The 60,432-nt window shown below is 48.2% G+C and overlaps 3 protein-coding genes across 5 annotated transcripts; 2 read left to right on the top strand and 1 right to left on the bottom strand.

Annotated features, from left to right (window-relative positions):
- The first annotated feature begins 10,231 nt into the window (after positions 1 to 10,231).
- On the top strand, positions 10,232 to 53,722 carry LOC149370185 (uncharacterized). Its single transcript, XM_089577165.1, has 3 exons — positions 10,232 to 10,237; positions 11,230 to 11,346; positions 52,388 to 53,722. The coding sequence occupies exons 1-3, from the start codon at positions 10,232 to 10,234 to the stop codon at positions 52,523 to 52,525; spliced, it is 261 nt and encodes an 86-aa protein (XP_089433291.1). The 3' UTR covers positions 52,526 to 53,722.
- Positions 12,671 to 13,904, top strand: LOC149370187 (uncharacterized). The gene has a single exon (XM_089560425.1). It carries the CDS (start codon positions 12,702 to 12,704, stop codon positions 13,902 to 13,904), a length of 1,203 nt encoding a protein of 400 aa, XP_089416551.1. The 5' UTR covers positions 12,671 to 12,701.
- Positions 34,694 to 48,963, bottom strand: LOC149370186 (uncharacterized). Of its 3 annotated transcripts, none has more exons than XM_089560452.1 (8): positions 46,688 to 48,963; positions 42,117 to 44,449; positions 41,992 to 42,033; positions 39,783 to 39,869; positions 37,840 to 38,085; positions 35,567 to 35,726; positions 35,436 to 35,468; positions 34,694 to 35,013 (listed from the first exon to the last, which is right to left on the bottom strand). In XM_089560452.1, exons 2-7 carry the CDS (start codon positions 42,223 to 42,225, stop codon positions 35,465 to 35,467), a joined length of 648 nt encoding a protein of 215 aa, XP_089416578.1. In that variant the 5' UTR covers positions 42,226 to 44,449; positions 46,688 to 48,963; the 3' UTR covers positions 34,694 to 35,013; positions 35,436 to 35,464. The 3 variants fall into 3 exon arrangements, with proteins under 3 accessions (XP_089416578.1, XP_089416570.1, XP_089416562.1); XM_089560444.1 differs by lacking the exon at positions 35,436 to 35,468 and having other exon boundaries at positions 34,694 to 34,852; positions 34,986 to 35,013; XM_089560436.1 differs by lacking the exon at positions 35,436 to 35,468 and having other exon boundaries at positions 46,688 to 48,959.
- Positions 53,723 to 60,432: the final 6,710 nt, after the last annotated feature.

Raw genomic sequence — 60,432 nt, 5'->3', positions numbered from 1 at the left:
CAAGGAGGCGTTGGACTCCATGAAACGAGGCTCAGCACCTGGACCAGACGGCCTTCCTGTGGAGTTCTATTTACAATTCTGGGATATTGTAGGCCCCATTTTCTCGGAAGTGCTAAAATTATGCTTCACTCAGCAAGTTTTCCCTGAATCATTCAAAAGAGGCCGCATTGTCCTAATTCCTAAAAAGTCTCCTTTCTCGACATGTCCGGCAGATTGGCGCCCTATCACCCTACTAAATTCAGATTACAAAGTACTAGCAAAATTACTCGTTCGTCGTCTGCGGTCTCTCCTCCCGTTGCTTATTTCCTGCCACCAGGTTTGCTCCATCCCAGGCCGTGAAATACATAGTTTATCTTCTGTAACGCGAGACATCCTAACGTATACTTTACGGCGGCGCGCCCAGGGTCTTCTTGTTTCCCTTGATCAAGAGAAGGCGTTCGACTTTTTAGAGCACGAGTATATTTACGGGACGCTGGATGCTTTCGGTTTCCCAGCTTCTTTCGTGCTTCTCATTAAAGAGATGTACAGAGATATTTCAAGCACTCTGTTCCTCGATGGCCGGGAAAGTACCGCGTTTGATGTTCGCCGTGGCGTCCGTCAAGGTTGTCCGCTCTCCCCCCTTTTGTTTGTCTTAGCATTAGAGCCTTTCCTCTTGGCAGTGAATCGCCACTCCCTTATTAGAGGTCTGGCTTTGCCAGGGAGCGAAGCGGTGCGCGTCACTGCTTATGCAGATGACATCACTCTGTACTTAGCTGATGAACGCAGCCTGCTTGAAACTCTAAATGTTTTTCGTGAGTACGCCTCCTTGTCTGGAGCTGCTCTTAATTACTCGAAGAGTTGTTACTTTTTTGTGGGGTCTACCCAGACTCTTATTTCATCTGCAATACCTTTGCAGTGGTGCGTGCAGATGCGCATTTTAGGTGTGACCTACGACTGTTCTGGCATATGGGATGGTGTGTGGTGTTCGGTCGTCAACGACATTACAGCTCGTGTGCGAAGGGCGCAGACATTCGACCTGCCTCTGCTTGAGAGGCGCTACCTGGTTCAGTCAGTCATTCTCGGTGCCTTCTGGTACCTTTGCTATACTGTTAAACCACCCCTCCGTGTCATAAGGCGGGTGCAGACTACAGTTTTTTCTTTTTTTTGGTCAGGCGGTACCGAGCTTGTGGCTCGTGCTGTTCTTGGACAACCACGGGAGAGAAGAGGTTTTGCCTTTCCAAATTTGTCTGTTACGTCCTCGCTGTTAGCTTTAAAGGGTATTTTGCGTATCCTGCTAGGAAACGCGTCTCCGGCGCGAACCCTGACTCGGTACTTTTTGGGCCCTTCTTTGCGCTTTTTGGATCCCGCGGCCCCTGTTAATCATGGACCTCAGTCAGAGCAACCTTCCGCTTTCTATGCCTCGTCAGTGGCCTTTTACAGGCATGTAACAGCAGTAGCACCTGATGTCAACATCGTCGCAGACCGTGTGGTGGACATTATGGGCTCGCTATTGTTGCCTGTTGTGCCGGCGGTTCGCCGCTCACTTATGCGCCGCGTTCAGTGGGCGCGCTTAGCGTCGACACCTCTCCCAGACCATCTACGCGACTTTGTCTGGAAACTTGGCTGGGCAGTGCTCCCTACTTGTGATCGGTTAGAGCGATGGGGTGTTTTACGCTCCAGTACCTGTCCGAATTGCCCACTCCCGGAATCTAATCGCCACGCTACAGTCACCTGCGTGGTAGCGCGTGTCTTTTGGCGCGCGGTTCATGCGGGATTCCGTGGGCAGGGCATTTCGTACTTCGTCTCCCGCGGCCGATTCCCCAGCGGCCGTTTTGCTCGCCTGTTAATTGTTGCGGGTCTTTTTAGTTTATGGCGCAGTCGATGCGCCGCGGTCGCTGGTGGCTTTCGACGCCGTGCTGGGTGGCCGATTCTCGGCTGTCTCCGACGGGAGCTCATCAGTTTTTTGTCCGAGGAACTCTTTTTCTTGGGTGAAGAAGAGTTCCTCCGGCAATGGTCATGCCCATTCATTTCTGTGAATAATAGTCGTCTTGTCCTGGTTTTTAGGCCAAACTGGCGCTAAGGTGTCTTTTTAAATATTTCAATGTCAAATTATTGTCTTTTCACCCTTGTGTCAATAGGTATTCTATTCTGTTTTACATCGCCCACGAACAATTCATATTAGTTAGAGATGTTTATGGTAGCTGTTTAATTGGCTCGCCTTACATGCTTATTGTCATGTGTTCTTGGAAATGTCACTGTACCTGGCAACCTTGGCATGTGTACATATGTTAATAAAATTTTTTCTAAACACCTTCTAGTCCATATAAAAATGGCGGCACGAGCCTCCCGCTACCATACCACTGCGCCGTCGCCTGCAAGTTACCCGTGCGCTCCGAGGACAAAATCGTCCTGGCTAGTCTGGCTGCTCGCTGGCAGTCCGAAACCGCTTAGCCAGAGAAAAACGAACGTGTTCTGGGCAGCCACCGGAAGTGCGCGGAGCCGCCAGAGAAAATCGAGCGCCTGGCGCCGCGCTCTGGCAGCCCGCAGTCGACAGGCGCGCATCGAGAGTCGGATAATCGAAGAGGCACAATGTGAAAAGAAGGACAAGAATAAAAAGGTTACATGGCAGGTACAGCGTAGTGGAATAGAGGAAACCTGCGTCACGTTAAATGGAAAAGTGGGCATGTGTGTCACTGCAGTTTAAACCTGCATCAAGCTAATGGGTTAAGAGAACATTTGTATCTCGTTAGTTGTAGTCAAGTATTCAGATTGCAGGAGAACGTGGAAAATCACAATATGTGTGGGATGTAGCTGGAGTTATTTTGGCAAGGAAGGTGCCATTTTTCTAGCGCACATTCGTCATATTGTGCTTAAATTAATGAATCATTCATCATTTATGAAAAAAAACTTATACCCTTTGAGATGAGACTAATGAAACAGCGAAGCGAGATAAGTTCTCTCGTGTAACCGTGATTCTTCCTGTCTGACCTGTTTGCGAATCAATTAGCCAATAGAAACTGAAAGTACCACGCATTGCAGGCAATAAAACATTACGCAATATAACCAACTTCTCGTTTGTATTTACTCCGTCGTCTTAACTAGGTTACTGTGTGACTGCCATGCCTCCGTGTGATTCCGCCAGACTGCCAACCTGCATCCCTATGGGAGAACGCTATGTAAGTTTCTCAACCGCATGCACAACACGCATTTACTGTGCTTTATAACGAAGTGAGCGAAAAAAGACAGCACAAATTCGAGAAAATTGAGAAATCTATAAAGAATGGAGGTAGCCTGTAAGATGATAAGCTAAAATTTTTAATTGTTAAACGTGAGAACCCCTCAGTACGGGGTGAAAGAATGATACGGTTAGTAATTTTCATCAAGTTATTGTCACAGATAGATACGGCAGTGATACAAATATCAACCGAGTTATTAGCCCGAAAACTAGGCAGTAGTGCCGAATACTTAGATATCTCGGAGGTAAGAAAAATGCAACTCACAAAGCGCTAGAACCACTTCAAACAGGAAAAGTGGCAGTGAAAATCAAATAACTGTAGATTTTTTATGCGTGGTGGAGAGGCTGCCATAGAAAATGCTACTACTGTGTATTTTGAAATCTAGAGGCACGCGTACAGTGCGATGTCAGTGCACGTTAAAGAACCCCAGATGGTCGAAAATTGTGGAGCCCTTCACTACAACGTCCCTCATGGCCTGAGTCGCTTTGGGACGTTAAACCTCCACAAACACATAAAAAAACTAAGATGACGCAAGTCCTCTTTAACCGGCCTCTATAAAATGCGCATGAGCAGTAACAGAGTGAGAAGGTTCCTCATCAATGAGTTGGTGGCATTTTCTAGAAACGACGAGCTATGTGTGTAGTTGTTCAGGAAGCATAAAAAGTTTGAGCGAATGCATGCGAAGAACGATTTGAACCTTACATTTTGCTGAGCATTAATTCGAAGCCGAAATAGGGAGTTCGCTGCAAAGTTTATTAACTGGCACAAAAGCGAAATCTTTCACTGACATAATGCCGTACCACAGGCTACATTATTATAAAATAGTTAGGTAGTAAGAATATTTATGGCTGTGCATAAATGCTTGTTTTACGTAATAAAACTGGTAGTTAAGTTTAAGGTATTCAACAACTTCCCTCTTTTACACTGCTCAAATAATAGTTTTCTGAAAAAATAAAAAAACATGATGGGGCAGTAGTATTTCAGCTCCTGTGATGCTCTCTAGTGAACGGCGTTTTTGGTGTTGTCTAAGAACCATATTTATGTGCACGAATACTGCTATGCAAACATAACTCTTAGAAGTGCTTACGCACATTTATGATAGAAAGAACTCCATCTGACACTTCCTTTTCTAATACGTTACAGTGGTTTTATCATGAATGCTCCAACCTGGTTTACAGTGTTCTCAGTACGCTGATATCTGCACATTGGCTTCTTTCCTAGCTGCGAGTTTCGCCCCACCACTCTTAGAAAATGGCCGAGATATAATAATTTTTTTTAAAGAAAGCCGGATGATGCTTTCGCATGCGAATGCAGGAGGGCTGCCTTTCACCCGAATGTAACTAAACGATTGCTGTCTCTGTCTGGAGGGGCAACGAATGGTTACTGTTACGCAGCACCGTTTTCTGGGAGTAGTACTCGACCAACAACTGTCTTCGGCAGGACACGTAAAAGCTCAAGATCAGGTGAACTCAGTGGGAAACGTGCTTCGCAGACTTCATGGTTCTTCTTGAGGCAGCTTGACGCCGTCTCGGTTCAAAGTGCACAGTGATCTCCTTCAACGTAAGATTGCCTACTATGCACCGATACTGCATGGCCCCTCGCGCTGGTAGCTGGTAGCTAGAGGTGTTCAGGTGCGTTTGGGCGTGCGCAAGGGAATGGTAGCTCTCTGGTTATTGCAGAGGAACAGCACCCTTTATTTCATATCTTGCGAGCAACTGTGACTTGCCGACACATTGCTGTCCAATGTCCGAACATCAGAAACCCCCTTTAGTTTGCGCGCTATAGGACCGTAATGGTAGCGAAATTCATCAATTGTTTCTAGAAGAGCGAAAAAATTCTCAAAGTTAGGAGCATTTTACGGGAGATATAACGTATTCCACTTGGCTCCTGTTGGCCCATAAGGTCGAGCACTTTGTCGAAGGGATAATTAGATAATTGTTCTGCTTGGATCTGTATAATGATCTGCAGTATGAAATGAATAAAAAAATACAAAAACGCGGCACAATGGTACTTGCTGGCAAGCAGTTAGTCATGTCCCAAATCTTCTCTGTCTGTACTGTCTCTGTCTTCTCTGCCTATACTGGTGGTTCATGTCTTGACTATTCATGGACATCTTCTATAGCGATTCCCGAGTTGAGTGAATGACGAGCAGTTAAATTGGCTCATGCAACAGTATCAGCCACACATGAGGCATATCCAATTTATTCGGCACTACAGTTCGTAGTACCTGTGGAAGGTCCACGTACGTGCGAGATCTTCAGCGACTTCCAGAATGCATTAAAATCCCTCGACAGCGCAAGTTCAGCAGCGTGGAAAGAGAGAGAGAAATAAGTTCATAGGCGCCTCTAAGAAAATTGTACATGGAGTCAAGTCACTTTATTCCCAATCATTCCCACCCTAGCCTCCGGCTGAGATATCTTGGATCGCAGCCGCAGCCATGCACAGACTGATGACTTAACGCTGGTCCTGTTTTTCCCGGATGAGCAGCAGTGTGTCCACGGAACCCCTGCTTCAGTTCGCCTCTCCAAAGCTAGGGCAACTCCATACCATGTGTATCAAGTGCGCAATTCCATCGCATTGCTTACAGCGACGGCTAAACGCCTCGCTGTGACATTTGCTTAAAAGCTGTTGGTTCGGAAACACTCCCGTTTCCAGCTTCCTCCACGCTGCCTCTTCTCTTTGACAAAGTTTTCTGTATACATTTGGGCACAACTGACGTTGTAGCCTTCGAGCCGTTCCAGTCAGATTAAGGATCTCCTGATACCTATTAAGCTCTTACTGAACCGTAGGGGCTCCTCGCACACGACATCGTTGGGATTCCGGAAAGTAAGATCTCGGGCCCTTGATGCGCCCGCGTCCAATCCAACGCGACCTGCTCGGCCATAGCTTGGTCGACTGCGAGAATTTTTAGTGCTTCCCAGATATTCCACCCTCTTCGTAATTTCTCTATGGCGATTTAGAAAAGCTAGCAATGGTCTTCGCTCAATTGTGACAGGGCCAACGGAATAGCTACCTCGAGTGCCTACCTCGAGTGATTTACGAAACGCTTAAAGAATTTTCCAAGACATAAAAGATGCAGCACTTAGTGATACTTAAGTTGATACCCGGGCATCGCCTTATCCATGGAAATACTGAAGCAGATGCGGCGGTCAGGCAAGCTTGTGCGAATGCTTCAACTTGCGGCCTGCCATTACGAGGATGTGGAATCCGATGTCTTTAGAGACATTCGAGATAGTATGAGCGGGAAAGATTTGTTCAAGTCAAAGTATATATCTTGTAACCTCTACCCAAATTGGCTCCCACTCACGGTGCACAATCCGAATATTGCTCCACAGAAGTCTAGAAACACTCATTCACCGCTTAGGATTGCGAACAGCCTACACGACTCACTCTCTATGTAGAATTGGTCGTGCAGACAATCCATGATGTGCATGCGGTCACGAGAGTGAGGGTGGACCTCACCTGTTACTGGACATGACTGACAACCCTTGATCAAAGGTCTTTCAGTCTTCAAAAGTTATTAGGTCCATGGCAGACGCATGCGCTACAGAAACGGACGATCACCGCACTGAAATATGTCCTCCAGGACAGCAGCATCCTTGGGAAGTACTACACATTCCTTCTGTAAATTCTGAGATTCTTGGCCTCGCGTGTGCTGTCCGGTATCCTGGAAATCCCTCAGATGTGCTTCTATTAGGAATCTGGTTTATGTTATATTGTTGCTACAGTTCATGTTTTCTTTTTCATACCTTGGTTTTGTAGTCTCTACACCATTCACTGTGATCAGTACAAATAATTGCTTATAATATGTACTCATTTTATGTATTTAGGTAATATTATTACATATAATCTACTTTTATATTCTATGGTAGTATTTCTGGCATGTCCATTGTATTATTTGTCTTGAGGATTGTGTGTTGTACCTTCGCTTTGTCTAGCGGTATGCGCCCATTCGTGTTTTTTTTTTCAGTTATCTGCAAAAGAGTAGCTGGTGCCATAATCAGCACCAATATCTCCTTCTATGTTTATGTCAATACAAAAACGTCTTCTGAGAAAAAAAATGTTGAAACGAAACGTTCCTCAATATACTGACTTCGGTTCAAATATTTCGAAATTTCAGTTTCCTTATGTTACAGAGTGCACTGGCCTAAATTCGGAGGGAGTGGAGTGCACGCACAACAACCTCACACGTTGTCCGGTAAGCGGCTCATACATTGTTATTCATTCAATTCCAGATGATAAGAGAAACGTTATACTGCGCTTGTGCAAACAAGACCAAAATGAAGTAGTTACCATGGAAAGGCCTAATAACTGCACTGAACTAGGACTAGAACTGAACAGCTTAGAAGCTGCAGCTTTTTGTCTGCGCCCCTAACATCTGGATGATGTAAATAAAGATTTGATTGATTGATTGATTGATTGATTGATTGATTGATTGATTGATTGATTGATTTGATCTTCTCGTACCATTTTGCGCCTCAGAACGACAAACTTAGACGCCAGCTAGGGAACTTCTGATTGAAATTCTGATCAAAAATAAGTCGATCTTGACCATTTTTTAGTGTGAGCGACGCTAAACTGTCGGCGACAGAATTGAGGCACTGGCGGCTATACTTATTGTGAAAATGAAAGCTCGCGTTAAGAGGCTAGCAAATTTAGGACTAAAAGGGGCAACCTTGGTTTTGAATATGCAATGTGCAATGTTAGGTTGAATACTTCCGGTTCAAGTACTATAATATGCTCATATTTACACTTTATCGAATGAGCATGAACGTGTTTCATGTGCATTGAAAATTATAGCATTAAATTCTGTGCGGCCTTCATAGGATCTTAGAGATAGAAAATTCCTACGAGAGGCCTTCCAGCGCGCTTGGTCACTTTTCATGGCCGCCACAGGGTGATGCTATACTGTTCCATCGTGCACAATTGCCGAAAATGTAAAGCTATTTGTATTACAACCTTAAAACCAAATGAAGATTTCTAGCCTGACACACACGTAAATGGTACAGAGAGGTTGGTCAGATGGTTCTTCATAGTTATTGGTGGTCAGATGGTTCTTGATAGGGTGCTTGCCAACGTTTCGAGAAGAGGACTTGTCTTTGTCTTGGCCTGCGTGGAAGGAACACACATAGAAGGAACAGAATTTCGAGCATTTTTCTTCGTTCACGGCCCTCTTACCACAGTTGCCGCTATTACAAAATTATTATCATGATATATGAGTGGAGGTAGGGCGCGGTGCTCATATCTTTCGCGTCTTCAAACTGAACACTGCTGTATTGAAGGATATCTGCAGGATGTAGGAGACACACGAGTAAGCAAGTGTCAGTTACGAACAAATTGAGAGAATGGGCGTCGTCGTATATGAACAATAAATAAAATAAATAAATAAAATGTTGCCCTGAATGCTATGTCTAGGACGAAATCGAAAGCGAGTGGCGGGATCAAGAACTCTAGCTGTAGTAAATAGATTTCCTGTTTCTATATTCACCTCTTCTTTCGCTGTTTTCTTCGACTGTTTTCATTTGGTTGAACATGCCACCTCTCTTTTCAACGAACTTTAGAGCTTGCTTTCGTGAGAGGGAGAAGTAGCCCGAATTCCCTACCTCTCTTATGTACTTGAGGCAGCGTAATGCCTTAGCGCAAAAATTTTATTTTAGTTATATGCTAGAATGCTTGTCAGTGTACATTACATGGAGGCGCATGAGTTCATCACAAGGTTACTTCTTCGACGCGCTTCTTGAAGCTGGTGAGGATGGAGTCAAGCCTAGCTTTGTCTCTTAGATATTGCGATCTGACTGCTTGCACAACGAAAGAATTACAGTATGCACTCACCTAAGTATCTACAGGGTAGACATATGTCCGTTAACGGCTGGAAGGTAGCAACTAAGGGGTGTGATATGATGTAACTTCATGCCTCGAAACGAAGAAGGGCTTGGATTTCGTTACGTGATTTCATAATATTTAGGCTACTTTGGGCTTACAACTACTAGGGCAGCTACCATAGATGAGTATAAGTGTTCAAGACTGCACATAGGGCCACCCAGGGCGGTTGGGACAGCGGGGTCAGCTGAATTCGTTCTTCAATAACTATCATCCACAAGTTAGTTGGCAACCACTGAGTAGATGGAATAAGGATACCAATTTCAAATGGCTGACACGACCGGTGCGTGAAACTTTTAACGCGATAGAGTTAAAGGGCCCCTTACACAGTGTTTACAGCTTAGCGTTTTCGACGTAGTGATCGAAAAATAGGATGGCGTAGGTTGGCCCAGGTGGCCACCCGAAAGATAAGCGACCTAAGTGAGCCACCTTGGTCACGTGATCTTGTGGCGTCGTCACAACGTGCCCACCGGATTGTGAGCACACCGACCCCCTGATTGATCGCTAGAGGTTGCCCGGGAACAGCAGTTCGGTCGCACAAGCCACATCGTGGCCAGCACCTGCCATCGCAGGGAAGCGGTGCATCGCTTAACCGCTGCACCATTGTGGGAGGAGAGGTACGAGAACTCCGAGGGGCCTATGAGTGTGAAATTCAGAATGTCCAATTACACTTAAACGGGCATGAACTCATTAACTCTATCTCGTCATTAGCTTGTGGTGGAGCGTAAGATACCCTTCCGATTATTTTCTACAACAAAACAAGCGATTTCTGCACTGGAAACCAAATATCAATCATGACCTTTTCTTGATCGCAACTCAGAACTTGCCTTACACGAAAGCCTAGAAATAAAAGCTCTGTACTAATGTGCTTTACGTGACCAGAAATTTTTGTATTGCGTGAAACGACAATTCCTTGCATACAATGCTTTTGGGAGGGATCGGACGATATAGTTGAGGGAGGTATGGGACATTTTGGCATGCTGCGTTCGTGTGGCAATGACAGTACATACCCTGAGCTTGGCGCATGATGACCTTAGTTGCCTATGTGCCATAAAACTCGACAAACAAACAGACAGTAAAAGATCACTTACTTCTTTGTGGCTGCAGTTCAAAGTGAGGATGAATTTGTATTAACTATGGAGGTAATGACAAAAAATACGAAAGCAGCAACAGCTACTTTTGGTCGCACCAGGTGGTGAGTGCCTCCCACCATACAATTATGTCCCTTACGCTACCACAATCACCGAAAAGAAATGCCCACGACTAATACGACTGGAACCATGCGTCTGTTTAGCAGGACTTTGGTGATTATAATCGTAGTTAACAAAATATATGTGTGCATTTCTGACGCGGTCTCATTCCACCCTTTGGATGTCCCACCTTCTGCTTCCACCTGAATGAGTAGAATTAAACGAAATTTTTTTTTGTAGGAACCACTTTTTTCAAATACTTGTGTTTATGTTAGTCCCCTTTATACTTATATTTTCTGTAGGTTCCAAATCCTCACGTTCACATGGCTACAATATTTCGTATGCGGCAGCATGAGGAAAATGAAAATTCTCTCTCCTCTCATCCCTCTCCTCCTCTTTTTGACCCAGATATTGCATTTTGTTGCGCACGGGTGTTATATAGCACGTTTTTCAATAGAGCGGGAAGCCAGAGAGCAGTTATAAAGGATTTGCGAAATGCCGTTAACTTTATTGGTGAATTTATTTTACATTTGACGCCTATATGAGATACTCTGATAAGAGGAACGATTAGTATATATAGGACGGACAGCACTTGTTAATGAGCTATATTCTATGCAAGGGGCCACGGTGGCAATTAAGCTGCCACATATCCCATGAGTACCCTCTTCGTGTGCTTTTTCTTTTACTGTGGGATGCGCACTTCCTAGCTGGAAACTGTCTGATGCGTGGCTGGGATTTTGACCATAATTTGCACTTATTTTAACTCCTATTCTTTAGTACGGGTCGGAGAAGTAAGAATTGCCATGAGGTATTATTGTGGACTTAAATTATTGATACATGTCATATGCTTCAGTTTTATTTTAATCTGAAAATTATTAATAGCCAGACCCAATAAGTTTCCACCATCATCTAGAATTTTTGTGTTTTTTCGGACACTGGGACAGACCACCGAGCCTGGATACTCCGACGAACCTACAATGAAACTTGGAATATGCCAGGACGGTTCATGTGTGTTGCCCGATATTAATCTAGGGTGCCTAAAAAGCCCAGAGAGTGTTCAGGTGAGCAACCGTTTTATTCATTTTTTTTACCACGAATTCATAAAGCACTTATTTTATGCAGCTTTGACATTGCTCACTACACCAGTGCCTATGGCACTCGGTTGTAGCGTGCATGTCATGGCGTCTTTACTGGAAACGTCAGCTGCCCTAGAAGTCAAAACGCGAAAATCTTGACGTGCTGCATTTCGGCGGCTATCAAAACACTGCGTGTGTACAAAAACAGCAACAAGGAGCCCCGAATGACCCATTGGCATAAAACGGCTGATTAATCAACTAATCCTTATTATGATCATTGCTGATACCTCCTACTCGCCAAGCATCACCCGTAAATGGCTTACCGGCCATTGCTGGAAACATGGGGCCTATGTAGACGTAATGAAGTGCCTGTACTACGGATCTATGTGTGCCGCGCTGACTTCTGCCACCTAGTTTGGCTTTGATCAACAAGGAACGCAACAACTTCGTCGCCAAGCATGATTTTCCCACCGATGGCGAGGAATTTCGTTCATTGTCCAGAGCCGGAGGGAACGGCGTCTGGGAAGATATTGGCCTATATGCAAAGATAAGTAGCTATTACAAAGCAGTGTACGGCATGGCGCGGCCCCCCAAGCCATTCCCTCATGTATCTAATAGGTCACAGCTTTCCTGTTTCGGGCCAACCCAAGTCACAACAAACGGTCTTGACCCTCCTTTTCTAAATAAATAGCTCATACATTCATTTCTTCTTCTGCCGGTAGAGTGTTCTTAATGACATTGATATCGCCTGCGAAAACCACTACTGGAGACCGCTGGCGTTTTTATGCCAGTCTGCGCGTTGGCAGGTGCCGCTGAATCTCACTCCTGGCGTATCGAGGAACAATGTTGTGAAGTTCGGGAGAAGGGCGTGGTGCGTACACAAGCAAAGTTGGTTTTTAAGAAATGAAAGGCTGGAAAGGACAATTAAGGCCCTCAGCTACTGAGCCAGATGAGCCTAGTTGAATACCGGCTGCGGCAGCCATGTTTCGATCGAGGCGAATCTTAAAAGGCGCTCATGTGTGCCGAGGTTGTGAGCGCATCTTAAAGATTCCCAGGTAGCGTAAATTAATATTGTGACGCCCATGACAAGGCCTATTCTACCTATTCCTATTCTACATGGTCGGCGTTGCTGACTAAGCCGAAGATGAGGAAAACGAGGTTGGTGGTGTCTCGTGCTCGGCAAGCGGACCCAGCTGCTTTCAGTCCTCCGTCCCGGCCTCAATAAACCCTGGGCGTAACATCTTGGTAGAGGTGCGGGGTATATTGGTTCCCCGAAGACGGATCCTCTGCTGCAACCTCGCCGGAGTCGTCGCATTGTTGGTCTGCCGCCTTCTGTGCTCATGATGTCCCTGGACGGCGACGCTCCGAGGTCTGTGCCCAGCAGTTCATGGCAGCATTTCCGAGAGCCACGGCCGTTCGCAGGCTCAACCAGCGAGGACGTGGATGAATGGCTTACCCACTACCAACGGGTGAGCCGCTACAATAAGTGGAACTCTTCTGCCCGACTTGCCAACGTCGTCTTTTCCCTGACCGACACGGCCCTAACGTGGTACGACAACCACGAGGATTCATTTACGACATGGGACCGCTTTGTAGAGGAGCTAAAGAAGTGTTTCGGCGACTCTGTCACGAAGGAGAAGCGGGCTGAACAAGCGCTTGCGCAACGGGCTCAGCTTCCCGGAGAGACCTGTACAAAGTACATTGAAGAAATCATAAAGTTATGCAAGGTCGTCTCTCCTGGCATGACAGAAGAAGATAAAGTTGGCCACCTACTTAAAGGGTTTGCAGAAGACATTTACAATTTTCTTATCGGCAAAGCAAGTCTAGATTCTGTGGCTGACGTCATCCAGCACTGCCGCACATTTGAGACATTGAAGATGCGTCGCATCATACCGAAATTCGGACGTTTGGCCGGAGTGACAACGGTGGCAGCCGTAGACACAACATCATCGTGTGATCTGGCTTCCACGATCCGCCAGATCGTGCGCGAAGAGTTGGCCAGGTCGCTGGAACTCACTCGGAATTCTTCAGTGCTTCCTCCTGAGTATCCCACGCGCCCTCCTCCGCCAGACGCAGTTAACGCAGCGGAATTTGAGGACCACCGGGTGTCCCAACGGCTGCGGCCGAGCAACGTACCGCGATCGCCTCCAGAGCACCGGCCCCGCTTTTACCAACATACGCCGGCCACATACGACGAGAACATTTGGCCCAATACTAGGCACGAAGACTACTTGCCGGCTCAACGTGCTCCTGGTCCCTCTCTTGTGTGTTACCGCTGCGGTCAGCCCGGTCACATCTCACGATTTTGTCCCCGCCGCCAACCATCGCGTTACGGCTCCTCAGGCTATCCTCCGCGGCAAGATTACCAACCTGTACCTTCTCGGCGCCAGTCCTACCCGCCTGATGTCGACAACCGATGGCCTGCACAAATGCGGAATAGTTCACCGGCATCGGATAGAAGCGTGACTCCACCTCCAGCTTCCCGCCCTCGTCGATCTCCATCACCCCGACGCCGCTCCTCTTCGCCTCCGCCGGAAAACTAGTCGGCGCGACCGATGGGGGTGACGTCGCTGGAAGTCTGCCGCCGGAACTGATACCCCTGCCTGTAGTTATGTTGCGGAACAAAGTGAATGTGCTAGTGGATGGTGTACCTGTAATGGCTTTAGTTGATACCGGTGCTACTGTTTCCGTTATGAGCGCTGCATTTAAATCTCTCCTTGGACGCAAAGTTTTGTTTCGGTGGGACAAAAATGTCCCGTTTTGTGGTGTGAGTGGCGAACCGCTGCCTGCAATCGGAGTGTGTACTGTTAAGGTTTCTTTGAGTGGTGAAGTGTTCAGCACGGAGATGGCGGTGCTCGCCCGATCGACGCACGACGTCATTCTTGGGCTCGACTTTTTGCAGATGTGTGGCGCCAACGTCGATTGTCGCACCGGTGAGCTCAGCGTCGGCAAATGTTTTACCACTGGCCTTGTGGAAGGCTCTTGCAGTGGAGAGAGTGTCCTCGTTGTTACCCGAGATACTGTCGTGCCTCCTTCTTCGGCCGTATGCGTACCGGTTTCCTGTCCCGATACCACTGTCGACGTGTTTGATCCGACTGTGGAACCGAACCATCTTACCTGCATGAAGATTAATATTTTGGTTCCTCATGCCATGGTTTCCGTCACCAACGGTCGCACTGAATTATGGGCAGTGAATTGTTTTACAGAAGCGGTAGTTCTGCCTGAAGGCCAGAAGCTTGCGTCGTGCAGCCACGCCTCACAAGTGTCCGTTGCCCTGGTTACCGACGCCATGCACGCGGGAGCGCCAGAGTTTTGTGACGAACCCAAGCTACTCAGCATGATTGACAACTCGCTCTCGACGCATGAGCGCCGTGCTCTCTTGGCCATTCTTCTGCGACACTCCACCATGTTTGACTTTTCACAGCCCGGTGGCCCACCTTCCATCCCCTCGCCTCGGACCCTTCACAGGATTGACACTGACGCTTCACATCCGATCCGGCAAAAGCCCTACCGAGTGGCCCCGTCTGAACGTAAGCTGATCAATGAGCAAGTGAAGGAGATGTTAACTAAAGGTGTTATACAAGAGTCGTCGAGTCCCTGGGCTGCTCCAGTAATTCTTGTTCGGAAGAAGGATGGGTCGTGGCGTTTTTTCGTGGATTACCGTCGTCTGAATGCCGTCACGAGAAAAGACGTATACCCCCTACCTCGAATCGACGATGCCATCGACTGCCTGTTTTCAGCCTCCTACTTCTCTTCTATTGATCTTCGGTCGGGGTATTGGCAAATCCCTATGCATCCCGCGGACAAAGAAAAAACAGCGTTTATCACGCCTGATGGCCTGTATGAATTTAATGTGATGCCATTTGGCCTTTGCAATGCGCCCGCCACTTTCGAGAGATTTATGGACACTATACTCCGCGGATTGAAATGGGAAATATGCATGTTCTACCTCGACGACGTTGTAATTTTCACAAAGACGTTCAGTGAGCACAACGACCGTTTAGCTCTCGTCCTGGACTGTTTGCGCCAAGCTGGACTTGTGCTTAACTCTAAAAAGTGCCACTTTGGTGCGCGTCAAGCGTTAGTGCTTGGACACCTCGTTGATAAAGACGGCGTCAGACCTGATCCAGCCAAGACTGCAGCTGTCGAGTCGTTCAAGCCACCACAGTCTGTCAATGAGCTGCGGAGCTTCTTGGGCCTATGCTCTTACTTCCGCCGCTTTATTCATCGCTTTGCGGACGTAGCTTACCCCCTGACTGCTCTACTTCAGAAAGATGTGGCTTTCGAGTGGACACCTCAGTGCGACTCCGCCTTTTGCCAACTGAAATTCCTTCTGACATCCCACCCTGTACTTCGCCACTTCGATCCCTCCGCTCCCACAGAGATTCATACTGACGCCAGCGGTGTTGGCCTCGGCGCTGTTCTCGTCCAGCGATGCGACAACAAAGAGCACGTTGTTGCGTATGCGAGTCACTCGCTCAGCAAGCCGGAGCGCAATTATACAGTCACCGAGCAAGAATGCTTGGCTGTCGTCTTCGCCACGCAGCGTTTCCGTTCCTATCTGTACGGACGACCGTTCACCGTCGTCACCGACCATCATGCCCTCTGCTGGCTCGTTAACCTTCGTGACCCGTGCGGGCGCCTTGCACGGTGGGCTCTCCGGCTACAAGAGTTCGATTACACAGTCGTCTACAAGAGTGGTCGCCGTCACGCTGACGCGGACTGTCTTTCGAGGCTGCCCCTTCCTGAGTCTGAGCCTACCATCGCTACTTTGGACCACTGCGTCGCGTCAGTGTCACCTGCTTTTCCTGATGTCGCAACGTTCAAAGCGGAACAGCAGAAAGATTTAACCCTACGGTCTCTCCTTGCGGCGGCTGAAGAGCCTTCCAATGTCAGCCACTTTTGTGTGCGGGATGGTCTTCTGTGGAAGAAAAACTATTCTTCTACGGGCCACCGCTTCCTGCTGGTAGTCCCGAAGAGCCTGTACAACTCTGTTTTGCAAGCCATGCACGATGACCCTACATCTGGACATCTTGGTTCAGCACGGACGCTGCACCGTACTCAGGCACGCTTCTATTGGCCGAAAATGTGGGCCACGACTGAGCGGTACGTCGCCAGCTGCACTCAGTGTCAACGATACAAGCGACCTACTAGCCTTGCATCTGGTCAGCTTCACCCTGTGACACCGTCTGCAGCACCGTTTGAGCAAGTGGGCATAGATCTCCTTGGCCCGTTTCCGAAATCCTATCATGAGAACCGCTGGATAGTGGTTTGTGTCGATTACCTCACTCGTTATTGTGAAACGGCAGCCCTACCCGCAGCTACAGTGCATCATGTGTCCTCTTTTCTGCTACGATTCATAGTTCTACGTCATGGACCTCCAAAGGTTATCATCAGTGACCGTGGTCGGCAGTTCACCGCTGACGTCGTGGAGCAACTTCTCCGTTCCTGTGCATCGCATTTTCGCCATTCCTCGCCTTACCATCCCCAGACGAATGGACTCACTGAGCGCACGAACCGCACGATCACCAACATGCTGTCAATGTATGTTGATTCAAGGCACAAGAATTGGGACAGCGTCCTACCGTTCATAACGTACGCGTTCAATACCGCGCGCCATGAGACTACTGGCTACAGCCCCTTTTTTTTACTCTATGCTCGGCCTCCACAATACACCCTGGACACCATACTACCATTTTCTGACGAGCTTCCTGAAGATCCCTGCATCGCTGAGAAACTCTGTCTCGCCGAAGAAGCCCGACGCCTTGCTCGTCTTCGTGTTCTCGCCTCCCAAGATCGGTCCAAAGCGCGCTACGATGCCCGCCGCCGTCACGTCACTTACAGGCCTGGTGATTTGGTCTTGTTGTGGCGGCCTATCAGAAAGCGAGGATTGTCTCAGAAGCTGCTGTGCCACTACGATGGACCTTATGTCATTATTCAGCAATTTGACGAGCTCAATTACCGCGTAGCTCGTCTCACGGCAAGCGGACGTCGTTCAGCGCGAACTGAAGTAACTCACGTTGCCCGGCTGAAGCCCTACCATTCGCGCGGCGATTCTTAACTCGCCCAGCGGGCTTCGGCTGCGTAGGGGGAAGTGTGACGCCCATGACAAGGCCTATTCTACCTATTCCTATTCTACATGGTCGGCGTTGCTGACTAAGCCGAAGATGAGGAGAACGAGGTTGGTGGTGTCTCGTGCTCGGCAAGCGGACCCAGCTGTTTTCAGTCCTCCGTCCCGGTCTCAATAAACCCTGGGCGTAACAATATGAAGCCCTCGAGTGCGACTTCAGTCACAGCCCCAGCGTCGCTTCGGAACACTAAACCCACCAGTTTACATCTAAATTTAGTTAGGTGCGCCACGTCTCCCTAGGTGATCGCTGCTTTCAGGAAAATTCGTATTTTAGGAAACGAAATGGCGTAGTAATTGTCTTACATCGCGGTGGATCCCAGATCCGCGCCCTGAAAGGAATAAGGTGGGAGTGAAAGAAGAAATAGATGCCATTGTGAACGGCTCCGGAGTAGTTTCAACCACCTGGGGATCATTAAGTGCTCTAACATCGCACACCACACGGGCGCCTTTTTTATTTCGCGCTCATAGAATCAAGGCCGCCGCAGCCGCGTACGTATCCGGGAAATAGTAGCCGAGCGCCTTAACAACCGAGCAGTGGACCGAAACTTGGTTTTGAGGAAATGAAAGACGCAGTAACTGCTTCAATTTTCGGGGTCACTAAATGAATCGTTGGGAAGAAGATGAAGGTAGGAATGAAAGAAGGAAAGCGAAAAGCCGCCATAGCGAGGTCCCTCTCTCGAGGTTAGGACTCCTTTTGTGGACATCAGTTCTGCGCTCGTTTGGCCACGGGATTCTCGTTAAAGGGATACTGAACCAAACTTTTGGAGCTGCTGTTTTGCATGTAAACAAGAGCTTGACTGCTGGAATTGATAAATATGACAAGCATTTTAGCGAAAAAGGCGGATAACACGCTTTTTTTGCGATTTCTTGCCGTATCGTTGCACCTGGCGGCCGCCTGTGGAAGCTGCGACTAGACGTCATTACACCCGCGCGCCCACTGTTCCCGCAGAAGCACGATTGCCATCGCTACTCGCGGCTTTTCCATGTCTGTCGTCTGCTCACGGCGTACACAGATATGTCAAAATGTTAATCGATGCTGTCTACATACGATAACCGTATGGACGCTTACGTCCGCTAAATGCAGCTACTTTTTCCGGACCTCACGCCATTTCTAACATTCTCACTTTTAAAACAGAAGCGCGGACGATGTTCAGACTGGTGACGCCATCTGGTAGTTAGGAGGGGAAGCATTGTTGTTAACAAACCGACACCCCTCTTAGCCTAAAGGGGGCAGAATGATCACTCTAAAAAAATAAAGCAAATTTATTACTCTTAAGTTTTCTTATGGGCGACAGGAGACGAAGCGAAAGACCGGTGGCCCATTTATGGCCAGTGAAAGCGCTGAAGAAGCCAGTAACAACGATGCATCCAGTCCGAAGCGAGGTTTCAAGCATCGAAGGGCGCCGCCACATTTGTCGCCGCGGGAGGGTGCTATGACGTCACGCTCTTCACCTCGCGCTGGCCGAGAGGGCTTGGCGCGCGCTCATGAAACATCGAAAATAAAACCATCCGGTGAAAAATATGCGCAGTAACGATTAGATTTCGGTGTAATCACATTCCGAGAATCTATTTTCAGCGTTTTTGTTCAATTTTCAGATTTTGCTTCAGTATCCCTTTAAGCACTATTTGCGGATACCTTCACCATTACATCATTGCAACTGGTCGCTTACCCTGTTAACTCCATATAAAATTCCACCGCATGTCAGAAAAGCGTATTTTATTTTATTCCTGGTATATCTAATTTGTTTAATTTATTTTAAAAATTTCAAAAATTCATATATTATTTCTAATTTCAATCATTCTCCTTTTCTACATAGTTTTTTTCCCCGCTCATATACCTCCTTGACATTCACGACCGTACCTTGGCGAATCCCTCCGCGTGGGTATGTGCCATTTTCATGTGGAGAACAAGAAGAAGAAAGGCTCCGGAGTACTTTCGTCCAGTCTGGGAAGTTTTAACGTGCACAGACATCGCACAGCACACTGGCGCCTTTCGCTCTACGCCTCTATCATTGACAATCTGCAGGGTCCTCGAAATTATTCCGTGAGCCGTCCTGTACAGCATCTAATTCCGGCTCTCATTTTTTACTCCCATCATTCCTCTTTCCTCAACGGCGCTACCGAACCTAACATGCGGGCAATGAGGTGTGCGCCCGTGACCTCCACGCCATTCACAAAGGCGGCCAGAGCTTTCATGGGTTCTAGTTGATTTTGAAGTAACGAAAGGTGCATAACTGGCTCCCAGGGTCAACAGACACCTCATTTGCATTTCGAGCTACGTGGCAATGGTGTCCACCAGCAAAAAATCATGCCATTCGCCCAATATTTCGTGCCTAGCAATGCTAAACAACCAGTCAATTTTTTTTTCAGTGCGGAAGCACCATACACCTCCTGCACCCCAAAATCCTCAGGTGCACTTGAAGGTTCAGAGATGCCTGCAGAAATAAATGTGGTCGCATCTGGGTTTCATACCCGCGGCGCCACGAACCGACCAGCTTCGCTGGCCGCTGCACGAAAGCACTGTGCTATCGCTGCAATTTTTTCCCTTTAGTGTGTGGAATGTTTGCCGTGAAGAAAAATCTTAGAGTGCTCGATCCACAAAACATCAGGCTGTGCAAACGAGCCCGCCATACCTCCACGCGTCCTCACGTTTCCAAACATCAAAATTATGGGAGGCATGCACTTGCATCCAGATAGAGGACCACCTAGGCGGCTCTTTCGGGGAAGCGTATACTCCCTGCACTAAAGTGCACTGTTCATGGAACAAAGATTACAATACCCGCGGTGATTCGGCATGTCGGTCCATCATACGGCTCTTCCAGAGACTAAATAGTTCCAGCCACACAAATAGATCACATGGCACAACACAGTTTTTCTCAGCAGGCAGAAAAATCGATACTGTAGGGCGTGATGTCAATCTGCCTCTTAAGAGTTCGCTGTAATATGGGCTAGAACAGCTTAGCATAACTGCACAGAGTAAAACAATGGTAAACAGTCTCTGGAGTACTGCAGAGGTGGCCATTCACTCTCCATGGCACAAACATCTCCTAAGCATGAAGCCGTGCCTATACAAGCAGCGCTGCTGTGTGCACATCAAGGAACGACAGTTTTACAACAGATGAAATGCAAATTAGCGTAACCCGTCTTAAAATAATTGTTGTCAAGAAACTGAAGGAAATGTTACCGATACACCGACATACGAAACAAATGCTCAGTAAGTACCTCAGTAATATCTGGCTTCTCGAGCGCACAATGAGGAAAGTTGAAGATATGGTTTGGTTTGGTTTATGGGGTTTAACGTCCCAAAGCGACTAAGGCTATGAGAGGCCGTAGTGGAGGGCTCCGGAAATTTCGACCACCTGGGGTTCTTTAACGTGCACTGACATCGCACAGTACACGGGCCTCTAGAATTTCTCCTTCAAAGAAATTCAACCGCAGCGGCCGGGATCGAACCCGCGTCTTTCGGGTCAGCAGCCGAGCACCATAACCACTGAGCCACCGCGGCGGCAGTTGAAGATATTTATTTATTTATATTTATTTATACAGAATACCCCTAAAGGCCCTCAAGAGGGTATTACATGGGGGGGGGGCACAGGCAATTGAACAGAATAAAACAAAACCACAAATATAAAACAAACAACAAAAACACAAATAAGACACTTTGCATGACATAAGTAAGGAAAAGAATCAACCAAAAGCACAAATAAGACACTTTACATGACATAAGTAAGCAAAAGAATCAAATGAATGGCAGCGCGGCAAAGAACGAAGATTACTGTAGTATTAAAATTATACAAACAGAACACTAATACAATGAATCTTTTCAGTAACAAACTCTGCAAAAAAGGTAGCCATGAACAAAAAAATAGCAATGTATGCGAAGAGTTAAGCAGTAGTTATTGAAGATATAAGTTTAAAATATGTGTCAGGATCAGTGGTGGTTGCGATATGTGAAGGCAGAGTGTTCCAGTCAGATATTGTGCGTGGTAAGAATGAATGCGCATAGATAAATGTTCTGCACGTGAAACGTCTAACTTTAAAGGGATGATCTCGGCGGTCAAAAATCGAAGGAGGCAAAGAAAGAAAGTCGTTATGAAGTGATGGACGATGATAAAGTTTATGAAAAAGTGATAGTCGTGCAATTTTACGGCGGAGACATAAATCCTGGAGACCTGCGCGTTTCTTTAAGGCTGTGATGCTGGTGTTACGTGAATAATCGGAGTAAATAAAACGAACGGCGCGGTTCTGCAATGATTCAATGTTATTTATTAGCTAAGATTGGTAAGGGTCCCAAATAGCCGAGGCATATTCAATTTTAGGTCGAGTTAGAGTGGTATAGGCATGAGCACGGAGGTGAAGAGGAGCATGCTTTAGGTTATGTTTTAAGAGACCTCCGTTACTCCTAAGGAATCCGTTACTTCCTAAGGAATCCCCATAAAGGCGACTCACGATTGTCTGGATTTGGTGCGAACAGAAAAGGCAAATGAGCTCTAAGACGCCTAATCAGCGCAGCTACTAAAAAAGAGTGGTCTCCCGATTAGAAAAAGAAAAAAAAAACGGGAAACAAGTTAGTGCACGAACAAGTGAACAAGGCCTATTATGCTAGACTGTAGAGAAAGGAACATGTCACCACGCATAAGTTTCGATTGGGAGAGCCAAACAAATGTAGCGAATATTCTGTGCATCCCGAGCACTTTCATCCTAGAACAAAGATGAACCTGCAGTGCACAGGCAAATGTTGCAATTAAAGAAGTTTTTACGTCTTGAACTCCAGCAATCAATGGCTGTTCCTTACCTATCCAAGCCGCACTTTGTCGCCTCATTGATATTATCTGCACTTCAGAGTAGGCTCCACGTCTCCAGTCTCTTGTAGAGGAACCGCTAGGGACTTAAGGGCGTCGCAGTCCCAGCTTACGCCACCTTAAATGACGTGGCCTCGCACCCGAATGAACCAACCAAAATAGTTTCGATTTATCTAAATTCGAAGACGCACTTTATACCGCGCCAAATTCTTAAGTCAAATATAATACCGGAAGTACGCTCTTTTTTAACAGCAGGAGTGAGCTACATCATCAGCATAGGCTAAGGTACTAATTTCTGAATGCGACAAAGTGGCCACGGATAAATGCGCTGCTAATCCATTATGCTGAGGCAAAGGAGCTCAACATATACAGCGAACATCAAAGGTGACTATGGAGAGCCTTGGTGAACAGATGAATTCAGTTATATAGGTTTGAATAGCTATTCGTTAATAATTAGCCTGTTAAAGGTCACCTTACAGCACAATCTGATGCCTTTGAACACAACGCCACCAATAAGGTTATGCTAATGTAAAGCATGATCTCAAGCTACAAGACCGAAAATAATAAATCGTGACGAACTTTATCAAATGTCCTTGTAACGACAATAATCTGAATAAACGGCCCTTAGACACTCTCATCTTACGCTGTCTCCAAGCCCGAACGTGAAGTATGAATGCGGGTTTGGATATTGCAGCTTCTGGTAGCACAGATCTGATGTGAGCCTATCAAGTCAGTAGCAACTATCTGAAGACGACCACAAAACATTTAGCAAAAATTTGTAATCGAGAGTACGAGGGAAAATTGAACGCTATCCTTGAATTGTTTTTAACCGAAGAGTATGTGTACTTTTTGGAAGTAATATAGTTACATAGGAATAGAGAGTGGGAGGCAAAAGCCAACATCATAAGGTGCTTGAACCACCTCCACCTACACTGGCACACGGCAGAAAAATTGTTTTATAGAGCTCGTTAATAATGCCATCTGCGCACGAGATTTCTGACTGTACAGGTTAAAAGTGGCAGATTTAATTTCGTCCACAGTCACAGGTTCCTCTACTAGAGCATGCTGCTCATCACTAAATCGAGGAAAGGCTTCGAATAAGCAACTATAGTCTCATCTCTCATTTTTGTCCCCACAACACCCAAAGAGCTCACGATAATAGTCAAAGAAAGCAAAAAGAATACCAGGGAAGTCAGTGCACGTGCAGCCTCCATGATGGATTTCCAGTCTTTGCTTAGCATGTGCAATCTGGCTTTCATCCGTGAGGACCCGACGAGACGGTCGCTTATCTAAAAACCCATGGGACCTAGACCGTATGAAAGCCCCCTTTGTATCTTTCAGTTTCAAAGTGTTGAAGCTCTACTTTTACCCTAGAGGTATTTTCTACTTAGGCAAGCGGGCAAATCCTCTCTAACTCACGTAGCTCAGCTAAAGTTCTGTCGAGCTCACGAAAGAATATGGGCCTCACCGAGTAACCACAAACGCTGGCTAAAGTGACCGCTGGAGTGTAAATCCTATCAAGCTGAACACTACAGAAGCAGCGAAAATGAGTGAAACGATTGCTGTCGCCCTTATCTCGTCCAAAATCGACATGGTTGTATTCACATATCAAATCAGTAAATGAGCAGCACTAGGATCATAACGCTTACTTCGAGCGAGTTGTCCTCTTTTTGTTGTTCTCTGGGCTCATTGTATTTTTTGAAAAAGGCATGAAGCTGCAGAGGTGAATAGATGATTTACCCTAACGTGATGCGCAAATTTGGCAGTAGTTTCCATTGATAAATGTGATAATGATATTGTGATGCATGTTTTGAAAAGGATCACATTTTATTGGTTTCAATTTGAATTTCGGTGTTAGATAATGGGCTGATTGTCATATTTTAGGCTGCATGATATCGATAACATATAACGTTCAGAGTGAAAGTGGAGTTGAGTGAGGGTAAAAGGGCAATTAATAACGAGCTTAGGATGCTTTGGAGAGGCTCGGAAATCAATGTGTGGTAACTTTTATGAATAGAGGACTTCGATTCGGTTCCCGAATTGTTCTTTTTTTATGGCCATGATACATTCACAGATAACTGATATATATATATATATATATATATATATATATATATATATATATATGCAAAATTTGGGAACACTTCATTTAGGTGAACATTTATTCCGAGCCGATGTTTCGGAAAGAGCCTGTCGTTTCTGAAGACATGAAAAGGGCAGGCTCTGTCTGAAACGTCGACCTGCAATAAATGCTTACCTAAATGAAGCTTTTCCGAATTTGGTTGGTTTGGTTTATTGGAGTTTAACGCCCCAAAGCGACTCAGGCTATGAGAGACGCCGTAGTGAAGAGCTCCGAATTTCGCATTTTACCTTTAGCAAACAAACAAGTACAAGTGTGTGTATATATATATATATAAATATATATATATATGTATATATATATATATATATATATATATATATATATATGTATATATATATATATATATATATATATATATATATATATATTGTCACGGAACCATGGAAGGAGACACCGTTCACCAGCAGCGTTTCCAGAACAAGCCTTGCGGGCGCGTGAGCCAACCTTCACCTAATATGCTGAACTAATATGGCATTGTCGCCTCCGCAGGTAAAAACACCCCATTGACAAAAATCGCTAAACTTCGCAAAAGAAAAGTTAATTAGAAAGCTGCAATTAACCGGTAACTAAGCAGCACCTCTTTCACACTTACTAACGCCCGCCACAACTAACAGTTTCTTTCTGGAGAGTTTTCCTTTTTGTCAAATCGCCGGTATTCTAAGAATTTTTGAAGGAGCGATCGCTGCAACAGCTGATGTATACAGTTATAAAGTTTACTAATACACGCTTAAAACACAATACGGGTTTACTGACGTTTCGACTGGTGTCTACGAGTATCCGAGTGGCTCTGCCAAATATGTCACGAAAAAACGGCGCACATAGCAAGAGAGAGATTTGCTCTAATGAGCTTTCAGAAGCTCCTAAAACAACAGCGCGCAAAAGGGACGAACACAACGTTAGCTCTCTGCCAAGGTATGCAGTTCGGCCGCGTAATGAGGCAGGAGAGAGGGAGAGAAAACTTTAATTACAACAGGAATTCGGGGCACGCCCCAGGGTCCCCGCACGACCCCACTGCACTCAAGTGTTTATGTTCCTACTGTCCATAACACTGGCAGCACGGCCGGTGGCGATGGTCTGCACGGCCGGGTCCTCCGAGCGCAGCAGGGTCTCCCAGTCCTCCCAGGTCTAGAGGTTCTCTAGGTGCCGCGGGGGAGGGTCCGCCGGGCAGAGGGAAAGGATGGGGAAGGAAGAAGCGAAGGGTTCTGGGCATAGGGCGCATGCGGGAGTGGGAAAGGATGGATGATAGTGGGCTAGGTTAAGGGGTGATGGGAGAGTGTGTGTCTCTAGTCTGCACCAGAGTGTTGCGTGTTTGTTATCTAGGGAGGGGTGGGGCGGGGGGTAGAGCTGGCGTGAGGCTCTGTATGCCTGGGTCAGCTCACTGAATGTGTGCATGCGCTCCTTCGTAAATTCCCGATCCGAGGCCACCTGAGCCCGGTTTAAAGAACCTCGGGCTAAAAGGTTGGCGGCCTCGTTTCCGGGATTCCCGGAGTGCGCAGGCACCCATATCAGCTCCACATGGCGGGGCGGGGGTGCATCGGGCGAGTCCAGTATTCCATAAGCAGGGACATGAACTCGGCCTCGAGCAAAATTTAAAATCGCTGTTTTGGAGTCACTTAATATATACCGGGCTTCCGTGCGAGTGATAGCTAGTGCAATGGCGGCTTCCTCTGCCGCCTCTGGGGACGTGTCTGGAGGGAGAGGTAGTGTGAAGAGGGCGAATAAAGAGGAGTCCACCACAGCTGCTGTCGCTTCATCACCCGTGCAGGCAGCGTCCACCCATACGGCGTCCGGCTCGGGGCCGTACGCTCGATGGAGTGCCTTCGCACGGGCTCTGCGGCGCTGCTCATGGTGGGACGGGTGCATATTCCTCGGGAGCGGCCTAATGAGAAGCTCCTGGTGAAGGGGTCGTGGGATGGCGAGGAGGGTTGGGTCGTTGGCTGGTATTCTGATGCCGAGGGAGTCCAGGATATACCGACCTGTGGAAGTTTGTGTGAGCCTGATGTATTTTACCTGTCGGTGGGCCTCCACCAGTTCCCCGATCGTGTTGTGGAGGCCCAGGCCTAGTAATCTTTCTGTGGGTGTGTTGAGGGGAAGATGAAGTGCTACTTTGAATGCCTTGTGAACCAAAACATCCAAAGCGTTTAAGTCATGTTTGGATAGTTGTAAGTATGGGGTAGTGTACAGCACACGGCTAAGGACGAAGGCATGAATGAGGCGACATAGGTCGCACTCCTTCATGCCTCTAGGACGTCCCGAAACCCTGCGGATGAGGTGCGATATCGCGCCTACAACCTGCTTGAGTTTCTTGAAGGTAGTGGTGTTTTCGCCATCGTTCTGGATGTGCAGGCCCAATACACGGAGGGTGCCATCCTCAGGTACCGGGTCACCATTCAGTTCAATGACAATGGGGGAGCGGGGACAGTTGTGGTTCTTAGGACGGATGAGGAGCAGTTCGGACTTCTCTGGGGAGCAAGACAGTCCGAAGGTCCGTGCGTAATTTTGGGTGAGGGTGGCTGCTTCCTGTAAGGTGCTCTCTATGTCGCCGTCACTGCCGTGAGTGGTCCACAGGGTGATATCGTCGGCATAAAGAGTGTGGGGAATAGGTGGGCAATAGTTGCCAATTTTCGGGCAAGGGGGATGAGGGTAATGTTAAAGAGAAAGGGGGAAAGGACGGACCCTTGAGGGGTGCCGATACTCTGAAGAGTGTAGGAGGGAGAAGACAGAGGGCCGAAGTGTATCTCAGCCGTGCGTTCAGTGAGGAATGCTTGAATGTAGGCATACGTGCGCGCACCCACATTCAATGGTGATAGAGCAGTCATGATCGCCTGATGTTCAATGCGATCAAAAGCTTTGGAGAGTTCCAAAGCTAAGACTGCCTTGGTGTGACCTGGAAGAAGCGGGTCGAAAATGTCGTGTGTGAGTTGCAGCATGGCGTCCTGTGCGGAAAGATGGGGGCGAAATCCCACCATGGTATGCGGGTAAAGATTGTTGTCCGCCATATGACTTGTGAGTCTCGTTAACACAACATGCTCGAGGAGCTTCCCGAGGCATGAGGTTAGCGAAATCGGGCGAAGGTTTTGAAGTGTAAGTGGTTTGTTGGGTTTAGGTATGAATATTACCTTCGCGTGGCGCCAGGACTGAGGGAGGTTACCCTCCCTCCAGCACTGGTTGAAGTATTTCGTAATGTGGGTGATCGATTGGTCATCCAGATTACGGAGCATCGAGTTTGTGATCTGGTCTGCACCAGGTGCGGAGTTGGCGCGGAGAATCAGGAGGGCCGCTCTGACTTCCGACTCCGTGATGTCGGTGTCGAGCGTGGGATTTGCTTGTCCTGTGTAGTGCGGTAGAGGTATGGGGCCGCCGGGAGATGTGTACGTGGTTTGAAGTGTGTCTAGAAGGGTGTCGGGATCGTCCATGTGTTCATGTGTGAGGCGTGTCACGTGGTGCTGTGTTGCTGATTTGGTGCGTGTGGGGTCAATGAGGTGTGGGAGGAGTTGCCATGCGCGTTTGCTGGACAGGTTTCCGGCCATGCCGTCACATATCTGTCCCCAGTTGGATCGGCAGAGCTCCCCAGAGTGCTGTTGGGTTTGTGTCTGCAGCGCGGCCAGCCGCTTTTTAAGCGTTCTGTTGAGTTTGTTGCCTTTCCAGCGTACCAGGATGCTGTGATAAGCCTCCCAGAGGTGGGCTAGGCGTGTGTCAAGGGTCGGTGTTTCGGTTGTAGTTTCAATTTGTCGCGTGTTGTGGTGAACGTCATGCTTGAGTGACTGCACCCATGCGTCGATGTCTGCGATGGGAGTGTCTGGGAGGGCAGTGCGTGCAGTGCGAAATGCATCCCAGTTAATGAGTTTGTGTACGGTATTTGCGGGACGGGGTGGTTTATACGGGACAGTGATTTGTATAATGTAATGATCACTGCCCAGTGTATGTCGTGTTCTGTTCCAGGTAACGCCGCGGATACAGCGGCTCAGCGTCAGGTCCGGACTGGTGTCCATGCTGACACTGTTGCCGATCCGTGTAGGCGTCTGAAACGTGTTGTGCACAGTGAGTTGGAGGTTCTGCAGGTGCAGCCAGAGCCTGCGACATCGATGTGTCGTGGTTGTGTATCCCCAGTCAGTATGCTGACTGTTGAAGTCCCCACCGATGATTAGGGGATGTTTCCCTGCTAGATGGTGTAGCTCTCGCAGAAGTGATTCTAGCGAGGCCATCGGCTGGGACGGGGGGTGGTATATGTTTGCTATAAATATAGAAGGAAGTGAATGTGTGTGATGTATAATTTCCGTGATCACGCAGGGCGTCTCAGACGTGATGTGATGAGTTTTGTAGGTGAGGCTGCGGTGGATGAGTGTGGACGCCCTGGGTGTATTAGTGGTATCCGAGTGTGTAGATGTGTAGCAGGGGAGGGTTGCCTGGTGTGCAGTCTCCTGTTGGAGTAGTATGTGGGGCGTGGGTGTGATGGTGGGAAGGAGAAGTTGCAGAGGCGCGCGCTTTGCCCGGAAGCCGCGGCAGTTCCAAATTAAAATGGGAAGATAATTAGTGTTCCCCCCGCCATATTGGATGGTGGGTGTATTGAGGAGGGTAGTAAGACGGGTGTCAATTGGTATGTGTTGTTCAGGAAAGCTGGTTTGTGCTTGCGTAGGTAGGATGGGGGTAGTGGAGGGGGTTTGAAGTTGAGTGAAGCGATGGGTAAGATTATGTTCCAAGAGCTCCATCATCTTGGTAAACATAGCGTCCATGCGCTGCTCCAGTTTTTCGGTGAGGGTAGCGGCAAGGTGAATGAATCTGGCCTCGACGCGGGCGTGTAGCTCTTTTAGTTTTTAGTCAAATTTGGCCTCGAGCGCTGCTAATTTAGCGTCTATTTCTGGAGGCACGGGCGGGGGTGTGGCGTCTGTGGTGCGTTGTTTCTTTGCAGGAGGGGTGCTCGAATTGTCTGTGGATGATGAAGTCGGGTTAATGACAGGGGGTGCGGGTTGAGGAGGCATAGAGGGGGAGGGGGTGATTAGGAGCGAGGAAAGGCGGCTTACCTCGTCACGCAAGGCCTTGAGTTCCTGGTCTCTCGGATCTGCCTGGGAGGACTGGGGTAGTGGGGGTTGACGGGTGGTTTTGCCAGAAACTCGGTCTGCCCAGGTGAGACGCGAGGCGTTCTTGACGCCATTCTGCCGGGTTGTGGAAGGCGACCGGGAAGCCGTCGAGCTGCGTCCGCTGGCTGTGCTTGGTTGATCGCAGCGGGAAAGCCGCGACGTATCCGGAGGAGAGAAAGCGTTCCTCGGGGTCGCTAGTTTGCGGCCCCGTCCCTTGCAGTTCCCCGTTCCGGTCATATGAGGGCCTCCGCAGATAATGCAGCTGGGGGTACCTGAGGGCACATCTTTGGGATGGGACTGCCCGCAGCGGGGGCACTTATGAGGTCTTGGTTGAACGCACACATCCGCCCGGTGTCCTGGGACGCGGCAGTTCGTGCACGCGTCTATATGCCCTCGGTAAGGTGTGCACCTGTGGAGGGCTCCTCCATAAAGAACGGCACTTGGGACTGGTCCAGCACGGAAGGTGATTAAAATGGAACGCGTCGCGCCCATTCGGCGGGCGTCCACGATGAGGGCGTCTGGGTTGCCGCTGATGAGGCCTTGCAGGAGCTCGGTCGGGGTCTCGTTCCAGCACGCATTGGAGATGACTCCGCGTACTGCTCCGTCCGGCGGGGCTATGTAAGGTGCGACGGTGAACTCCTTGCCTTTGTATTTTATGGCGGTCACCCGAACCAGAGCGAGCGCGTCATCTTTAAGGGGCGTGCTTATGGTGCGTGTGTTATTGAGTGGATGTACCCTGAGTTGGGTACGCGTTGGTTCATGGAGCTGGGACGCCGCTTGGAGGATGGCCTCCCGTAGTAGTCGTGGTGGAAGCAGGTTGTAAGGAGATAGCGCCACCCAGCGGCGTTCGTGAGGAGAAGACAAAGCACGAGGAGCGCGTGCGGAGGGGAACGCGGGGCAGGTGGAAGAGGATTACGTGGCAGAGGAGAGAAGAGCGCGGTGGGCGACGGACGTGGACGAGTTCTGCTGGCTCCCCGAGTTCCGGGCTTGGGCCTCAGCCGCAGACGTCCGGGCCACCAGACCTGGACATCCATCGTCGAGACCTCAACCACCAGGCCCAGGCGCCACTCTTCTCCGTCCATCCGTCAGCTGCTCCACACAGGCCGCCTCTGGCGCCTACGTGACCTTTTTCCGGGATACCAGACCTGGGAACCGTGCCGGGAGCCCACGAACGCTGACGCTGCGGTAGCGTTTCATCGACGTTGGAACGCCAAGAGACTCCTTGATTGCCCGACACCCAGCCAGTCCTCCCCGCTCGTTGCTCGAATAAGACAAGTAGTGTGAACTTTCCTCTTTGACTCTTTTTCCTGTATTTATCATAAGCACTTTGTTCTGTTCCCCCGTGTGTTTTTCCCGTGTATTGTTGCATTGTTCTCTTGTTCCTTTCCTTTCTTCTCGCTCATATTGTAATTGGTTTCCTTTCCGTTAAAAGCCGCCTCGTTTATTGTTTGTACTTTGGTGTTTGTTGAAAATAAGACCTGCAATCATCACGCAGAGTCCTCACAAATTTGGCGTCCACTACGACAGGACGAGGTCGGGTTTCATTTATTTGCCTGTTGTGTTAATTTAGGAACAATATGAGCGCTTCAGATTTGGTTGCTTTGGGCGAGCGCATGGGCTTGTGCGGCGCGGAGTTACGAGCGTGGGTGGAGGACGAGCTTCGTAAGGCACGGGAAGAGAGAGCCGCGGAGCGTGAAGCTGCTAAGCAGAAATTGGAATTAGAGGCACGGAATTTAGAGGCGGAGCGTGAAGCTGCTAAGCAGAAATTGGAATTAGAGGCACGGAATTTAGAGGCGGAGCGTGAAGCTGCGAAGCAGAAATTGGATTTAGAGGCACGGAATTTAGAGACGGAGAAACAGAAATTGGAGTTAGAGGCGCGGAACTTGCAGCTACAAATAAGGCTCATGGAGGGTGGCGCAAATCCTCCGAGTGACCGTGGAGAGCGTAGCGTCGCACCGGCTAGCTCCATTAACCCGCACAGCCTCATACCACAGTTCAATGAAGCGCGGGATGACCTCGATGCCTACTTAAAGAGGTTTGAGCATGTGGCCACGGGGCAGGGTTGGCCAAAAGAAAAGTGGGCAACGGCGTTGAGCTTGTGCCTTGGTGGCGAAGCACTTAGGGTCTTCGGTCGGCTCTCGCCTGAGGATTCCGTGGATTATGACAAAGCGAAGCTTGCCTTGCTTCAGAGGTTTAGGTTCACCGCGGAAGGTTACCGAGAGAAGTTTCGCCAGAGCAAGCCCCAGGATGGAGAAACGGCCTCGCAATATGCTGCCAGGTTGTTTAGCTTCTTTGACCGTTGGGTCGAGATGCGGGGTGAAGGCCGCACTTTTGAGGTGGTTCGCGAGATGGTCGTGAGCGAACAATTTCTGAACAACTGTCATTCTCGTTTAGCCCTTTTCTTACGTGAGCGGGAGGGCAAGACAGTTTCTAAGCTGGCGGAGGCTGCCGATCATTTTCTCGAGGCACAGCGGCAAAATAACTTGTTGTTCTTTAAAGAGGAGGGTGAGCACACGATAGTTAAAGCCAAGGACGAGGTTTCACGTGCACAATCCCGCCTTCGATGTTTTCTTTGCGAGAAGACTGGGCACAAGGCGTCGGATTGTCGGACAAAGCCGAAGCAATTGTATTGCACCTGGTGCCGCGAGGTAGGACATGATGCCCAGTCATGCAAAGCTAAGAGGCCAGGAGACCGTGAGGAGTCCGCCTGTTGCATGACACCTCGATATTCACATCCCGATAGCACTGCAGTGGTAACGCGCGTAGAGGGCCAGTTGGGGGAGATGGTCTGTCCTTCCAACCCGGTGGAAACTGCTATGCCCGTGGCGCACGGTGAGGTGTTCGGCCAGCCTGGTTCGGTATTACGGGATACGGGCAGCACCGGCATTGTTGTGCGTGAGTCCCTTGTACCGGCAGCGGCGCTTACAGGGAAACAGGCTACATTATTCTTGGCCAATGGGACTCGTGTAGAAGTTCCGGAAGCGGAGGTGGTGATTTCCTCACCATACTTTTCGGGTAAGGCCATCGCGCGGTGCTTGTCTACACCCCTGTACGACATCATAATAGGCAATGTCCCTGGCGCGAAACCTCCATTCTCGGTTGACCCGCGAGTTCTCACTGATCAGGCAGTTTCCCTTGCCATGACGGGTGCGGTCGATGTTCCTTCCCGTATGGTGACAGCAAAGGTTTCAGAGAGTAGTAAAAGCCCCACTCTGAACACACTCCACTTGTCACGGCCGGAGTTTCGCCTCAAACAGGAAGAAGACCCGACCTTAGAGGTGTGTCGCAGGAAGTTGGGGCAAATATTTCGTGGCAAGGGACAGACCGCCCACTCCTTTGATACTGATGACGGTGTTCTCTTCCGGACATACCAAGTGTGTCCCGGCCAAGTCGTTGAGCAAGCGGTGGTACCGAAGGGTTTACGCACGCAAGTTCTTAAGTTGGCACATAAGAGTGCATTATCCGGCCATCATGGAATACGGCAAACAAAAGCTAGGGTGCTCAGTGAGTTTTATTGGCCCGGTGTACAGGCTGACATTAAGAGTTATGTCAGATCGTGTGACATGTGTCAGCAGACTGTGTCGAAGGCAAGGGAGAACAGAGTGAATAACATCATAGGACGGGAACATGTAAAATCATGGTGGAAACCGAGGTCGGTTTGGAGAAAACGGTTTCACAAAGGAAAACGGAAGTACTAGCCGGAAAAGTTCTCGCGACGGTGAAGTGGTTCGATGTGAACAATGGAATACGGAAGAATGTAGCCCACACCTGTTCTTGTTGGAATTGTTTTTGTTTGTTCATGTTTGTTTTTGAGTGTCGGCTATCTACTTTTTATGCTTTCCGTGTTTCTTCGCCCTCTATGGACGCTTTACGTTGACTTTCCATGTGCTCTCTGTGCTGTGTGTGCGAAGGTCTGTGAACGCTTCGAACATTGACGACCGTCGTATTGTGTGTGGTGTGTAGTGTGCGCGCTGTGGTGCGGTGTACTGTGTTGCGATCGTCGAACGCGTCTGGTGTCGCTCTCCTGAAGTCGAGTTCTTTCCCTTGGAAAAAACTTCCGAAGAGGGGGCCTTCTGTAAGGAGATAGCGCCACCCAGCGGCGTTCGTGAGGAGAAGACAAAGCACGAGGAGCGCGTGCGGAGGGGAACGCGGGGCAGGTGGAAGAGGATTACGTGGCAGAGGAGAGAAGAGCGCGGTGGGCGACGGACGTGGACGAGTTCTGCTGGCTCCCCGAGTTCCGGGCTTGGGCCTCAGCCGCAGACGTCCGGGCCACCAGACCTGGACATCCATCGTCGAGACCTCAACCACCAGGCCCAGGCGCCACTCTTCTCCGTCCATCCGTCAGCTGCTCCACACAGGCCGCCTCTGGCGCCTACGTGACCTTTTTCCGGGATACCAGACCTGGGAACCGTGCCGGGAGCCCACGAACGCTGACGCTGCGGTAGCGTTTCATCGACGTTGGAACGCCAAGAGACTCCCCAAGCAGCACACCAACAATGGACCGACGCTGGCATAATGCTGGTCAAAACCGGCTCGAAAGTCGTACCGACGTCGGCATTGGGGCAAAAAGTTACTTTTTCCAACCTTGGCCTGATGTTCGGACCAACACTGAACCGACATTCATGCCACTATCAGACCACTGTTCAGCCGCTCTACCAACACTGAACCGACATTCATGCCACTCTCAGACCACTGTTCAGCCGCTCTACCAACACTGAACCGACATTCATGCCACTATCAGACCACTGTTCAGCCGCTCTACCAACACTGAACCGACATTCATGCCACTCTCAGACCACTGTTCAGCCGCTCTACCAACACTGAACCGACATTCACGCCGCTATTGTACCCACTTTCAGCCACTCTACCAACACTGAACCGACATTCATGCCACTATCAGACCACTGTTCAGCCGCTCTACCAACACTGAACCGACATTCATGCCGCTATTGTACCCACTTTCAGCTGCTCTACCAACACCGGCTTGACATACCACAATTAGGCCACTGTTCAGCCTTTCTGCTAACGCTTGCCCGAAGTTTATGCCATTGCATTTCCAGTTCAGCGAATATTCACATTCCAGTTAATGTTCGCATTGGGAAAGCCATGGGTTTTGGCATTGCAAAGCTGCAATCATCTCTTCTATACACATACACAACAAAATGAGGCAACGAAAGAATCCAACTGAGAAACAATTTATTAAATAATTAGGCACCGTGGCTGGGGACGCGCAGGAGGCGGGACCTTGGGAAGGAGCCAGGGCCGCGCGGGAGGAGGATTTCTGGGAGGTGGGGGCCGCTTGGGGAAGGGAGGGCACTGTGCTGGGGGCTGAAGCACAGGGGCTCGCATTGGTTGCCAGGCCGGCAGCGGTACTTGGCAGAAACGCTTCGGCAAAACGCCTTTTGCGTCCGCCGCCACGGTCCACCGAACCTGGCAACCACTTCCTAATAAACCCCTGCGCTTCCACCACATCCGCCCCCGTCTTCTCACAGATGGCATCTGCATAAGATAAGCGTTCATTTTAGGCCAGCAGAAAAAGTTTGCTCGTTAACAGAAATCAAGATTATTTCAGCAACAGAGAAAACAGAAAAGGCCACAAGTACATGTTAACTCAAAGTGCGTGCCAAAATGAAAGGACTACAGTATCCAAATACAACTTGAGGAGAAAATCCACCTGAAAGCTCTTCTAACCAACTGTATAAAGCTGCTGCGACATCACGGTCGACCACTTTGCACTACTAACATATGGGAGCACAAATGGCTGGCAGATACAAGGCACGACTACGATCCATGACAAGAGATGGATGTGACTGATGGGAGGGCTTTCTTTGAAAGGCATCTGCTGACTCATATATCTTCAGATGCACATGGAAGAAAACTGTAGATGACTACCCCCATAAAAACAGTAACAAAATATTCACCTGTAATGAAAAAGAAAACTGGTAAAGTATCAACTGAAAAGAAGAAAAGAAAACAAAGTGCAGCAGAACCTGGTGCATGTTCTTCCACTCATCTTTTAAAATTCATTTAAAAGCTACCTGCAACAACATACCTGTTGCCACCTTGCAAAACTTCAGGGCAATAAATGACCACTTGCCCTTGCGGCCATGGAGGCTGTACATCCTCTGTACAGCCACCCCCATGATGGCGGTCATTATGTTGGAGCCCACCTCCCTCAGGCCCTTGCCCCCCAGGCGGACCAGCTGCTTTCGCTGAAAAGAAACACCACAGGTGCACAAGCTATTAGGCACAAACATCAATTATAATTTCATTTAGTTTAGCAGAATCGAATAGCTAAGACAATTGTGTGACTACCTGTCAACAGCCCATGCGAGTACCTACAATCATAATGCATAATTTCTGTATGATACAATAGCTTGACTAGTTGCTACCAGCAGAAAGCACCACCACCAATATGGACATTCTTTTTTTTTCCCAGTTTACTAAGAGCAGGGAAACTTTAGCGATTAAGCAAAGGTGGCCAACTCCTACCCATTATGCTTTGCATCTTGGACATTATTATATTATAACTATAATGCTTTTTGCAGATATCTATGTGCTGGATGTGTTTTCTCTGCACAGCCGTTACGCTAAAATTGATTTGGTTTGTAGAACTTAAAGTTCCAAAGTGACTCAGGCTATGATGAGGGACACCATAGTGGAGGGCTCCGGAAGTTTCGACCACGTGGGGTCTTTAACATGCGCCACTGACATCACACTGCACACGGGCGCCTTGCTTTTCGCCTCCATGGAAAACTGGCCATCACGGCTGGGTTTGAACCTGAGTCTTTGGGTTCAGCAGTCGAGTGCCCTAACCACTGAGCCACCATGGCGGGGCTCACTACCCTGAAATTGAGCAGTCTAATTAATGCTATACAAAGGGCGCTTATTTAAATCCCCAAGCACCTGAGTAAAGCTGCGTGCTTAGCAAACACATTTAATTAAACGATGTTGCTTGTTTTTGGCAGCAGATTACGTAATGAAATGTGCATAATGTGAGCAAAAGACAGGGAAGAGGTGGGTTAAAGCTGCCCCATTATTTGGGAAACCTAGCCGAAATTAAAGACGCGCTGAGAGAGGACCAACTTCCAGCTGTGTTCACAGCAGTTCATGCAACAGTATATTAACCGAAAGCTCAGCTTCCTGTAAAACAGACCTTACAACATCCTTAATGTTAGCTACAAAGTCCACTGCTGAACTAAATTAAAACAGCACAACAATAAATGACAAATGTAAGGAAAATGAGGGGCTCGTTATGAGACACATACGAAGAAAGGCAGCCACAGGCAACAAAAGCATAGGGGATTTTTTTTTGCTGTTGATCGATGTAAAACAATAATGTAATCACAGAAATATTTGACTGAGAAAAAAAATTTGTTGGAACCAAGTCTGTTATGCAACGACCGGCCACCGGCAGAGCTCTGGAAAACTACATCGAATGACATTGACTGACACCATCTGAGAGCAACTGCCCCAAAAAAGCCTGTGACTGCACCGCCAAATACCAAGCTACTACAAGATGTGACAGGTGCAATGCTTCGCACAGAACCAGCATCAGTAGCTTGGTTTGCTGTTTAGCGCTCCTTCTCGCCTAAACGCTCTGATGCGACAGCAGTCTCGCAGGTGGCATTTTCTTTGCATTGCGTGGCTGAAACATGATGTGACAACTGGCACTTGCCGTAAGCAATATTGCGAGCGCCACATGTTCAGCACTGCTACTGAGCCCAACAAATTGATAGGAGCCAAAGAGCAGATAAAGAGGGTCCCCTAACAGCTGTCCCGACACGTGATGCAGTTTTTGCAAGCTCTGCTACCGGCTGGGCATTGCGTACCACTTTTGCTTCCAACAGTAAATCTCACCACACAAGGAATCGACAGGGCGTTCCAGTGAACACTCTCAAAAATTCCTAAAGAAGCGCAAGTTCGATATGGGAAAACAATTTCTTTTTTTGGAGGAACGATCTCTCAGCAGTGGTGGACATAATTTACTGCATAACTGTGCGTGTGTACCTGCAAATATTTCTTCTATTTTGAACTCCCTATTCTTAGGAATTCCTGAAAATGTTCACTGAAACAGCCAGTGTGTATATCAGCAAGCAACTTTCATGAACAAGACATTTACATTAACAAAACACACTGTGACAGCACACTCCAGCACAACAGTAGGAATTATATCTATGAAGAGCATGTTATTCACAGAGCACGGCATGCAAATACTCTTGGAGCTCAAGATTTCTTCACAAACCTCGGAATTACATTATTCATGCAATTCGTTAGTAGGCATTCATTTTTTCCAGACACGAATTATCAGAAACATTAAATCACCAGTCCAGCAGCCACGCTGTCGTCCTGGACGGCAGCTTCCAGTGTCCAACTCCTCGGGGGAGAATGCGGGCAGTGCAAGGGTGGGAGGCGGTGGCGAGGGGGACACTGGCCGAGTCCTCTGCTCCAGCTGCCGGTCCGACCGCAGCAGCACGTGATCCTCCAGCCTTTGTAACCGCTGCATTAAGTCGCGATGCTGCTGTCGGACCTCCAGCACCAGGCACATCAGCTTCAGCAGGGTAGCTGAAACTGAAGCAATCAACAATTTCAGTGAGAGCAGGGTTAACCTGGGCGCAATAATATCATTTGCGCACTGAGGTACAATAAAGAACAGTATGAGGCTAACAGTAGGCAGCAACACACTCTGTACTATGCTCCTAAACTTCCCCCAGTTTTTATCCTCCAGGACACTTCTAATTCATGTTCTATTCCTTGCTAGCCTAATTTAAATGCCATAAATGTCACCATGCACTGACAAACACCTAGGTGAAATGGAGCTGCTCTATGTGTGATAGCTAGCACAGAACCTGCAGCCTTGTTGTGTAAAGGACTTCTCAGTCTATGAGCTTCGCCAATTTTTACATTGCTTCATGGGCATTTCCACTGCTATTGCACCATGGCAGAGATGGCAGCAGTTAGTCGCAAATGGATTCTTCCAGTGTCATGAGAAGCATGTGCTAATAGAAGCGAGAAAGCAGAGCAGGCCTGTGCCCTTAATATAGCATTGCACCATTTGGAAAGTATTGCTCACGGCAAAACCCACATTGGCCAAAATGCTGGAGGTAGACATCTGTTCTAACTGCAAGTGCTGGCAGGGATCAATGCATTAAAACTGCAACAAAGATAGCCCTTATGGAATTATAGCCCTTAGCTGACAAGCGAAATGCAACAAAGAGGTGGACCAAATGTTTCTTGCTAGGCACAGGAGGTCCCAAACTGTTGAGAAATAAAACAAGGTCACATTTATCTCTTACCACGCATCCATTTTGCTGCAGGCAAGACAAGACTAGGAGCCAGCTGATGTGCTCCACAAGGCAGTTAGGCTGTCCAGTTCTTTCCTAAGCAAGAGGTTCTCCTTCAGAGCATGCCATTATTGGCTGCTTATCTTCTTCAGCACCCTTTATGGGAGCTTTGTGATAGCGCAATTAATTTTTTTTCAGCACATTTCGCTGCATCCAAGGCACTGCATTGACTTCCAACCAGTAAACTTATAAAATACTTTGAAAGACAATGAAAAATTACAATATGGGCCTTGCTGACCAACCGCGACCAAGCGACCAAATTATGCTGGTAAGGAAACAAATGCACAGAACATGGGACTACTGTGTAGAGTGCAATTCGTAGGAGTGGCTTCCTGGTGGTGATGTAGGCCGAGAGAGGCAACAGAAATGCCAGGATCCAAAAGAACCCAACAAAAGCACAACATACAGCTCTTGGGAAGGGCACACAACCACTCCACTATGAATCACAAGAGGAGAAAGCAATGGAAGTACTAGGTTGTAAATTCCAGTACCACTTCAGTTCAATACAATCGTTTTTGAGAAATACATGTGATGATTTTCAGAGTGACCCCTTTTAAAGCACATAGTTTGAAACTAGAAATGTGCTCCTAGCACCGTTTCAAGAGCCACTGAGGAGAACTCCGTGCAAATATCTTCCTGAATAAGTATATTCTCTAGGTCTTTCTGGGCCTGTTGACTGCTGCTCGGCAGCAGCAGGTACAATGAGAAATTTAAAATTTGCTCTGTTTTTCTTTAAGGCAAAGAAGATCTAGCTTCTATATTTTGTTGTGTCACTTGATACTAAACAAAATAGGAGTGTAATTAAAAGAAAGGAACACAGTGAAAAGACGGGACAAGCAGCATTTGTTCTGTCCTCTCACTGTGTCCCCATGTTTGGCTTGCATTTCTCTTTTTGCACAAAAGTAAACAAAGTGAAAATCTCACCATCAACAGTCCCAGCTGTCGACCCCTCCAGCTTGCTGGGTGGCGCACTTTTTTCGTTCACGCTCTCCCCAGCGTGATTCAGTGGGGCTGGAGATGAACATGCGTCATTGATGGCAATCCAGGAAGTACAGAACACACTACTGTGTACAACCACAATGTCACATTTCTATCCTAATTGAATGCAGAAATGCTACTTCAGGATATTTTTGTAGAAGGGACAGAACAGTTGCATGGCCAGGCTGTTTTTCATACAGGTGATCTTTTTAAAACACAATAGACACAAAATTACGAAGTTCAGAAACAAATTCCTGGTTATATAGAGATGCCCCCCAGGCAATAGTAACACTTCCTTTGGCCGAAAAGATATTTTAATTTGGTTTCAATCACAGGCTGTACAAAGACTTCATAATTCAAAACCCATCAAAACCGACACCTCCATGACAAGTAGTTGACGTGACAAACAATGTCACATCATGCAGATACCTATGACACATAAAAGAACGTTGTGATCCGACTGCGGCGGCGCGTTTCGATGGAGGCGAAACGCAAGAGGTGCCCGTGTGCTGTGCGATGTCAGTGCACGTTAAAGATCCCCAGTCGGCTGAAATTATCCCAGGGCGCTACGGCACCTCCTTCTTCCTTTCTTCTCACACTCCCTCCTTTATCCCTTCTCTTATGAATGTCCACCGAAATGTGAGAGAATTACTGCACCACTTTCTTTCCTGAAAAATCAGTTTTCAATTTTTTAAATATGTGTCTATAGTACTTCAATAATTACATTTCTCATGCACCAGCATGGTGCATTGGTACCGTATTTTCCGGTGTATAAGACGCGGCTTTTTTCAAAAATCTTGCTGGTGCGTCCTATACAAGGGTGCGTCTTATATGCGAATTTTTCGTTTTTTTTTTAGAGAGTTCAGAAATTACTCAGGTTCATGTTCAAGCCTTTTTTACCGAAAAAATATCACTAGCAATGAAGCGGTTGTAACACGGTTAATACTTCAATACGGGGACCACCGTGCGCAATTTTTTTTAGGTGAACTTTATCATGAAACGACGGGGATGACGACTTCCGGGATCACAAACACACCACCGTTTCGGAGGCCCCAAGCAAAAGTAATGTGAAATGCCAAAAGATGACGACAATCACGCTTCTCGCCATTGTCAAGACAAGCCAGGACAAGCCGGCGTTCTTTTTTCAGCCACCCTTTGCCACTTTGTTTGCTCCATGTACGTAGTGCGAAGAGAATATTTCAGTCGCGTTGCCACCAGAAATGGGCGAACTTTTTGATAGCGCATCCGAAGGTGAAGACTTCCAAGGTTTTAAGTAGAAATAAAATGTTCTTATGGACATGTGGGAGAGTTTTTTCGTTTTTCTTTCTTTTTTTCCAGAACGTGGGCAGGAATGGCGTGAGTGTTGCCTTTTTCGACCACTTAGCATTGCTTAAGAATTTCTCACAAGTACGGTGAATTTCGTGATGGTCGCGCAAGCGTGTTTAATTGATCCTCACTAGCCCAACTGGGAAAACTGGGGTGCGTCTTATATAAGGGTGCGTCTTATATAGCAACTTTTTCAATTACAGCCTGCATATATGGCGGGTGCGTCTTATACACTGGAAAATACGGTACATTTAAGGACACAAAAGAAACTGTCATGGCAAAACCAAACAGAGAGCGGAATATATGTCATGTGAATAGAAACCTGTTCGCAGTACTGTTAACGTGGGTAAGAGAGTTTGCCACGAAATGGTTACTGGCAGATTCACTGCTGATCTGAGAGCATGGCAAATGTAAAAAGCTGATGCCAAGTCTGAGCACGCTCCATTTCTCTGCAAGTGCAATTAGCTACGGTGGAGTTTTTTTCCCAGATTTTGCAAGCATACTACCATAAATCCCCAATCAAAACTAACACAATGTCGACCTTACATTAAATAGAAATGAGAAATGGTGTTTTAGTTTTAAGGCGGTTAACATCCAAAGGCGACTCAGGCTATGAGGGACGCCGTAGTGAAGGGCTCCGGAAATTTCGACCACCTGGGGTTCTTCAACGGGCACTGACATCGCACAGCACACGGGCCTCTAGAATTTCGCCTCCATCAAAATTCGACCGCCTTGGCCGGGATCGAACCCGAGTCTTTGGGGTCAGCAGCCGAGCGCCGTAACCACTGAGCCACCGCGGCGGCTTAACAAATGAGAATTCATGTCTTACGTGGTGACGGCAGCTGTACAACATCGTTGTGGCCCTCATTTCCTAAAAAAGAATTGCACATGAACGTCTTGTTAAGTATGCAAAATAATTTCTCATCAATAAAGAAATATGAGAATTTCAATTACCAGAAACTGCCGAGCTTTCTAGGGCTGAAGTGAACTCGTAGCGCCGCACCTTTTTTTCGGCGCTCTTGTAGGATCCTGCAAACATTCTCAATATCTCGACAAAAACCATGTCATCTCCAAGCAACAGTACGGATTTCAAAAAAACAAAACAACTGAGGCCGCCTTACTGGAAATCAAAGAAAAGCTAATTGAAAACATAGAAAATAAACTGCTAACAGTTGGCATATTCCTTGATATGAGGAAAGCGTTTGACTCGGTTAACCATAAGATATTGCTTGAAAAAATGCATTGTTATGGAATACACGGCGTTCCTTTAACCTTATTTGCTAGCTACCTTGACAACCGATCTCAAACAACTATCATTAACGGTATTTCATCTGGGATCGGTCAGATTGTGTCTGGTGTGCCACAGGGCTCCGTTCTAGGACCAACGTTGTTCTTATTATATATTAATGATATCATCAACCTTCATCCAGCAGACAACATTATAATCTATGCAGACGATACTAAGGTATTTTTTTCAGGGCAAGATAGTAATATTTTGCAAGCAGCCTCCAATAGTTGGTTATCCCAATTGTCTGTTTGGTTAAAATCAAATAGGTTAGAACTTAATGTCAGGAAAACAAAGTACATACTGTTTAGAGCCAAAAATAAGGAAGTTCCGAACAACTTCCAAATTTACTTCGAGCAAGCTCCTATAACTCGTGTCAGCTCTACAATGTTCCTTGGAGTCATTTCTGAAGAACATTTACTCTGGACAGATCGTGTAAACTACGTTTGCACTAAAATGGCTCGCTCTGTTGGTATCCTAAATAAATTTCGCACAATACTGCCTCAAAAATTCAAACTACAAATTTATTTCTCTCTAGTCTTTTCGCATGTACAATATTGTTTGTTGATCTGGGGAACGATACCTCAACCAATTTTGTGAAAGTACTTACTTTACAAAAAAGAGCTGTACGAGCGATTGATAACTTACATTACAGTGAGAGCACGGGTCCTTCCTTCCTCAACCATAGACTGCTAACCATCACGGCCGCTTACCACAAGAAGCTTGCTGTTTATATCAGAAACCTTATGAAAGGAAACTGGCAGACTTTCGAGAGCACATATTTAATTGCCCAAACAGCATACAGTCTTAGGCACCCTCAATACCATGCACCAAAATCTCGTACAAAATATGGGTTCCAAAAAATAACTCACATAATTCCTCATAATTAAACACGTATCCATACTTAACAGAATTGTCACTACAAAATATGTCCGAGGGCTGCTTTGCTGACTTGATGCCCGTTCAGCTGCCTGCATAGCAACACTCAGGCCAACAGACTATCAGTTTGAAAGCCTGTGAAACACTCATGTGGCAGAAGCATTGTTTTATTTACAATTAAAAGTGTGATTCTGGTTCCTAGGATTTAACAGCTTTAAGCTATGAAGAATGACGTAGCGGAAGACTCCAGATTAATTTAGACCACATGGGGTTGTTTAACATGCACTGATATTACAGAGCACAAGCGCATTCTGCACTGCTCCATTTCACCACAGACAGGATGTAACCTGGGCCCTCGGCTCAGCAGCATGGACCACTCAGCCACTGCGACAGGCTAACAATTCAAACTGAACTAAATGTAAACAGCTGGATGAGTTGGTTCTGAATTTGCATTATGAAACACTGTCTCAGTGCACAACAAACATGGATGAGGAAAGAGCACACAACGCAAAGCATCAATTGATGTCTGGCATTTGTATTGTATGCTCTTTCCTTGTCTGTGCTTTTTGTGTGCCAAAAAATGTTTCATAATGCAAAAAAAAAAAAATTACCATACTAAACCTTTCTGTACTAAATATTATTAAGCATACTGAGTGCAGCACTAATTCTGGGAACTACAGGTCTTCAAAAACAAGGCACTAATGAGTTTCAGAAGTAGTTCATCAGCTTACAAGTGCAATAGCTAACAGTTCATTCTGCTCCTCTTTTTGACAGCTGGCTAAGCGGTGGCTATCAACATGACTTCTTAGTCGTAATTTAGCCATGCAGAGGTGCAGACTCACAGAATCTAGCAAAGAGGCCTTTACAATCGCTGATGAAGCTACCATCAATATGTCTGCAATAAGACTACTTATGGCAAGTGGTAACGACGACCACTGGGCAACGCATCCACTCCCCTCCGAGAGCTGGCTCGGCCTCAGCTTTTGCGAGCCGCGTCACCTCCGAGCTCCTGGCCACAGGCCAGTAGCACTCTTCATTTGTCTCTGTGAGCCATCCGACAGGAATGACTGCAAGGCAGTCGTCCTCAAGAGGAAACTTCACCACAGCGAATGGTTTTGACATGCTGCACAGAGGAAACACGACAAAAGATTAATGGGGAAACAAGGATTTTTACCAGACACTGTCTGTGCCATACTCTACTGGCACTTGCCTGTTTGGGTGCCGAAAACTTCACACTACCATGACAACTGACAGGTACTCTTACAACCATCTCGTTCTACTTCGCAACGCACTTCTGAACTTTCATGAGTTGAGAGTTACAAGTGTCACGAGCGCCTGCAATTTGGGACTTATTTAAAGGGACACTGAGGAGAGCACTATTAATATTTTTTTTTATAGTAAAATCCGATAGTTCGGCATGTCATGGCTTTGTTGCCACTTGGCCGGCAGCGAAAGATGCATTTATTTCTAAGAAATTTGGATTCGAAGTTGAAAAAGTTTTTCCCGCCGCTCTGATTCAAACTTGGGATTCGTCTATGACGACAGAGGACTAAGAGACGTGAAACATGACGTGCACATGACGTAACGCAGACTCCGTGATTTCTGGCTGCCAGCAGTGCGGCCTAGCAGCAGCCGAAAAGAAAGCTACCGCCGGCCGCACGTTGAAGGCATCTATCGGCTATTGCGGCCGTCGCTACAGTCGCTTCGATTACGTTTGCACTGGCGTTTTGCCAGCGTTACGATGGATCTCGTTCTCGAAGTCGTCAACGAAGTTCTCGCAAATAGACACCTTTAGCATACCGTGTACCTTGTTACCGCTAGCGGAATACCGGGAGCCCGCCTACCGCCGGAAAACAGGCGCTGATTTGTCCCGATGCTTCAGGAGCGCGCGTAGCAGCCGGGCACGTGTCGCCATCTGGCGACGTCAAGGAGATTTGCGCATGCATTGGCTGCGCCTCAGTGATGCATGGTTTCTCGGTTCCTGGTGTTGCTAGAACCATTCGTTCTAGCAACACTGTTTTGTTCTATGATCTCATCACGCTTGTACTTGCGAGTTTGGCCTGTGGCGGCGATACCTGTATTTTGGTTCTTGCTCTTTTCTACGTTACAAGAGCTTTGTTGTCAGTATGAGTGGCGTTTTTGTAATCAGGAGCTGGTATTCTGTCGATACAAGCCAACTTCAATTTCTCCTCAGTGTCCCTTTAAACAATATTTCTGTGCCTGCTGTCATGTGAACCAAATAACAGCCAGCAATAGTGGCGTGAAACTTCACTGCATTGAACATCAAACTGAGTGCAGTCTACCAGGAGCATAGTGATGAAAAAAGAAACCAGTAAAACGCAAGATTGACCAAATGAGGAAGAGAGAAAACAAGCGCGTTCAATTAGCGAGCTCGAAACTAGCACTCGCTATATGTAGAGTCACACTGATCTAGACTTTGTAATACAAGGCTCTGAGTAGCGGGAAGGGACACACATAAATAAAAAGTACTCTAAATTTTTTTTCTGTAACCGATCACTGGCAGGAGCAGCATTACTTCTGGCAGTACAGAAGAATTGTGTTCATTCATCCTGTTGTTGTCACATTTCTCTCATCGCTCGGAGACTCGCAACGCAACAATGTCAACACTGCCATGGAAGCATTTGTCAATCAAGCACAAGGCATGCAGGCTGCGACTCTATGACGTCTGACATGCATGCCTGAACCAAGCGATTAGCCTCACAAAAGCAAAAATTGGCGATGAAAAACACTCAACTGCATCGCACTTGGCAACTGGTTGGTCATGGGGGGCGCCGCAGAGAACGGCTCCGGAAATTTCGACCACCTGGGGTTCTTTAGAGTGCACCGATATCGCGCACAATACACGGGCCTCTAGAATTTCGCCTCCATCGAAATTCGACCGCCGCAGCCGGGATCGAACCCGCGTATTTCGAGTCAGCAGCCGAGCGCCGTAACCACGTGACGACTGTCATTGCGATCATGATCATAATATCTATACACGTACATAAATGTACGATGTGCCGTGAGAAACAAACCCTCTCAGAAGCAATGCGCCAACAAGATTTGCCGGGATAGTGCGTTCACCCTGATGAAGGAACACATAAACACACACGACATTTAGAAGCGCTTCCCTTCGTGTACGTGTGTGTTACTTCATATTACCCCAACCCTTACACGCAGTTACACCTTGCAATGCGCCGCTGAGTTAATCAAAAGACAACTGCTGACAGATGCCTACAGACAAGTTAGATAAAGGGGCGACACACGAGGCGTGCTCATTGTCCTCACTCTTGACAAGTTCACAAGTAAATATTAGCTGACAACTAACATGAAAGGGAAAAAGGACAGAATGTATACTTACGCAAGCAGTGCCTCCTGGTTCCCCTCGGTGACTCACGCGTGCCGCCACCAAACTTCAAAAAGCTTGAAGAAATAAAAATTCACAAGCGCGCGCTTTGCTGCCAAACGTCCAAACGAAAAATGACCACAAGCTATGGATTGGGATTGGCTTGGAACGCACGTGGGAGCGAGAGCGGATGCCTACGTTTATGCGTAAAGCGGTGGATAAATACACGTTTAGTTTCGAAAAATTTCTTTGAAGCTTAGTGTTGACAACACCGCCAAGAATAATTTTTATCAATTTTTTTACACTTCAATTTATTAATGAGCAAAACATCTTATTTTACGCGACAGCTAAGATGGAATGGCATGGCTACTTTTGACTACTTTCAGCTCAAGTTTTGGCTCCTTTTAAAATGTTCCCAACGGCAACCCTGCCCGCGAGTCATGCCGCGAGTGCTCGCGCTTGTTTTTCTTTTGTGGTGTGGAGGTGTTGGTCGTACTGCCTGTCTGCTGTCCCTTTGTGCGGCTGTTGCGGTCCTCGTCTTTCACCGCAAAGCTTCTGCATTTCGCCGTGAATGCAAAGCAACGCAAGTACCGTATCGTTGAAAAAGAATACCGTGAGATCTTGCAAGATCTCGGTATTTCACAACGGCCGGTCGCATCTACGTCTTCAAGCTTGGATCAAGGCGGCAGGAAACGATCGCACTCCGAAACATCAGTCGACGTACGCACCCCCCAACTCTTGCTACCGTCCGAAGCAACCACGCGACGCAGAAGCGAAGTGCGCGCTGAAGACGCGTGATTGAAATCTATGACCGTAATCAATATGAAGACGATTAACCGATAGCGATTAATACGTCCCTATCGAAAAATCTCGTATATATGTGTCATATGTGTCTGGTCCATACGAGATTATGGAATATCTCGTATGATTATGGAATATCTCGTATGTGTCATATGACACATATGTGTCATATGTGTCTGGTTTACAATTTTTGGGAAAGGAAAGGGAAGGGCTGGGGTGGAATTATAAGGCAATTAACAATAAAATAGCTTCCATTGAAGTTAGTAAACTAAAGAAAGTAAAAAAAAAATTCGGACGCGAAAAAAAAACTACGCGCCGTTCCGGATTCGAACCACCGACCAAGAGATCTACAGCTCACTACACTACCCACTACACCACTGCCGGCATGGCAAAAACTGCTTTACATTTCGATGACAAGACTTATGCTATGCTTCCCACTACTTTAGAATTCGACGGTTAGGTGCGAGGACAAATGTTTATTTTTAAGGTATAAGGAGCTGAACTACAGCCGATTGCACTTCCACTGATATTGTGGATCTTGATGTGCTCTGTGATAAGCACTGAAAGATCTGATATTTGTATGTATTTTAATTTTCACAGCGCCTGCACCATTGATCGTAGTACTCTCATTGCGCACATATTGTTAACTACAGTCGGAGCTCTTGCATGAAAATACCTGGCGTTATTAGCTCAACTAAGCCCAGAAGGCAACGTTTGCCTTCTGGCTGAACGTTTGTCCAAGCACATTGGAAACACCTAACGTCATACTGTTTGGATAGGCGCGGTTTACAACAGGAGGGCACAAGCAGAGAATCAAGGAGAAAAATATTTGAAACAGGCCAAGAGTTTTTTTTATGCGTTGGTTGGGCACTTGTTAATCGCTTGTTCATCCCTTCTTTTCCGCGTGTTTCAAACAGCAAGGCCCACTCTATGAGAGGCACTCATCAGCGGCTATGTGTTTCGCACGAGATTGATGTAAGCTGATACGGTGCATATCGGAGCTCTTGTGTACGCACGAGTGTCGCGTGTCAGTTAAGGTATGCCACATATGTAATCCATACAAGTCACCTTTCCGTAGCGCGTGAACTACTATATATGCAGCAGATGTGTTCATCTGTGACATTTGTGACGCGTATGAGCTCGTACGCAGCCTATACGCGTTCATACGAGACACATTAATTTGTGACACACATGAACTCGTATGAAGTATATGTGCTGATACGAGGCGCATTTGTCGACACATGGTTCATATGGTGCCCATATGAGTCAAACGAGGCACATATGAACTCGTATGAAGCCTATATGTGTTCATATGAGGCACATATACTGACACATATAACTCATATGGGCTGCATACGAGGCAAAGGGAGAGAACGAGTACCGTGGAGGCGCAATGCCTTCGCATTCTTCCAATTCGAGTTCCCGCAGACGATGTAACGTTATCTCTTATATAAGCGCATGGTCAGCGCTGTCCTATCGTGGAGCAAACGCACGTTACTGTTTACCCATTCCTGCTTTAATGGAGTGCCCGACACGTTGCGCCATGCATATATGTTTTGGTGCTGTTCTGCAGGTATACCGCATTAACTGCGACGCCCAAGCACATCAAGGTACAGCGTATTTAACGTTAGAGTCGAGAAGTTATTTTTATAAAATGCTATTTATAGTTTTTGAAATTCAGGCCTGAAAATCGGTGCTGCATGTATGTTTCTCCGACTCGCATTCTTTCATTGCACGACTGGACTTTTTACATTTACACAGAACGAAGACCACAACCTTAAAGGGGGAAATAATCGCATGCATGCATGCAACTTTGCATATTTTAGTTTAAAAAACTGAGATTTAAAAAATCTCACAGGAGGTTATGCGGGTTTTTACGAAGATATCATTATCTACGCCCCGGACTATATATGCTTATAAATAATTAACAATGTGCGAGCTATATATATATATATATATATATATATCGCGCCTATCGCCGCAATTGAGAAAACTAAGAAGTCACAATAGCAACTGCATGATGCTCCATAGCAGTCGGCACTTCAAAGTTGCGTTGCCTATTGCAGGAATTGGCCAGCTTCTAAATATGGCAAAGTCAATGCAGGGGAAACATTCGAGAAAGTGGTCCAATACTGCCAACTTCTAAAAATGGCTGAGCCAAGGCGGGTGAAACGTCCGAGAAATTGGTCCAATACTACCAACTTCTAAAAATGGCTGAGCCAAGGCGGGGAAAACGTCTGAGAAACTGGACCAATACTGCCAACTTCTAAAAATGGCTGAGCCAAGGCTGGGAGAACGTCTGAGAAAGTGGTCCAATGCTGCCAACTTCTAAAAATGGCTGAGCCAAGGCTGGGAGAACAGAGGCAACGCGGGGCCTTCACAGGGCTGTCGTTTGCCAACTCAGATCCTACATTGGACCGATGTCATGTGCTGCTTGGGTCCTTGACTGCCCGACACCCAGCCAGTCCTCCCCGCTCGTTGCTCGAATAAGACAAGTAGTGTGAACTTTCCTCTTTGACTCTTTTTCCTGTATTTATCATAAGCACTTTGTTCTGTTCCCCCGTGTGTTTTTCCCGTGTATTGTTGCATTGTTCTCTTGTTCCTTTCCTTTCTTCTCGCTCATATTGTAATTGGTTTCCTTTCCGTTAAAAGCCGCCTCGTTTATTGTTTGTACTTTGGTGTTTGTTGAAAATAAGACCTGCAATCATCTCTCACAGTTTTTCACACAGGTCCAGCTGCAGGCCGCCCCGAGACCTAAAAATCTCTGCCTCTCCCGTAAACGAGAGTAGAGTAAGCATGAAATGTTTACGGGCCTAATGTCATCTCGGTGGACACCCGAACCGCACCGTACAGGAAGGGAGGAACGCCACCACCCGTTCAGCGCGATGCCTTGCCATTTGAACGCAAGGTTTTTTGAGGAAAGGAAATGGCGCAGTAATTCTCTGCCATCTCGGTGGACACCCGAACCGCACCGTAAAGGAAGGGAGGAACGCCACCACCCGTTCGGCGCGATGCCTTGCCCTTTGAACGCAGCGCTTCTCCCCCGGATCACGTATGACAACGAAGTGTAACATGGCATTTATGTGCTTTTTGCACGCGTTAATAGAAATCGGAAATTATAATTCCGTGCATTATCAAACCCACAGCTCCACTGATATCTTGATAAACATTGAGAAGGCACTGGCAGCAGTTATTTTTTGTCTCGTTTGGAGACCAACCGGCGCTTGCATGCCGGTCGCGTAGGAGGGCTTAGAGAGTCTCGTTAAATCTCGTTAAGTCTCGTACGGTGCCCGGATGTTCTCGGTTTAGAGCCCGGATGACTGGAATTCAGTGCCCGGATGAGTGGATTTCAGTGCCCGGATGTCTGGAATTCAGTGCCCGGATGAGTGGATTTCAGTGCCCGGATGAGTGGATTTCAGTGCCCGGATGACTGGAATTCAGTGCCCGGATGAGTGGATTTCAGTGCCCGGATGAGTGGATTTGAGTGCCCAGATGATGGCTCTCGGTCTCGGCGTGACGTCACCACACTGCCGACAACGGGAGCTAAAAGCATTTCATGCTTAAAAACGATCTTGTAGTCAGCGGCAGGAAGCGGGGGCTGCTGCCGCGAACGCTGCGCAGCTGAGCGCGTTGATTTCAGGTGCGCCGACTTGTCAAGGCGTGCAGGCTTGTGGGCACCGGTAGTAGAGGCTGCGGACTCCTGGCTTCGGTTTGCTGAACGAACGTCCTTGGAGCGGGCAGCCACACCAAGGATGTGAGTCCAGTCCCTTGGGTCATAGTCTCGGGGGTTAATAACTTCTCCCTGAACCTGCACCTCCATGGTGGCGTTGGTGGCGGAAGCGTCCGTCGGAGTAGGCCTAGCTCCCAGCGGAGTGAGGCCTAGCTCAGGCGAAGCGGTCACAGAGGGAAGAAATGGGGGCCGTGGGTGCCCGAAAATGGCGTAGTCGGGCCAAAAATTGATGGAGTGCGGCGCTCACCTTAATAGATCAGTGGGTGGCGAAATCTGGGCCGATGATGCTGGCGATTGGTGAATTCTGTCGTTTTTGCGTGGAGCCGATGTGGGGTGCGTCCATACTCCACGGCCCCCTGGCGGGAAGTCCTGAGGCAGGAAAAGTGTCAGCAATGTGGCGGTAAGTAAAAGTGGTATGATATCAACCAGAAAGTCACTTTCACTTCCCCATTTCTCTGAACGACAGACTGCGCCATTAAAAAAAATGCATTTTGATGCTTTCATTTATTTAGCCACGTAATTATTATTATTATTTGAAATTCACTCATATAACCTGCGTCTAACCGCTTCCTTCCGTCTTACGAAAGTTGTTTTTTTTTTTACATTTCAGCACGCAATTCTAACTTTGAAATGGTCGCTGAAGTACATAGTTTTTTAGGAGTATGGAATTTCAGTGTCCTGCCTAAGCTATTAAACGTTGCTCAGGGGTATCTAAAGACTTCAGCAGCTCAATAAGACCGCAATGTGCCATCCAAATTTCTTTCCTTATTCAGTAAATATCTACAGCATGCTCATAAAACATCGTTTGTGCAGCTTTAAATAACTAAAAGCTATAAAATGTATCCGTCAAGTCAAAATTTTACAGTTGTATTGTGTTGGCAGGTAGTAAGACGCGCCAACATCCTATATATTTAGAAAACTTGTAGTACAGATTTTTTCTAGTTCTATTCTTACGTTCTTCACTTATTTCTTCAGGAGATTTTCGTTAACTGCGCTATGAGAAAGCAGGAGCAAATATTTTATGAAGACAAAACCCAGATGTGATCATAATTGTTAATACCAATGTATTAGGTCGGCCTACTGCAAAATAGGCTTTATTAAAGGCCTTACGCCTCATATCTTGTCTATCCAGCTCACTGGGAACCTGACTAAGCTTCCGCCGCCGTTTTTATTCTTGGTTCCAGCGTCCGCAAATAACCCCAGTAGGCTGCGCCTTCACTTGCAAGAACGGAAAAGAGTTCGGTTACTATGCCATTGGCACACCGTGTCAGGTAAGTAGTATTCGAGGGCGTTTTATGAGCAAGAATAGAACCAAGGAGTAGCTGCTTTAGCTGAACATTAGTAAGACTGTTTAGGAACAAACTGGGGCAAGAAATTTATGCAGCTCTTATTTTTATGTCAAATTAACGGGATCAAAGCTAGTACTCGCAAGTGTCTAGTCCTCGAACATCTCCGCCCAATAAATATTTTAATTTCAGCTGTGTGCACGAATACAAGCAGCTTTCCCGCGGAGAGCGAAATTGTGCCTAGCCGTGTGTCTTCAAAGCACATAAACCGGATTCTCCTGGGTAGTACTTGGCTCAATCTTAATCGCAGTGACACCGAAGCTCTACAGTATCCAATTCGAAGGCGATCACAAAGTACGTAGTTGGATGTATTGATGATTAGATCTATAAAAATATCAATAGATACGATTATCTGCAACCAACGAGAGAGTGCTTTAAGAGAAGTTTATTGAACCCATCACCAAAAAGGGACATCGGTCCCTCTACAAAAACAAACATACATTGCGGCGACTGATGTCGCCCGGTGCACACACGCACGCGCAGGGAACTTAAAGAGTCCAAAACCACCAGATGTCCAAGAAAGTTCAGGGTTCCATACGCGCGGGGGAAGCACGCACAAATACCCGCGCACAAACATAACGCGCGAACAACGCACACACACCTCGCGCACAAACTTCGGGCACGAGCATAACGAGCGAACATCGTGTACGAAACACGCGCACCACACAGGCGCGCCACACTTAATATGGCAGGAGCCGCACCGACACACGGCCCCTGCCCGCGACGATGAAGCGGGTGGACCAGCGCCGAAGGAACTGGTGCTCCTCCAGCGACACGAGGTCCACGCACGCCTGGGCGAACATGCGCGCACGTACCCGCTGTAACATAGGGTACATGGCTCTCCGTGGTCATCCCTGCAGAGCCGCCACACCTCTCTGGCGCCACAGCACGAATGCCCCGACGCAAAGAAGCATGCGTACGAAAGGGTCGCGAAACCTGGAGTTGGGGCCCAGGATCGCTCCAAACATCCTAGACATGAGAACCCAAAATGTCCTGGCGACAGAACACTCAAAGAGTGCTTGCGGCAAGGTTTCGACAAGGCCACACTGCGGACATCGGTCGGAGGGGGCCACGCCCCAAGCCGCCAGGCGGTCTGCCGTAGGCAGGGCCCGCCAGCCCCGCAGCCAGCCAAAGTCTCGCACGTCTGCGGGAAGGGATGACGACGTCAGGTCCCGCCATCGCACCTCTGGTAAGCGCCAATTTCTCCTGTGGGGCTTCTTTTATGGCCAGGAGCTCACATACCCGAGAGGCGGGAGTTGAAAAAAGCTCCACCTCTGGCAGCGCTGCGGTGAGGGACCTGAGCGTCTGGCAGACTCGCTAGAAAAACCGAGGCTGCTGGAAGGCTGTCGGGCCGACACTCTGCTCGGGAAAGAAAAGGGAGCGCGACGTACCGAGTAGGTATGACAGGAGCGCCCTGCCCGGGTAGCCGGCCTGGTTAGCCAGGTCGCTAGTCGCCCGCAACGCGAGCACGTTGCAGAATGTGGGCAGGTGGGGAATGCTGAATCCCCCCATGTTAGTAGGAAGCCGGAGGAGCGCGCGCGCTACAGACTCCGTCTTGCCTGCCCAAAAGAACGAGCCACATAAAGTGGCCAAACGGCGCGTGAAGGTGCGGGGTGGGTGGGCGATGCGTGCGGCATAGTACAGTGGGGCGCACACCGACGCGCGGATGATAAATGCGCGCTCCGCGAGGGAGAGACGGAATCGCGCCGCCACTGACAACCGTTTCTCGGCGGTCTCTCTAAGCCGGGTCCACGTCTCGCGAGCCGGCTCACCGGACGCGAGGAAATAAACCCCTAAAACCTTCACGGCCGAAACCCACTGCACGTCGCGCAACAGGTCTGAGGAGAACGCGCCAAAACGCAACGCCCTACTCTTGCCCCTGTTCGGCTGGGCGCCGGACAGCTCGCTGTACACTTAAAACAGCCGCAAAAACGCTACGTAGCTGTCCTCGTCCCGCAAGAACAGGGACACATCGTCGGCGTATGCCGAGACCTTCACCTGGCCAAGGACCGGCAGCGAGAAACCGCGCACGGACGGAGTCGCGGCGATGCGGCGCAACAGTGGATCGATGCACAGAACGAAAAACATGGGCGACAAGGGGCAGCCTTGCCTGATCCCTCTGGAAACACAAAAGGGAGCACTGATCGCTCCGTTGACGGTCAGGCGGACCGTAAGCCCCGAGTAGAGGAGCCTGATTCTGGCTACGAAGGCTGATGGAAAGCCAAAAGCCTCGAGCACACCTAGCAGGTATCGGTGCTCGATACGGTCAAAAGCTTTGGACTGGTCAAGCGAGACAAAGCAGCCCGGGATCCCCGCTCTCGAGGTGAATGTGAACAAGTCACGAGTAAGTGCGGGAGCGGAAAACACCGAACGGCCGGGCACGCTACACGTTTGCGCTGGGCTGACCACCGAGGGCAGAATCGCGCTCAACCTGTTTGCCAGCAGTGACGCCACGATCTTGTAGTCTGCGTTGAGCAGAGTGATCGGACGCCACGCGTGCGGGTCAGATGGGCACCCGCCCGGCTTCAGAATGAGCGTGACTCGGCTCTCTCTGAAAGACTCTGGTCGAGCTCCGTCCATCAAAAAGCTGTTGACCATATCGAGCAGGGGACCCCCTAAAACGTCGTACAGCTTCGCGTAGAAACTGACGGGGATACCGTCAGGTCCGGGGGCCGAGGCAGCATTCATTCTAGCTACTGTGGCGCGGAGTTCGTCTGGCGTCGCCGGTGCGCAGAGCTGCTGCGAGAGCTCGTCCTCGACTGCGGGGAGACCCTGGCAAAAATCGCGGAGTGCGTCGCGGAACGCGGGGTCACCCGCCCGCTCGACACTGGATGCGAAAAGCTGGGACACATGGCGTATGAGGATTTCGCGTATCTCCGTGGCGCTGCTGCTCATGGCCCCGTTGGGCAGCGCGATCTCCGCAATGAATGCGGGCGCATCCTCATCGAGGGCGCCTGCGCGAACCTGCCCCAGGACCGATGGATCGGCTACGGGCCTACCCTGAACGAGGGCTCGGCTGGCAGCGCGCGACGATTGCCTCAGCAGCGTCTCGTAGCGAGCCTTCAATAAATTGAAATTGTAATTGTAATTGTAATTTTAACGAGAGAGTGCACTGCACCCACGCTAATGACATCCGGCGCACCGCAAGCTAGCCGTTATTACGCCTAACTTGCTTCGCATCGACACCACAGGGGACAATGCTTCGCAACTAATCGCTGCATATGGTGAAATGCCTGATAATGCTACCTGTCCAATATCAATAGAAAAAATAATTCAATAAATTTAGCGTGTGTTTGGTTTCCATAACGTCTTCGGCAGCCAAGCAACAGAGGCAAGGCTCATCGCTACGATTTAGTTATGTTCGCTTCAATGCATGACAGCAAGGAGGCGCGGAAAATCAGTACATCAGATGGGAGGCCATCCTCAACTATAACTATGTCCATCTCATTACAAGTTTTCGCTAGCACTGTGAGACCGTGCCCCTCACACAAAACTTAAGTGCGTGGATGGTACGGACTGTGACATGTGCCTTTAAAGGACGGAAATGTTGCCAAGGGTGAGAATTTTTCCCAGGCAGTCCCAAATGCATGCAAACGCTTCAGTGTCCTGTGCGGACCGGCCGCGCAGCCTGCTGGTTTTCGTGCGCGAAAACTGATTAAAATAAAACGTTTTCCCTTCCTTGTAGTGATTGCATTCCCAGCTGTACTCCCTGTAGCTGCATGAGATTAAAACATATTCTGTGCACGTTCCCTAATTATTCTTGTAAGCAAACAGCATACTACCTAAACTGAGATGCGGCGAAATAGACCAGCGCCTATTGCGACTGGAGGCAAGCGTCGCAATTGTTGTTGTTGCGACTGATAGAAGAATGAAACGGAAATTGCACGGGCCTGCCAACTGGCTCCAGCCGAGCCACCACCGCTGCCACGTGCAGATAGAGGAGAGGAGAGGAAAAGAAAAGACCAATCGAGCCACCTCCGCTGCCACGTGCAGATGGAGGAGGGGAGAAGAAAAGGAAAGGAAAGAAAAGACTAGCCGAGCCACCACCGCTGCCACGAGAAGAGACAAGAAGAGAAAAGAGAGCCAACTCCGCTGCCACGAGAAGAGAAGAGCAGAGAAGAGAAAAGAAAAGGGAGCTACCTCCGCTGTCAAGTAAAGAAAAGAGAAGAGAAAAGACAGCCACCTCCTCTGCCAAGAAAAGAAAAGAGAAGAGAAGAGAAGAGAAAAAAAAAGAGAGCCACCTCCACTGTCTAGAAAAGAAGACAAAAGAACCACCCCCGCTGCCAAGAAAAGAAGAGAAAAAAAGAGGCGCGCGTCGCAACAACAACCGCCTCAGCCAGAGCGGACGCTGGCTGACAAAAACAGGCTGTAGCCGCGATTCGCCACCACCTCTCCGCGTCGCACGTTACACTTTACACGGTTTTCACCACAAAGTATAGAGTTGTCTTTAGTGCACTGGTTATTGAGCCAGGCTCCAGCTGTTACCGCATGCGTACATTTCTAATGCTCGGTTTCAATTTGTAAAACAACTTCCACTTCGCTGGCTGCGCGAGGATGTTACAAGAATCGCAGATAGAGAGTTTATGGAGTAACTGTGCATGATATGATTTCCGACAACTTTGAGGCCTTCGTTACAAAGCAAGTGCGACAGCGTTTTGGCGTTGGGTTTTGCTGGCTATGTTATAAAAAATCTCTGCCTCTCCCTTAACCGAGAGTAGAGTAAGCATGAAATGTTTACAGGCATAACACATTGGTTGTAGATGGTACTAGTCAAAATCTTGAAATGGGTCTAGTGTTCAACACACCACACCATACCACACAAAGTGGATGGATGGATGGAAACAACTTTATTACACACAAAAAAAAAATCTTCCAGGGTGGTCCCCTACTGGTCCAGGAGTCCACGGGCTAGTGCTTCACGTAAAGCCCGATCCACTAGCCATTTCTGGCCGGCGAGCTGAGCGGTCCGTAAAGCAGCCTCCCAGGAAGAATGGGTGGGATTGGGGATGGGGGCTACTGCCTTTGGGGAAGGACATTCCCAAAGGTAATGAAAAAGTGTGGATTTGGGCACGCCACAGGTGTTACAATCAGGAGGAAAGGTGGGATAAAAGCATGAGAGGCGGTGGGGTGAAATAAAGCAGCCTGTCTGTAATTGCCGCCATGTGGTGCTGGATAAGGGCGACAAGGTACTGTGGGGTGGTGGCAGTGTCATGCGGCTGAATTTGTAAAATGTGGTAATTTGGTGATATGTAGAGAGGACCGAAGGGGCTTCTTGCGCAGGGTTGGGTGCCTGATCCTCAGGGGTCCGGGAGGAGAGTTCTCGGGCCAGCGCATGAACGCGCTCATTACCGGGGATCGAGGTCGAATCTCTTCCACCTTGCCTCGTTAGCTGTATCCGGCTTCTCTTTGCCTTTCATCTTTGTAATCGTTGTTTTGATTCCTCGGCTATTTCTGCCACTTTGCCTATGTGACACTGATGACGTCACCCCTGGATTACGTGACGCATAATTGATGACGAAGTAATGACAAGTTACTAATTAGTGACTAATCACTGATTAATGACTAAATACTAATTAGCTTCGCCTTTAGGAATGGAACGCCACAGCGTGTGGCAGCACTGCCAGGCAGTCCACGGAACGCCACCACCCGTTCGGCGCGATGCCTTGCCCTTTGAACTCAAGGCTTTTTGAGGAAAGGAAATGGCGCAGTAATTCTCTGTCATCTCGGTGGACATTCGAACCGCACCTTAAAGGAAGGTGGTGGTGGTGGTGAAAAATTTTAATCAAAGAGAGCTTGAGGGTTAAAAAAATTAGGAGCCACTTTGGCGACTAAAGTGGTGCAAGGCGAAAGCCTGAGTACAGCATTCTGCCACGAATGTGGTTGTGCTTGATGATTCAAGTGCTGCCAGCGAATGACGCGTCCATTGGCTGTCTGCTTGTGTCACTGATGTGTGGTTAAGATGTTGAGCTTCGCCTCTAAGAGTGGAAGGCGACAGCGTCTTGCAACGCTGCCAGGGAGTCCACAGAACGCCATCGCCCATTCGGTTCTACGCCTTGCTGGAGGGTAAATTTATTTTTGAGGAAAGGAAATGTATCTCTCTCTCTCTCGCATATCTGGGTGGACACCTGAACCTCGCCGTAAGGGAAGGGGGGAAGATGGGAGTGAACGAAGACGCCGTTAGCTAGACGCACCTTTGTTCATTCCAAACCGTTCAGCTGGCATGGCGGAGTGGCTAGCGTGCTCGTGTCGCACTCCGGAGACCCTGGTTCGATTCCCCAACTCTATCAATTCTGTATTCGGTTTTATTGATTTATGTGGTCTGACTGGAAAGGTTAATTAGGCTATTTGATATTTGTACTTTTGCAATTCTATCCATCGCGTTCTGTCATTCACCTCTGAAATGTTGGAACTGTCTGGGATGTTCGACACAATGTATATGAAACGAGAAACTGGGTGGAGAAGTACGTGGTGGTGGAGCGAACGAGGCTTCGGCCGGTTATCTGTTTTTCGGCAGCGTCTGTTTTTGCGGACCTGCTACGCGGCTCTTTATATTCTTTTCTTTTCCTCTTTCTTCTGACCTCTTTATTCTTCTCTATCTTAGTAGGCTAATTGATTTAATTAAGCAATTAACTAAACTCAGTCCCTCTTAGTTGGAACATCACTATACGATCCCTTTAATTGGTTGCATGGTTACTAGCCAAAGTACAATTGGCCCCATTTGAAATTCGCGCCCTGTGACGTCACGGCCGTTTCGACCAATTGAAAAGCGTGACATTTTCTGTCGACAACTCCTGCTTACAACGATGAGGCATTAAAGGCTTCCGCCTTAAAAAAAAAAAATTAACCCTGCTGCATGGTCGGTATCCTTAGTCCGGGACACCGCATGACGAGGCCCCGTCTCGTGCCCGCTTGACCAGAGCCCTTTGGGACTCCAGTGTGGAGCCGTTGAGGAGGGCAGTCTCCCATGCCTCTCGGGTGGGGGTGGGGGAGAGGGGAAGGTGAGGATTCTGAGTACATGCCCACACCATGTGAAAGATATCGCAGATCTCTCCACAGTGCGGGCAGCGCCCATCTGTGTTCGGATCGAAGTGTTTTGCTATTGCAGGACAGAGAAGGGTTCCTGTCTGCAGGCGCCGCAGAAGGAACGCCAGGCCCTTGGAACGCAACGCTTTTTGAGGAAAGGAAATAGCGCAGTAACTCTGTCATCTCCGTGGACACCCGAACCGCATCGTACAGGAAGGGAGGAACGCCACCACCCATTCGGCGCGATGCTACCGGCGCTTGTATGCCGGTCCTGTAGGAGGGCTTAGAGAGAGAGAGAGAGAAAACTTTATTTACACAGGAATTCGGGGCACGCCCCAGGGTCCCCGCACGACCCCACTGCACTCAAGTGTTTATGTTCCTGAGGTCCATAACACTGGCAGTACGGCCGGTGGCAGCACGGCCGGGTCCTCCGAGCGCAGCAGCGTCTCCCAGTCCACCCAGGTCTTGAGGTTCTCTAGGTCCCGCGGGGGAGGGTCCGCCGGGCAGAGGAAAAGGATGTGGAGGGAAGAAGTGAAGGGTTCTGGGCATAGGGCACATGCGGAAGTGGGAAAAGATGGATGACAGTGGGCTAGGTTAATGGGTGAGGGAAGAGTGTGTGTCTGTAGTCTGCGCCAGAGTGTTGCGTGTTTGTTATCTAGGGAGGGGTGGGGCGGGGGGTAGAGCTGGTGGTGGTGGTGGTGAAAACATTTATTACGAATGAGCAGGAGGTATGTTTGGATCAGCCCGTAAGGGACCGATCCTTACAAACACTAGGTGGAGGTCCCTAGTATGGGACCCCAGTGGCGGTTGCCGCCGCCCGGGCGCGCCCGACTAAGGCTTGTTGGGCCTGTAAGTCGTGG

This window comes from Amblyomma mixtum, chromosome 1 (assembly GCF_055824585.1).
Source record: "Amblyomma mixtum isolate Tamu chromosome 1, ASM5582458v1, whole genome shotgun sequence".
In the NCBI taxonomy this organism is placed as follows: domain Eukaryota; kingdom Metazoa; phylum Arthropoda; class Arachnida; order Ixodida; family Ixodidae; genus Amblyomma; species Amblyomma mixtum.
Note: the sequence above shows the minus strand (reverse complement) of the source record. Positions and strands in the feature narration are given on the sequence as shown.

Coding starts and splice junctions, on each gene's coding strand:
- LOC149370187 (XM_089560425.1), top strand. CDS start 12,702: ATGATGTCCCTGGACGGCGACGCTCCGAGGTCTGTGCCCAGCAGTTCA.
- LOC149370186 (XM_089560444.1), bottom strand. CDS start 42,225: ATGGTTTTTGTCGAGATATTGAGAATGTTTGCAGGATCCTACAAGAGC. Junction 42,034..42,116: donor AGAAAGCTCGGCAGTTTCTG/GTAATTGAAATT, acceptor ATTCTTTTTTAG/GAAATGAGGGCCACAACGAT. Junction 35,727..37,839: donor ACAGCGTGGCTGCTGGACTG/GTGATTTAATGT, acceptor GTTTCTTTTCAG/CGAAAGCAGCTGGTCCGCCT.
- LOC149370185 (XM_089577165.1), top strand. Junction 11,347..52,387: donor AAAGCCCAGAGAGTGTTCAG/GTGAGCAACCGT, acceptor TCTTGGTTCCAG/CGTCCGCAAATAACCCCAGT.